Here is a 56,213-nt window from a genome sequence, read left to right on the forward strand (position 1 = left end):
GCCAGAGGCCTGAAATCAAGCAGTGGGCAGGGCCATGCTCCCCACCAAACCTCCCGGGGGAGGATTTTTCTTTGTCTCTTCCAGCTTCTGGTGGTGGCTGGTCTCCTTGGCCTTTCTTGGCTTGTAGACACAGCCCTCCAGTCTCAGTGTCCATCTTTATGTGTCCTTCTCCCTGTGTTTGTCTCCTGTTTCCTCTTTTTATAAGGACGCCAGTCACACTGGATTAGGGGCCACCCTACTCCAGCAGGACCTCATCTTAACCCCCCTCGATTACCTCTGAAAATGCCCTGTTTCTGAATTAAGACCACATCCCGAGGTTCCCGGGCACACTCCCAGCAAAGGCTGCACCCCCAAGTGTCTGTCCAGCCCCCCCTCTCAGGCTCCACTCCTGACTGAGCACTGGAGAGACAGCAGCAACTGAACGTGTGGTCCCTGCACTCATGGCCTGGATTCTGGTAGACGCAGCTGACCGGGAGCAGAGTGAACGGACCACATGGTCTGGTGGTGGTACATTTTCTGGAGGGGACAATCCAGCAGCCTGGCACGTGACCAGGGAAGGATGGCTCAGTGTCCCAGATGAAGGTGGGTGGCAATGGGGCCAGGCCCTCAAGCTGTTAGCGAGAGCTGGCCCACTGTGGGTCCTCCCTCCAGCTTGGTCTGCGGCCCTCTGTCCCCACCCATCCCTCTGAAGGCAGCTTCCCAAGGCTTTTAGCTCCAACCCTCGAGGCCTCTCCTCAGCCCGCCACTGACAGCCAGCTGTCTGGAAGCCCTGCGCAGTGCCCTGGGCTGGGGTGCCAGCAGGTGGGGGCTGGGGCTGAGCCGTGAGCTGAGGCTACCCCTCAGGACTCTAGGGGAGCAGTACGTAGACGGAGAAGAAACCCGAATGGTAGGCTGGCCTGTTCTATCCCATGAGCTGGGATGGTGAGTCATGGCCCCAAGTTCACCTGGGCCTAGATTAGAACGGGAGGAAGGAGCTTGCTGGTACAGGGACAGGTCAGAGACCCTTACGGGTTAACTCTTCCACTGGAATCTGGATGTCGCAGTCCCTCCAAGCCCAGATCTGCACAGAGCAGCTGAGAATGCTCCACTGCACAGGATTAGAGGCCAGGCTTCCGCTTGGAGGCGGTGGGAGGGCAATGGTCTTGGTCCTCCCTCCTGGTGCCTGTGGCCTCCTGGAGAAGGGGCGGTAGCAAAACTTCGTCGAGAGCTGACGGGGTTGGCCTAGGGATTCACAGTGTGGCTACAAGCTCTTGCCCTTGACTCTTTGTGGTGCAGCCATGTGCCTGTGAGGGGCAGATGAGGCTTTGCAAAAGGCCCAGGATGACACAAGAGCCGTGGGCCCCAAGATGGTGGCCGGAAATGGGTAGAGCCCATCTTTGGAGTTGCGGCCATGCCTTCTCCCTGATTACCACCGGGGAGCATCTGCTACCTGCCCTGGGGAAGAGACATCCAAGACCCCCGGCCTTGGAACTTCAAATGAATCCTCAAAATTTGGCCATCAAGCCCTCAGGAGAAAAATCACATGAAGGTGTAGGGACCCTCCGTGACCCCACTGGGGTTTTTGTGCTTAGAGCCCCCTTACAGAGCCTCAAGGATGTCTGCAGACTTTGGGGGACCTAGCAGAGCTGTGTGCCGGGGACAGTCCTTCCCGGTACTCAGGTCCCTTGGGGAGCCCACTGGCATGGCATCACTGAGGGGGCCACTCAGAAGCATGGAGCCCGAAGCGGAGAAGGGACCTGGCTCCTCCTGGGCCCCTAACACTTGATAATGGTGTGTGAGCGAGGGGGGGAAACATGGGGACCTCCCAATCTGACCCTGCTCGGCATGTCCCCGCTGTGACAGACGCATGAGCCCAGGCCAGGGCAGTCAACCAACGACTCCAATCTGGGTGCTACACTGTGGCGAGATGTGAGGGCCCTGGTGAGGACGCATGGCTGTCACCCGACCTCTGGGTGCCTGTGGTAACAGAGATCAGGGTCCTGACAAGGAGCTATGACCTCAGCTCTAGGAACCTGAAATGAGGGAGAAGCATGAGGGGCCGGGTGAAAGCAGTCACGGGCCACCTCACCCTGGGGAATACATCCTGACACAGTCCTTAGGGCCTCACTGAATTGAAAGAAAGTTCACCTCAGCACTGGGGCCCTCCGGTGGGGCACAGGGATGACGGGCTGCTGAGGAGAGAGACCTGTCACCTCACATCAGTGTGCCTACTACCCTGGGGCAGATGTAACCCATCCCAGGCGAGCACAGACACCTGTCACCTAAGCTCTGGGCGACGACGGTGGCGCTGAGGTATAAGGCCTTTCACCTGGCACTGAATCTCGACCCAGGAGATTGGGCCCAGCAGGAAGGCCCAGGCGACAACACCCCACAGCCCCCTCAGCTCCAGGCGCCTGCACTGCAGCCAAGGGGCCCAGATCTCGAAGAGCAACTAACGGCTCGCTCTTGGCGGCCTAGAGCAGGGTGACGCTTCAGCGCCCCGGTGTGGAGAGACACCTGTCACTTCAGCTCTAAGCGCCTGACCTTGGGTAACGGCATGACCACCAGGCCAGGCGAGGGGTTTCAGCTGTCACCCCAGATCTGGGTCCCTACTCTGAGACAGGACCTGCCGCCCCAAGACGCTGCACACAAGTCTGTGACGGGAGCCACGTGGGGCAGAGAGCACTCCAGTGCCGCTGCGCCTCTGTGTGGCCCCGCGACTGGGAGAGCCGAGGGCCCAGGCGAGCAAGTCAACTGAACACACAAACTTCAGTACCTACGTTGAAATGGAAAATGAAGGACCCCTGAGGCCATTAAACTGTCACCTCAGCTCCAGGTGCAGAGGCAGGGTGCCTACACAGGGGCATGAGCCCGCGGTGTACACCCCACGGTGTCTACACTGTGAAAAGGGAGTGAGAATCAGTTTAGGGCACCAGCTCTGGGGTGCCTCCACTGGGGCAGGCCCATGAGGACCCGAGGAAACACAGTGACCTGGCAGCTCAGCTACAGGAGCTACCCTGGGGCACAGGTGCGACGGCCCAGAGGAGACATCATCAGCCACCATCCACTGGGTGCCAGCACCGGGGCATGGACATGAGGGTCTCATCCTCTCTTTGTCCCCATCGCAAAACAGTCCCAGAGGAACAAGGATGCCCCACAAGGCACAGAAGACCAGGAACTGAATCCCAGGCCTCCGGCCCATCACTGCTATGGTGTCCCTTGGGTTGGTGGAGGTGCCTCTGTCCCCTCGGGGGACTCATTAAAACAACCTTTCCAAAATGCCTGCTCTGAGCGAGATGTAAGCACTGCCCTCTAAGAACAGCCAGGCTGGCGGACGCCCTGCGCCTGGCTGGCAGCCCAAGAGCATGAGTAGTCAGGAGCTTCCTCCACTGGGCCCACAACTACAAGCATTGCTGGGAGGACCACAGAGGAGGACATGGTGCCCAGAGTTTGCTGCCCACAAATACCTGAGAGTTTGGCAAATGGTCAGCATCACCCCTGATCCTCCACTCCATGACAGATTCCAAACACTAACCCCAGGCCGGGGTCCTGAAACTTAGTGCCTTGATCTTGGTGGGGAAAATGAGGGAGCGCTCTGTCTGCCAGTGTAGAAACTACTACTGAATGCTGACCAGAGCGCTGTCACTGCCTGGCCCTGTCAGCCTTGTCTGTATTTGGGGCTCTTTCCTCAGGAAGGCTCCCCCTAAGCGGGGTCTTTGGGTCAGAGGGCGTGGCTGTTTGTGTGATCGTCAGGGCGCCCAGCTGCTGCCCTCCAGAAGGCTGGGTGCAGCTGACAGGGGTGGCCCCAGCTCTCCCAGGGCTGTGGGGGATCAGGGCGCATTGGGCAGGGTCGGGGACACCTTCCTGAGGGAGGCTAGAGGAGCCGGCAGGAACTTCCCGTAAGTGGGTGTTGAACTTTATCCAAAGCTTTTTCTGCATCTATTGAGATGCTCATATGGTTTTATTCTTTCCACGGGGCGGGGGGGGGGGGTGTAGACGCCCCTCCCATCACCAGAGGCGGGAGCCCGCTTCCCCCTGGGAAACGCCGCACCGGAGGAGCGCACGGAAGGCTGGCCGGCCACATTCTGTTGTCTTCCCCCGTACACTCTTCAGTACCTCCAGCTTTCTGAAAGGCACATGTGTTAACTTTGAAACAATTTCTAGTTACGCCCCCAGATCCATCCGCCCGTTCCTAGGCTTCAGAAACCCGACAGCAGGGAGCGAGCATGGCCCGAGCCCTCAGCGCCTGGGAAGGCGGGGATCTCCCACCGCAAAGGGGAGGCCTCTGGGGCGGGGCCGAGTGGGGCTCCGCCCACCCCGCCGCCAGGCAGCTCAGCCTCAGCGGGCGCACGTCAGAGCGGGGCCGGGGGCGGGGCCGACTCGGCCGCTCCCACTCGGTGGCCGGGCCGCTGTGCCCCAGCCGACGGATGGCGGGGGTGGCGCCTGCGGGCTGTGCTCCCGCCCCGGGCCGCCATTGCCGGGCCTCTCGGGCCGCGCTGCGCAGCTCCCTCGCTCCACCACGCCGAGCAAAGCGGGGCGGCAGGTTTGACAGGACGGCCCCCGAAGGAGCTCGCGTCTCCCCACGGTCAGGCAAGTCTCCGGCCGGCCCAGCCCTCGTCGCCGGTCCCCAGGCCGGAAGGGGCGACCTGGGCGCTGGGCCTCCCACCAGAGGGGCCCGCCTCCGGCAGAACCACTTCCACTTCCCAGCCCCAAAGGCTCCGGTGGGCACGATCCTGAGCCGACAGGTTCCCGAGGCCCCTCCTGTACCGGCAAAGCTTCTCTCCGCGTTCCCGAGGAGCCTGGCCAGGTAGTTGGACGAACAAGTCGGTGCACCAATCACGCCCGGCCGGCAGCGGGGGCCCAGCACAGGCTCATCACCCAAACCTGCTCTTCTGCTTTGTTACCCCAGAGTGCACGGTCCCCACACAGTGCACCTGCCGGCGGCCCCAATCCAGCAGAAGTGGACATGAGGTTGGCAGGTGGGTGGCTTCCACAGTGAACGGGAGGGAGTTGGAAAGGAGACCCGGCCGGACGTCCAGGTGTCCGGAACTCTGTCTGGAAGGGCAGGGGTGGACCACTGGGTTTGGTTTTAGAAATGGAGGACTCCGCAGAAAGACTCATTCTGTGACCTTGAGCAGATCCTTTCACCTCTGAGGACTTAAGCTTCCCAAGGTGTGAGATGAGGATTACAATAGTCGATTTCTCCCAACTGGGATTACTGGCTGCCGTTTCCAAAATGAGTTGTGGTGGAGAGACTCCAGGGAGCATGGCAGCAGTGGTCTTGGAGACGGAGCTGACTAAAGTGGCCCTGGGGTTGGATATGAACCCAGTGCCAGCCATGCTGTCACCTGGACAACTAAGAGCTCAGGGCTGGGGCAGGCAAATAGAGTCACTGGTCTGTGGAGGTTAATTCAAGCCAGGCAACAGAGAAGCAAAGGTGTAAAGACAGTGAAAGGAGGAGAGTGGAGACAGAGAGAACAGCCTGGGACAGAAGCCTGGGAAAGTCCAGCTTTCCAGGGGAGCGTGGAGGAGGGGCATCTAAGCAAGAAGCATCGAGGAGTGTCCAGATGGGGTTTGCGTGTGCCGTCCTGAACGCTAACAGGACACTGGAGAAGGGTTTCAGCAAGAGGGCCCACGCAGCCGACCAAGAGGACAAGGAAGATGAGGGCCAACAGGGAACCCAGGACACTGACAGCAAGAAGGTCACAGGCGGTCTTGGCCACAAGCTGTCCTGGGGGGTGTGACGGAGGCAAGGCCAGACTGGAGTAAGTTGGGGGAAGGTGGGTAAGTCTACTGCAAGAGGCAGCGTTGATGACTTGGGAGGGGCCGCCATGGAAGAGAAAGGGAGGAGAGACAGGTCAGTGGCTGGCTAGGTATGCGATTCAGAAGGAGGCCTTCCTTCTGCATTTTCACGGGACAGAAGATGCTGAAAACGGGAAAGAGTAGACAAGATGATCGCTATTATAAGAAACCTGCGCAGGGGGATGGGGGGAGGGCTCAGAGTTCCAGCTCACAGCAGGTGAAGGGAGGACTGACTGATCTTCAAAAGGAGTAGGAACCTCCTTCTCCATCATAACGGGAGGAAAAGAGGACAAGATGGGGGGGGGGACCCAAAATCCTGGCAGCCTCAGAGTCAGGAAGTTAGGAGGCTTCTTGAGCCCTCTTGAACAGTGACTGCTGGAAGGCCCCTCCACACCGGCCTTCACACCTGCCGTGGAGACCCAAGCTGAGAGCCTTGCAGGTGGAACGCAGTTTCCTCCTTCCACCTGCCAGGAGCTCCAGGCCCCCTCTCACACCTGGAAATGGCTACAGGTCCCCACCCTTGTGGTCTCCAGTCACTCCATCCCAAGGGGACGGGTTGAGCCATCAGGAGAGGCTGTAGGGTCATTTGGGAGCTCCCTGGCATCTGAGGCGGTCTGGCCCGTGTCTGTCTTGCCCTGCCTCCAGGCCCGCTCCGCATCGTGGCCCTGGTCATCGCTGTGGGCCTCACCTGGATCGTCGTCAGCATCCTCCTGGGTGGGCCTGGCAGTGGCTTTCCTCGCATCCAGCAACTCTTCGCCAGTGAGTGTGGGCCCCCCCCCCCCCCGCCCCGCTACCAGGCCCGCCAGGGCGGCCACCTGGGCCTGCAGGCTGAGGCTCAGGGTGGGGGTTGGGGGGCCTGGGTTTTCCGCGCCATCCGGCAGGCCACCTCCAGCTGCCCTCAGCCTGTCTCCTGGCACCCAGCACAGCCTTCCCCCTGCCACCCAGTTGCTTTGACTCCAAACACCAATCCCTACTAATTAGAATCCTTTGCTCAGGTGGAATCAGTGGGACCTGAGTGAGGCGCGGCGGGGCTTCTCCTGAACACTGGGCATGACACTCCCTGGTTGCCCCTGCGGGATTTGCACTGGGTTTTCAGACGGGGAGGGGACTCTACGCCTTGTTACTGGTGATGCGTCATCTAAGTACTTTCTACAATTCCAATTTACCCTTTTCCCGGAGCAGAGAGCTTTGCATCTGAACATCATTTAGACTTGAGCAGGAACGAACGTGCCAAGGTCAGCCTGGCTTAGACCCTGGCCCCTGAGCCTGACCCTCCACCTTGACTTCATGGCATAGGGCCAGGCTGCCCTGCTGCGGGCCCTGGGGAGCCTCCACGCTAACAGACACAACTCTCTGTCCCCACAGGCCCAGAGAACTCGGTGACTGCAGGTAAGGTTCCTGTCACCTCCCCACTCTTCCCCTGTACCTGCCCCTCTTACTACTTTTGTGACACCCCTGCCTGTCCCCAGTCCTCCAGGGCTTCTATTCTCCATTCATCCCTCCTCAAATGTGCCATCACAGCCCACTGGAGCTGCATGCATGCTGTGAACCTAGAAAACAAGTTACCTGCTTCCAGAATGCACTAGTGGGATAGGCACAGGACAGACATTCCCATCCCAAAAGGGAGGAGATGGAAGGAGTTACAGGGGTCATCAGTGCCGAGCAAGTCCAAAACCCAGCAGGGCAAATGTCATTAGGTTTCAAAGCATGAGAAGAATCCCTGGGCCTGCGGGGTGCAGGGGGAGGGGGCTCTGGAATGGAGGGGACGATCCTGCCCACCCCCCTGGGTCTGTGCCTACTCTGGCCTCTGTAGCCACTGATCTGCCTTTGGAATCATCCTTCCTCCTTCCATCCTTTCTCTGTCTCTTTCAGTCCAGGCTGGCAGTGTTTCTACTGGTATAAAATTCTCAAAAACCTTGTTGATCTCCTGTGCAGTTTATAAGGGTCTAAGCTGTAAGACACAAGGGTCCTCCAGATCTTTCCTAGATAACCTCATCTCTCTGCTCCCACTTCTGCTGACATGGCTGAGCGGATCCCCAGGTCACATGCCTCAGCCCTTTACAGACTGTCGTCCAACCTGGGTGTTCTCTCCAGAGCATGCTTTCTTGTTTCCTGAAATAAGAGAAGGCTGAGAATTTTCCAGATCTTCACGTTCTGGTTCCTTTATGCTTAACAATTCCTGTCTCAATTTCTCTCTCTTCCCTCACACGTCACTGTGAGCAGCAAGGAGAAACCAGACTATACCCTCAACATTTGGCTTGAAAATTTCCTCCAGTAAATATCCCAGTTCAGCATTTACAAGTCCCACCTTCACAAAACACAAGAACACAATTCGGCCAAGTTCTTTGCCACTTTATGACAAGGACTGCCTTTCCTCCAGTGTCAATAACATGGTCCTCATTTCTGTCTGAGAGCTCCCCAGAACTTCAGGATTCACATTTCTAGAGCCATTTCAGTCACGATGGTGTATGTGTTTTCCCAGATGATAGAAACTTTCTGTACTGCTCCTCTCTCTTCATAAGCCCTCACCAGAATCACCTCCGATGTCCATATTTCTACCGACAGTCTCTTCAGGGCCTTTTCTAATATGCACATGGAAATCTACAGCCCCTACCCATTACCCAGTTCCAAGGCCATGTCTACATTTTTAGGGATTTGTTACAGTAGCTCCCTGCTTCCCAATATCAAAATCTGTGTCAATGTCCTGGGGTGGCCATAACAAAATACCACAAACTGGGTGGCTTAAACAACAGAAATGTATTCTCTCACAGTTCCAGAAGCTCCAAGTCTGAAATCTAGGTATGGAAGGCCACACTCCCTCTGAAGTCTCCAGGGGAGGACCCTTCCTGCCTCTCCCAGCTTCTGGGAGGTGCTCCAGGCTGGTGGCCACATCTCTCCAGCCTCTGCCTCCATCTTCACATGGAGTTCTCCTCTGTGTCTGTCTCCTCCCCTATCTCTTTTGTGTGTGTGTCATTTAAAAAAATGTTGTATTTATTATTGTATTATTTAATTATTTTATTGGGGGGTGAGGTAATCAGGTTTACTTATTTTTAGAGGAGGTGCTGGGGATTGAACCCAGGACCTCATGCATGCTAAGCACGTGCTCTACCACTTGAGCTATAACCTCCCCCCTCCTTCTGTCTCTTATAAGGACACTGGCCATTAGATTTAGGGCCTACCCTATTCCAGGATGAGCTCATCTTAACAAATTATATCTTCAAGGACTCTTATTTCCAAATAGGGTCACTTTTGAGGTACTGGGAGTTAGGATTTCAGCACATTGTTTGTGGGGACACAATTCACCCCATCACAGAGACCATCCTCCCCGCCCTCCCACCTCTGCCTGAGGGGACCCCGTGCTCTCCAGGGCTCCTGCACTGCCCTCGCTGCCTGCGCTCTGCTTCTGGCAGGGCCATAGCCCTGGCCAGCCCTCCTGCCTCCTTACTCTTCTCCCACCAGTGGCAGCAAAGCCTCCCTGGGGTCCTTATCACCTTGCCCTTGGCCAGCCCCAGTGGGATGCAGCATGTCCATGGAAGTGTCCGGGCCTTGGCCTGAGCCACGTCCCTTCCACTGACCAGTGCCTGCCTGCTCTGTGCTCTCTCGTTCCTCCCTATGGGCTGGTCCTGACCTCCCCCTCTCAGATCTCGGGTTCCCCCAGGGCCAGACCCATGGGTCACCCCTGCTGTCCCCACCCAGAGCCGCGGGCCAGGAGGTACAAATGTGGCCTGCCTCAGCCGTGTCCCGAGGAGCACCTAGCCTTCCGCATGGTCAGCGGGGCTGCCAACGTCATTGGACCCAAGATCTGTCTGGAGGACAAGATGTGAGCTCCTTGGGGTAGATGGCAGGGCAGGGCGGGAGGGGAGCGGTTACCAGAAGCTGGGTCTGCAAGGCCCCAGGGCCGTTCCAGGGAAGGCAGAGCAGACATGCCACTTGAAGTTTCTGTCCCCCTACTAGGCTCATGAGCAGCGTCAAGGACAATGTGGGCCGTGGACTAAACATCGCCCTGGTGAACGGTGAGCTCCCCGTGATGTGAGGTCAGACTTTGGACAAGAAACCAAAGCCGGGCCGCGACCTGCCGCCCTCCTCCAGGGTTCCCAGGAGGCCTGGGAAGAGGTCTGTTCGAGTTGAAGGCTCCGCAGAAGTGACCCAGTGAACAAAAGCATGTGACCTGGAGGGTCACAGCTGTCTGAACAAGGGACATGGTGGACACGAATATGGGGGGGGGGGGGGCCTTTGAAAAGCTTCCAGATGGGCTGCACCCAGTGGCCCCTGCTGTGTCCTGAGCCTGGTCTGGGGGTGTCAGGGTGGTTGGGTGGAATCAGAGTCGCTCTGGCAGCTCACCCAGCTGCACCCCATCTCTCCATCTCAACCCAGGGGTGAGTGGAGAGCTCATCGAGGCCCGGGCCTTCGACATGTGGGCGGGAGGTGAGTCTCCAGCCTTCTTGGGTTCAGAAAAGGTGGGAGGAGGGACCCTGGCTTCTTATACCACTTTGTCCTATGCTCACCTGGAGACCCTTGCTGGGATGTGTCCCTGGCCCGATCCCTACTTTGGTGTCCTCATCTGGAGAGCAGGGGCTGGTGGGGGAGGGGTGCTCAGTGGTGCCTGATGCATCATGTCCCATGGTACCTGTGCCCCCAGATGTCAACGATCTGCTGAAGTTTATTCGGCCACTGCATGAAGGCACTCTGGTATTTGTGGCTTCCTACGATGACCCAGCCACCAAGTAAGTGATTGCCAAGGACGGCCTCAGCCTGGCCCTTCTTCGGCGATGGCTCACATCTCTTCCTTCTGTGTGGCAGGATGAATGAAGAGACCAGGAAGCTCTTCAGCGATCTGGGCAGCAAGAATGTCAAGGATCTGGCCTTCCGGGACAGCTGGGTGTTTGTAGGGGCCAAGGGTGTGCAGAACAAGAGCCCCTTTGAGCAGGTACCTGGGGAAAGCCTGGCCCCTCTGCTTCCCGGCCCAGGGTGGTCTGCCCGCCCCTTCTGCCTGCATTCTCTGAGCCCCCCTTCTGTTCCTGCCTCAGCCTTCCCTGAATTCCACCAGCACCCCCAGGGGCAGCCCTGGCCCCCTCGCTGTCTGTACAGGAAGGGCAGTAACTTTCATCTTCCCTGTTCTGTGTGGATTTCACCATAAAGAATCTTTGAATGGCAAAGCTTTTGCACTGGCAAGACTCACAGCTAAGGAACCCTCCTCCTGTACATCTTCAAGATGCTCAGGCCCATCCCATCTCCCGACACCCAGGACCCCAGTTCACACTGCACAGCCACCTCCCTGGCTGCCCTCTTGCCAGCTGTTCCCCATGCACCATCCTCACCTTTGGGAGGTTCCCAGCCCAGTGAAAGGCATGGTGCCTCCAAGCCCTGCTCCCCACAGCAGGCCAAGGCAAACAGGCCAATCCAGTGGTTTCTGGAAGGCTCTGGCTGCAAAAAGAGCAGCTCAGTCCCCAGAGAAGAGACACCCCTCTGGCCTTGCTCTCCCTGTGGGCCGGACGAGGGCAGGGACACACACGCTCCCTCCCTACCATCTCGGTGCGTGCCAGGCCCATAAGTTCAAAGAAGTTGACCCACCCACCCCCGCCGCCACTAGTGAAGCTATTGGCATTTTGAGATGAGAAAGTTGAGACACTGGGACAGACAGAGGGGGTCAACGCCCTGAGAGCGCTGATTGCCAGCAGCACAAGGGGACTGGAAGCTCTGTCTGTCTGCCGCGCCCAAGGGCTGAGACGGTGACTTCCTGCTCCCGCCAACCCACAGCACGTGAGGAACAGCAAGCACAACAATAAGTATGAAGGCTGGCCCGAGGCGCTGGAGATGGAGGGCTGCATCCCGAGGAGGACCACAGCCAGCTAGGCGGCCGAGCTCACAGACGGGACTAGGGAGGCTGCATGCTCCCAGCCTGGTCCCCGGGGCCAGCCAGGAACGTTCTCTTGCCCCAGCACATCGGGGCTCTGAGGCAGCGACCAGTGACCAGACCGTGAGCAGTGGTGTGGGCTGCACGGCCAGCCCTGTGGCAATTTGTCAGGAGACCCCAGGTACCTGTCTTCTTTTCCTGCAGTTGCTCCCCTGCTCATCCCCGACCCAGTTCCCAGGCACCTGCAGCCCCAAGTCTGGTGGCAGCTGCCCAGCCACTCGGGGCATCTTCCAGAACCTCTTCAGCCCAGAGTGGCTCACTGCTCTGTGACCTAAAGTGATTCGTTCTGGTGAGCCACACCTGGTGGCTGCTTGGGGAACCTGGCTGCCTCCAGCCTCACTCTCTGTGGGAAGGGGTGGCTGCCTTGGGGCCAGGCCAGCAGGGTGGTGAGTTGGCAAGCCTGATCACGGTCCCTGGCACAGCAGGTGGCAGCTCCTGTGGTTTGTCAGAGGGCCCACCTTCTAGATGACCTTTTAATAAATCAGTGGCCCCAACAGAATGAAGTGCATTCAGTGGGGAGTCAGGGGGGGTGTCCTTGGGGGAGGGAAACGTCCCAGAGGCTCAGCTGGCCTCCCCCCACCCCTATAGCAGGCAGCCTTTGTCTCCAGGGTTCCTGCTACTGACAGGCCCCACTGTGGCCGAGATGTGATTCAGGCGGTGAGTTGAGAGGCTCCCCAGCTGGTATCTGAGTCACCTTGCCCAGGGAAAGACGGTTCTGCCCTTTGCAGGAAAGTTGCTGACTCCCTCGGACACAGCACCGGCCTGCAGGGACAGGGATGGGGTTTAAAACCAATCCAGGTGCCTTCTGATTCCCAGCCTCCCTCCAGAGCTAGCGGATCTCCTCATAGCACTCCACTTCAGATGCCTTTGAAATCCGGTCTGCAAAAGGCCAAGTCACGTGGGCTCTTTCACATTTCTCGCATTTCCCCTCATTGGGTGTGAACCAGCAAGAAACTATATGGAGTTTTGCTGGAAAAGTACATGGGAGCACAGAAGTGGTCTGGGGTCAGAAACAGGAGTGAGAGGCCCAGGGATGCCCAGGAGGACAAGGGACAGGAAGGGGAGACGTGTGGAGGGCCTACATCACTCACCAGGGACTGGTGATCACAGCAGCTGAAACCCAGCCTGGCTCTGTGGCAGGAGCTTCATGTGTGTTCATTTTTTAATAATAAACTTACTTTTTTAGAGCAGTTTTAGGCTCACATCAAAGTTAAGCAGAGAGTACACAGCTCCCACAGACCCAACCCTCACTGACACATCCTCACCCAAAGCCCAGGGTAGATATTAGGGTTCTCGTTTGGTGTTGTACAGTCTGTGGGTCTGACAAAGCAATGATGAGTACATTATAATGTCATACGTGTATTCATTTTTTTCTACCTTTCATTATGGAAAATTTTCAATGTCCCCCAAAGTAGAGAGAATAGTCTAATGAATCTCATTGTACCCATCAGGGCTGCCATAGAGATGGACACGTGTTTCATCTGCACGTGTTACCTGCACAGTCCTCACAGCAACCCCAGCAAACTGCCATCACCCTCGTTTACAGAAGAGAAATGGCCCCTGGTGCGCAGAGGGAAGTTTCCCTGGAGCTGGGAGATTAGAAGCCAGATAAGTAAGGCCCCACATGGTTAGTAGCTTGCCCCAAATGAAACTGGCCTCAGCCCTTGGCTGCAGGCTGCAAGGTGCATGAGGTGCCTCTTTAAACAGCTGCTGTGACCACTGACCTGCCCCAGACATTCATCACCTGCGCCCTGGGCCTAGCAATACATCACATGCTGGCGGTTGTCAGAGCCACACAGATGGAAACAGCAGGCCAGCTGCGGCCCCCTCTTGGCCCAACACAGGCTAGGACTTGACACTGCTGTGCAGCACAGCCCGCCCAACCTTCCAAAGCAGAGGCACATCTTTCTGGGTCCTGCAGTCCTCCCCTGCCAGGGTTTCTCCATATTTCCTTCCTTTTCTTTCTTTTCTTCTTTTTTAAATTAATTTTTAAATTTATTTTTGCTTTTTTTAAAAATTAAGAAAAATTTTTGAATTTTCTATTTGCTTCCTTTTCAAGCACATCATTTTCCCCAGGTAGGGGAGCAATAGTAGACGTCCCAGTTCAGCAACTCCAGCAAAAAAGAGCCCCCAACTTCCCAGTAGTTCCAGCCCAAGTTCCAGGGACTAACTCACCTTGGTCCACATTGGATTATGCATTTATCCTTACCTCATTCTGTGTAGCTCTGATTGGCCACATCCAGGCCTGTGCCCGCCCCAGAGGCCAGCGTTGGGGTCATAAACATGCAAACCATGTGTCCCAAGAGTGGATGAGAGATGGTGGACAGTTCCTCCAAAGAAAACTAAGGTGCTGTGACCTGCTGCTGGGTATGAAAAAACACGTCATCGTGACATTTCCCGGTAAACACCAAAGGCATCCCATCCTTGTGCTCAGAGATGCCTTCCGTGCACGCTTATTTATCACAGAGTGTTCCTGGAGGCCCCTGCCTGGAGAGCAGGAGGTAGGCACACCTGTCAGCATCATCGCTGTGACCCTGTTAATAATATGGTGGCAGGTCTCCCATCTGAAGTGCATTTCTGTAGTTTGGGCTGTCACTATCATTTGTTTCGTCTGTTCTCTCAGTCCAGATGACATCTCTTTTGGAACTGGATATCCTTGACTGGTTCCTAGACAACCCTTCCGGCTTATGGGGGTAAATTATTAATCCCCTAAACTAACTACAAACATTCTCTTGCCTTTGTTTTAGCCATGCCTTTTCCCTGCAGAGGCCTCTAAATTCCCTCATGTCAGACACCCCACCAGCCCACTCAGGCTTCTCAGAGGGCTGAAGGGAATGAGATAATGGGGAGCAGTCTTCTAATTACATTTGCTCTCCTTGACCTCTCACACCAATTCCTGTTCAGCTGGAATATAAAAATGCAGGTTTCCTCAAGGGAGAAGACATCTTTTAGGTTTTCCATCCTCCGCTCTTGGGGCTGACCCATCTCCCTTCTCCCTCTGGCCAGTTTTACCCCGTCCTCGGACAGCACCACCCCCACTGCTCTTTTCCAATCTTCCGTCTTCAACGCAGCAGGTGCTAAGCTCCAACCTCATACCTGTGCCAGCCTGCTTCCATCAGGACCCCTCAACCCCATTAGAGAGGCACAGTATAAACTTTCCAGGACATCAAGTCCACACACACAAATGGCTTACACCTCACTGAGGATCAAGAACAGCCTACAGCTATGGCCTCTGAATGTTTTTGATAACTGACATAAACCCTCCTGAATGTGCACCCCCACCATATATGGCTGCTTACATACCATATGTGCCTAATAATATAAACTTTATAACACAAATACAATATTGCAATAAGTAAAATGTATTTAAATAAGTTTAAATTAATTACAATTTTTATTTGAATAATTAAATAAAACTAAAGATGCTATGGGTCTTTTGGAACATTCTCAATGATGTCTTGTGCCCCTCCTGGGGACAAGTACCTGTAACTTTGGGCACCACTGGCCTCCATCACAGCCCTTGACAAGAGGCTCTTCCAGAGCAGTGAGGAGCGACTGACCCGCTGCCTGACCAACTGCAGTTGCCCAGCAGCCTTTGGGAACATGCAAATGCCCCTCAATTCTACACTTGCTTACTGACTTCCCATGTCCATGTTCTACACCCTCACCACCTTTTCGCCCTTCCTTACGCCATCTGTTTGCATTCCTTTTTCGTGAAGCCTCCGGACCTTGCTAGTGGCCCCAAACAGTTTTGAAAGGTGGATAAGTCCACTAATATTACAGTGTGCAAATAGGCGCTCGGTCAATGCTTGAACGAAGTAAGCTGGAACCAGGCCAAGCACGGGCTCTGGAGTCCGACTCGGTCGGGCTCGGCCCTCGGGCCACAAGGCTGGGCGCTCTGAGCAGGAACGAGGCCGAAACACTGACCCTGGACTCCCACCACTAGCAGCAGTCCCCTGGCGTCCTAGCTCGGCTAACGGCTAAGCCTGTGTCCCGCTGCCCCCAGAGGTCGCAACGTGTCTGGGAATGACTGAGGTCCCTACCCGGAGCGGGCCCCCCTGGCGGAGACCACAGAAGACTCGAACCGGCGGCTCAGCAGCCACACGAGAACCTGCCAGATGCAAACCAACCCGAACCCGGAAAGCTTCCTGGCCCGCACGCGCACGCGCACAAGCTCGTCGCTCCCATCTACGTCACATCCGGTTGGGACCGGCCCAAGCCGCAGGAGGTGAGCCAGCCGACGCTGGTGGGCGGAGCAGGTGCGAGGGGCGGGGCCTCGCCGGGTTGGGGCGGGGCCCTGGCGGGCCTTGCTTACAGGCGTCCGCCGGCCCGCCAGGCGCTGGCTGCAGCCCCGAGCTTCTGGGCCGCGGAGGCAGGTGAGGGCCTCGGGCCGGGAAAGGCAGCCGGAAGGAGGCTTCTAGCCCCGGCTGGGCTCGGCGCTGGCCTGCTCGGGCGGCCGGGACCCTGGGGAAGGGCCGCCGCCGCGCGTTCGTGAGGCCTGGCGTAGCCGCCAGGCTTAGGAGTAGCCTGAGGGACCCTGGGACCCCGCGACCCCGGGACCGTCGTGGCCGGTCGCCGACCTGCGGGTTTTGGGGCGGCAGCGCAAACCTGGCGGCGGCGCGCTCCTCGTTCTCCCTTCCCGATTCACGCCCGAGCTCTGATCGTGCCTGATCCGACAACTTCCGGACTCCCAGGTAAGGGAGGAGCCCCGGGTCAGCACTGCCAACTGACCTGACACCGCACACTCGGCCAGTGCGCAAAAAGAGGCCGGCCCGGTGTTCCCTCCCCTGCCTTGGGGTGCATCTGCTCAAACTTCCGGCACCTCAGGCAGAAATGGTGAGCATCTGGGCCAGACCCCTCACGCAGTGACTCAGTGACTCAAAGCCACCAGCAGTACTAGAAGGACAGGGTGGATGGCCCTTAGCCCCCTCTCCCTTCTGAACGGGTTCGCACCACCGCGGTGGTTTCAGTTCCGGGTGCCTTCGTCTTTTCCATGCGACTCCCCTCCACTTTAGTTATCTTACTCCCTCTGGTTTTCCTGCCTCCCTCTTCAGCGGTGGGACACAAGGCTGGATCATGGCATCCAGGATAAGTGACCCGAACTCCAAACCAGGAGAGGCCATGGCATCCCAAGGGGGTGGAAGGGGACTGTCCCAGGATGAGCCTTTTGCTTACCGGGCCCTCCACCACCTCCTTGCCTCTGCTTCCCAGTCTCAGATGAGGGGTGGGGTCAGGGCCAAACACTGATAGGATCTAGAGAAGCAGGAGCCTCTTCCAGGACTGGGACAATGCAAGGCATGAGTCAATCAGTAGTGACGAAAACCCACTGTGTCCCCACCCTGGCTGCCCCAGTTCCTGCAGGTGATGTGACAATAGGGTGCTGGCTGCCCGCATTGAGAAGTGGAAGGAGACAAACCTCCTCCTTTCCCCCTGAGGCACCCTGCCTCCCTAGAAACACTCATAGTCTCACTGGTAGTTCTAGGCTCTGGTAGGGGTGCATATGGGCATTGGGAAGGAGACCCTGGACTCTGAGCAGAGCCTCTCAGATGTGGCACAGCAGCTCTAGGAGCTCAAGTTCTGGGACTCCTCCTTCTGCCAGAGGGGTGGGAGCTCTGACAGAAGGGGGAGAGTCCCCCCAGGGAACATGTGGCCATACCTGATCCCTTCTTGCTGCCCCTTCTGACAACTTCCCAGGGGAGAGGGGATCTGGTCCCTCCCAGAACCCCCATCTCACCACTATCAGCAGGTAGGTTGAGCCAGATAGCCACGAACGACATTACCATTCACAACTCCATGTTAGTGGTGGACATCAACCCCTGGGGCCTGGCCACCCACTGCCCACACCACTTTACCAGCTGCTCTCTGCCTGGCAGATGACACTCAAATGCCCCAGCCTGCTCTCTGATGGCCTCTCAGACTTGACCCAAGCCAGTGTTTCCCATCAGCACGCTTTGCTCTCATCAGGCTTGTTTCCTTGTTATCCTGGGTCACCAAGGATTTCTTCCCGGTTGTGGTATTGCTGCAGCCCTGGGGTAGCTGCATCTCAGAGCTGGTGGGGAACAGGCTCGTGGTAACAGGATTGGGGGTGGCACTCCCAAATCCCTTGGTATCAGGACATCTCTGAATGGTCACCATGCTGGGCAACCCCAGGGAAACCAGCAGGTATCTATCCGCAGGCTGAACAAGAACTCCTATCTGTAGGTGGCCCCTCTGGGTGAGGGATGGTAAGCTAAGGCTGTGGTGATTGGGGAGGGGACAGCCAAATGGCACTCAAGAGCTAGCACTAGGCATTCCCTTTCCTTCCCCAGGCTGAGTCTCCTAGCACTGGGCTTCCAGATCCCCATGCTCCTGGGCTCACAGCTGCAGGCCCTCACCAGCCACCTCTCTGTGTCCCTTCTCCTCAGGAAGAGCTCTGCCATCAAGAGAGGCAGCACAGAGCCAGGCCCCACCCATGGACCCTCCTCAGGACCACTCAACAGCACCAGCAGGGCTGCTCTCCTAAGCCGCAGGGGGCCTGGGCTCACCGTCCTGGAGGAGCCATGGTATTTAGGAGGAGCAGGGCCAACTACCCATGGTGGCCTGGCCGGGGAAGGGGTGGTGGTTGCACAGGCCCCTTAGGTGTGCTCAGGGCCACCCTGCTGCTTGTCAGCTTGCTGTGGGAAGCCCGGGGAACAGCCAGTGCCAACCTCAGCACCGCTCTGGGCCACACTGTGCCCCTGCCCAGGGGCCACTACTTGAGCATTGGGGATGGCTCTGTGATGGAGTTTGAGTTCCCGGAGGAGAGTGAGGGCATCATCGTAATTTCAAGCAAGTACCCAGGCCAGGGCCACGGGACCGGGCCTGGCCCCATGCTGAGGGTCACCTCCCTGGACACAGAGGTGCTGATCATCAAGAATGTGAGTGCCATAACCTGGGGCAGTGGGGGCAGCTTCGTGGTGAGCATCCACTCAGGGCTGCCCGGGCTAGCCCCACTCCACATCCAGCTTGTGGACCCCCGGGAGGCCCCGCCCACCCTGATTGAGGAGCGGAGAGAGTTCTGCATCAAGGTCTCACCTGCGGAAGACACCCCCGCCACCCTGGGCACTGACCTGGTCCACTTCTCAGAGAACCCGATACTCTACTTGCTCCTGCCTCTTATCTTTGTCAATAAGTGTTCATTTGGGTGTAAAGTGGAGCTGGAGGTTCTGAAGGGGCTCCTGCAGAGCCCACAGCCCATGCTGCTAGGCCTCCTGGGCCAGTTTCTGGTCATGCCCTTCTATGCTTTTCTGATGGCCAAGGTCTTCATGCTGCCCAAGGCCCTGGCTCTGGGCCTCATCATCACTTGCTCGTCGCCTGGCGGCGGGGGGAGCTACCTCTTCAGCCTCCTCCTCGGAGGGGATGTCACCCTGGCCATTTCCATGACTTTCATCTCAACGGTGGCCGCCACTGGTTTCCTGCCACTGTCTTCAGCCATCTACAGTCACCTGCTCAGCATCCACGAAACACTCCACGTGCCCATTTCCAAGATCCTGGGGACCCTGCTGTTCATCGCCATCCCCATAGCAGCAGGCGTGGTGATCAAGTCCAAGCTCCCCAAATTCTCCCAGCTGCTGCTACAGGTCATCAAGCCCTTCAGCTTCGTGCTGCTCCTGGGCGGCCTCTTCCTGGCCTACCGCATGGGGGTCTTCATCCTGGCGGGCATCAGGCTGCCCATTGTGCTGGTGGGCCTCACGGTGCCCCTGGTTGGCCTCCTGGTGGGCTACTGCCTAGCCACATGCCTGAAGCTGCCAGTGGCCCAGCGGCGGACAGTCAGCATTGAGGTAGGGGTGCAGAACAGCCTGCTGGCCTTGGCCATGCTGCAGCTATCCCTCCGCCGCCTTCAAGCCGACTACGCCTCCCAGGCCCCCTTCATTGTGGCACTGAGTGGCACCTCGGAGATGCTGGCCTTAGTTATTGGCCACTTCATCTACAGCAGTGTCTGCCCACTCCCCTGAGGCCCCCGGGTCAAGCTTTCGCCAGCCCCAGCCCCCAGCCTCTGCTCAGTCCCCACAGTTCTTGTGTACCAAAGGCCTTTAGTTCTCATGCACTATGCACTCAGAAAAATCCAGGCTTATTTTTTTTACCGGTTTTTTATTCTCCAGCTTTCAGTGCCAAAGAGGCCATGCTGAGTTAGGTAGGTGGGCACTGCCCAGAAAATATATTTCAATAAAAGAGAGAAGCAAGCTTGAGTCCCTTCCAGTCTTTGCCCTTTGAGGCAGGCGGGTGGGGAAGGAAGGGTGTGGCTGGGCAAGGGTGGGCCAGGGTGGAGGACTTGCTTGGGTGACACGGTGACCCCTGCACAGACTTCCTCTCGCAGCCCTCCTTTCCCCTCTCTAAGAGGTGGGCCTCTGCTCTAGAATGAGCGGTGTGCTGATAAGAGCAGAGGCCTGGCTCCCCTGCCCGCTCCCAAGCTGAGCTGCTTTTCTGCAGGTCGACCAGAAAGGAGGCGGTAGGAGGCCCGCGGGCAGTGGGACAAGCTTCGCAGGGCTGGGCCCTCTGTGGACTCCCTGGAGTCACAGAATCAGACAGGGAATCGGCGTCGGCGCTGACCTGCTCCGCCAGCACCCAGGCCCGCCCTCTTCGCGAGTCTCAGCTCCCAGCGTCTGGTTCCTCCGCCCCATCCGGGAGGGCTTCCCGGCACCGCCGCCGCGGGGAGCTGCAGCCGGGACGGACCCCTCGCGTCCGCGAGGCGCGCGGCGGAGGGCACTCCTCGGGGGCAGGGGGAAGGGGCGGGGCGGGGCGGTGGCGCCGGGCGCGCCCCTCTAGCGGCTTCCGGCGGCGGCGGGCGGTTCCGGCGCGCGCCCGGGGCGGCGGCGCGCGGCGGGGGGCGGTTAGGGTGCGCGCCGGCCGGAGTGGACGCCGCCGTGGCCGCCATGCAGCTGACGGTGAAGGCGCTCCAGGGCCGCGAGTGCAGCCTGCAGGTAGCGTCGCCGGGCCCCCGCCGCAGGGCCGGCTCGCGTAGTCGGGCCCCGGGCGCCCGGCCGGGCCAAGGGCGGGGACGGGGCGGGCCGCTCCAGGGAGGCCGGGAGAGCTGCCCCCTGCCGGCTCAACCTCTGCCTCTCCCTCCTCGGCCTGGCCAGGTGTCGGAGGACGAGCTGGTGTCCACGCTGAAACATCTAGTGTCCGAGAAGCTGAACGTCCCCGTGCGCCAGCAGCGGCTGCTGTTCAAGGGCAAGGCCCTGGCAGGTAACCGGGGAGAGGAGACGCCCGGGGAGCCACGTAGAAAGTCAGGGACGGGGCGTCCAGGCCGAGCCTGGGCAGCAGTGTAGTGGATGGGGCTCTGGCCACTTGACCCTCGGGGAGCCGGCATCCTCAGCCAGATGCTGCAGCGCTCGGCCTGGGCTCCTGGAGGTCATTCCCACCGCTGTGGGCCACAACGCCGTCAATCTCCCTTGGGCAGATGGGAAAAGACTCTCCGATTACAGCATTGGGCCCAATTCCAAGCTCAACCTAGTGGTCAAACCTCTGGAGAAGGTGTTACTGGAAGAAAGCACCGCCCGGAGACTTGCCGAGGCCCCGCCCCCAACCCCGGCCGCCTGGCAGCTCATCTCCAAAGTCTTGGCCCACCACTTCAGTGCTGCAGATGCCAGCAGAGTCCTGGACCAACTACAGAGGGTGAGAAGGGTGGCCCGGGACTAACACTTCCGGCCCAGCTGCTCTTGGCCCCTGCCTCTCACCGTGGACCCCCTGCTCGCACTCCTAAATCCTTCTGGCCTTCTCTCCTCAGGATTATGAGAGGTCCCTGAGCCGCCTGACGCTGGATGACATCGAACGCTTGGCTGGCCGCTTTCTACACCCCGAAGTGACAGCAGCTATGGAGAAGGGGTTCTCCAAGTAGGATTCTCAGAGTGTGGGGAGGAGCCTGGCCAGGCCACAAGCTGCATGTAGCATTAAATGTGTTCTCATGTTGCAATTTGGCTCATAATAATAATAGCTGGTGGGTACCCTGGTACCCGGCCCCAGCTCTTGTTAGGTGCCAGGCACCGCTCAAATCACTTGACCTGGGTTTGCGCCCACACTTTGCACAAAAGGTGAGACAGCCGAGGCCCCTAGCGGTGAAGTGGGGGAGCCAGAATCTAAGTGCAGCCAGCTTTTAGAAGTGCCTCAGGGGAAGCAGGAGTAAGGGGCTGTTTGGAAGGGTTCTGAGGAATGGGCATGGCATTTCCCATTTAGCCCACTGAGAAGAAACCCTCCCTTGAGCAATACTTTTCCAGGCCTGAAAGGGGAAGCAACTGGCCCCTGCTGCCCCTCCTGTCACCTGACCTCTGGCAGGTCCAGCATGGGCAGGAGGCCAAGTGACAGCCAGCCGCGGGGTCCCCTCAGCTACTGCAACCAGTGTGCACCCGACGAAGGAAAAGCAGGTGGGGGAGTCTGAGACGTCACCCAGCTCTGTGGTGTGGCCTTAGGCAAGTCCCTGTGCTGTGTTGGTCCCCAGCCGTTGACTCTGCACAGTGAGGGCCACTCCTTAAACCTCAGTCAGTTTCCTTTATCCCTCCCCCCGGGGAAGGAGTCTGCAGCGATCCTCCCCCTTGTGTCCTATAAACACGCTAAGGCCAGAAGCTGAGTGATGGCCAAGCGTGGCCCAGAATTGGGGTGTCCTGGCCCTTAATGTCACAGCTTTTCTCTGGCCACTCCTGCTTATCTTCTCCTGGACACAGGCAGGTCTCGACCCTTAGGGGTGACATGTGACTGGCTCCAGGTTATTTCAGCAAGGCAGTGCCAGAGCTAGGCCTCCGCCAGGCACCCACACCCTGTGCTCCCCTACAGCTCGGAGATGGCCCTGCCTCCACTCATGTGTACAGGAACTTTCCCTGGCACGCCAGTCGCTGCCTGAGAGGGGACCAGGGGACCTCAGGGTGCCAGGGAAGGGGCAGGAACACGGGCTGGTGCCACTGGTCCTCCCACCCTGCCTGGCAGGTGGGCACTAGAGACCATCTAAGCACCTACTCCTTGGAAGAGGGCACCCAGGGTCAGTTGAGGCTTGAAGGAAGCCGCGCTCCTGCCTGGGGCTCATGGGGTGAACGCTGGGTCCCTGGACTGGGAAGATGGACCGAAGCCTGATGGGCAAAGGCTTTGAAGGGCAGATGGAAGCCCCTGGCCCCACCCGAGAGCTGGGAATGTCCAACTGCAGGGCCCCTTAGGAGCCTTTGGGCTCTGGCACCTCACTCAGTAGACCTTCCTGCATGCACTCTCATTCATTTCCAGTCAGGAAACTTACATTGAAATTTTCAGTCACGCTAAAGGTGAATGTGAGGCTTTGACTTTGACCTGAAAGGAACTGTATTAGCTGGGCTGCTTTTGGTTTCCAATCCTTGATTTAACCATAATGGCAGTTGGTTTAAACAAGAAAGGAAACATGTCAGTTTACAAAACTGAGAAGTCCAGGGGTGTTGGCAGCAGATAAACAATTTCACCAAATACCCAGTTTCTTCCTACCTCCCTCTGCACTCTGCAGCGTCTGCTTCATCCCAGGCCTCCGCCTCAGGATCAGAAGATGGTTGCCTGCAGCCTCCACCAAATCCCTCGATCCCAGCCAGCAAGGAGCACCTTCACGCCCCATAGTGTAGCTTCTTTCTCAGATGCACCCAGCAAATAAACGCTGTCCTTTCACTGGTCAGAACCGGCAGTGCCTCCATCATTTGGCTGGGGCTGGGATGGGCTGTGGGAGGGAGAGGGAGATTCTCAACAAAAGCCGGGTCCTCAGGGAGGGCTGACTGGCCCAGTGCAGGGGAGTGACATGGACAGATATGCCTTTTGGACAGACCCTAGAGATAGATGGTTGAGTCCCTCGTGCTGGTGCCTCCTGGCTTGGGAGTGACAAAGCCATCTGATGGTGGGGAGCCATCTGCTGAGCAGCTGGACACGGGGGTCAGGGACTCTGGACATGGAGTGGGCTCTTCAGAGTGTGTGGTAGGAACCTCACCGGCCAAACTGACTATGAGCTAGGCCCACGCTGATTCAGCAGCCTTCTGTGAGGTTCAGGAGTTACCTGTGGACGCGACGTCCCAGGAGCTGTAAGGACAGATAAGATGGCTTCATGAAAAGAGGGGAGAGGGCTGGGCCTTAAGCAACTTCACCAGCTGCAGACACTGTAGAGGCCAAGGAGCATCCCTAGCACAAGGCGACAGGGAGAGCTTGTGTCAGAAGCCAAGAAGCCCCTCCAGGAGGGCAGGGATTGTCTAGTGCTGCCCAGAAGCAAAATGAGGGCAGGACAGAGCCTCCCCTGGTGCTGGTGACAAGAAGGTCATTGGTAATGTGGGGCAAGAAGCTGCTGTGAGGTGGGGAGGGGGAGAGGCCATGGCAGTGACTGGGGACCCCTCCTGCCAGAAGCTTGTCTGCTAAGGCAGGGCAGGGATGGGCAGGCCAGGCCAGGGGACAGAAGACAGGAGAGGGGGAAATGCTGCAGGGTGAGAGATGGGAGGGCGTAGGTAGGAAGGGGCCCGGGAGGAAAGGAAACTGGGCACTCCTGTGAAGATGGAATGGGCACGGGATGACCCTGCCTTTGCCCTTGGATGCTGGGGGTGGCCCAGAGGCACCTGCAGGCCCGAGGTGCTGAGACCTTTCAACGGTGGCTGGAATGGTTCCCTCAGGCACTCCGCTTCTTGAGCCCATTGTCTGCCTCGGGGGTGGATGCCGACCCACCCATTACCTCCTGGCCCCTGGCCCCTGTCTGCCCCTTGTGGAGGGGCCTCGAGACAGTTCCCCAGGGATATGGTGTGGCTTGCAGTGCCCACTGTAATCATAGTGCCACTGGGAGACAGCGAGATGAGTGAAGGGCCCAGCTCTCACAAACGGTCTGGCACCTGGAACTAAGATGCTTCTGCTGTCACTTCCCAGGGGCAGAGGGGAAGGGGTGGACTCCACCGAGAGCAGGGTTTCCTTTGGGGTGGGGATCGTTGAGTTGGAATTGCCTAGGTGACAGATGAGCTGTGCCCACAATTTGCTGGCATCTTGCAGGTTTTGTATGCAGCCTGGGTGAAACTGGGCCATACCAACTCCAGTAGGTCCCGCAGGACCGATGCTCAACCAGGCTGGGCCCCACCAGGAGCAGATGCGACAGCTGTGGCGAGCCTCAAGTATCTGGGCCTCGAAAAGCCTGCAGGAGAGGCAATAACCCCCAGCCCCCTCCAGGGTGCAGCCTGAGTGGCCTCCCCCATCCACACAGCCCTCTTGGGGTGACCAAGTGCCTCTGGAGTTCCTCATCTCTTGTCCTCTTCTGCCCTCACTTGCCTGCTTTTTCTCCCACTTCATTGCTCACGCCTTCTCTGGTTCCTTTGCTTGTTCTTCCCCACCATGCCCCACCTCTTAGAGTTAGGGGCTCCAAGGCTTCCCTCAGACCCTTTCTGGCTTGACATCACTCCGTAGGGCAGCTTGTCCCGCTTCATTTCACTTCTGGGCTTCACTCCTAGAAACTCTCTCAGGAGTCTCAGGGCACATCTTGGTGATGTGACTCTGAGATAGCTCCCGGCTGCCGTGCAGACACCTCATTTCCATCCTTTTATCACACATGCATTGAGCATCTGGAACAGATGCTGGCAGCAACGGGACTGGAAGATACACTGCCTTCCCTCTCAGCACTCACGTCCACACCAAGCAGCCCCTCAGCAACCACATTTCCCCTGGACAAATGGCAACAGCACGTGGCCAGGCTTTCAACGACAGGAAGTGGGAGGCCACCTTTGCCTTTCCCAACCTAGCATACTCCATTTCTCCAAGGAGCTGTGGTTCCTTTCAGTGGAGAACGGTGTTGAGAACCAAGGTCTGGTACGGGGTGCGTTCATTGCTACTGGGGTGTCGTTGTTTCTAGACTCTTGCACTGGACAAACTCGCAAACATTTTCTGAGTTCATACTGCAACCCCCAGTTCCAACCCAGCTTCACACTTCTTTGTCACCTCCCCTCATTCCACAGCCATGTTCCCCACAGCTCGATCTGTCGGTGTACTTGCTCCCTTCCTCTACCGGATAGAGTCGACCTTAAAGTGCACCCCGGACAGCTTCACAGTCATCTCAGCACTGTCACCGCCACCAACAGACACACTGAGAGTAAAGCCAATGCTGTCTGTCCCTGGAATATACCCCGTGAAGGGAGCACAGAGGGCTGAGTTTAAAAGGTACCAGACTTATTTTCTCTCTGTGGTTCTGTTATCGATTGGACATGCAGTTAGGCTCATTGGCTTTTGTTTTTATTCAGTGTAAGCACTTGATTTTTTTCACTCTTTCAAATATACTTTTGAACATATAAATCATTTACATGGTTCAAAGTCAAAACTGCACAAAAAGATGTATTACAGGAAGTCCCATACCCATGTCACTTTCATCAGTTTCCAGGTTCTCTGTCTGTCCTGTATCTTTTTCCCCCCCAATAAGTACGTGTGTCTGTGTGTGTCCTTTGCATTCTGATTTTTTTTTACACATAACAACATATCCTGGAAATCAGTTCATTTTTCACTAGAGATTTTCATGGTTTTCTACTGCTGCTTAGGACTACTGTACCATAATGAATTTCACCAGCTCCCTGCTGCTGTGGGGCATGTGCCCTGTACCCAACAGTTTTCTATTACGAATTATGTTATAGTGAGTAACTTTGCGCATAGGTTGTTCCATATGTGTGAAGGAACCGCCTACCTGTGGGAGTGCTAGGCCCAAGGCAGTGGTTGAGTCTTGTACTTAATACTGTTTCAGCTGGCAGGCAACACACCACCTATTGCATAAACTGCACTGAAAAGGTACCATCAACAACGTAGACGTGAACAAAACAAAGTTTTAATTTCAGATTATTAGAAATGCAGCAAACTGAAATGGGCAAATGTGATGAAGTGTGCCTGGGGATAGTGTGCTAGATTGGTGACCCCGAAGGCCTCTCAGAAGCGACACTGGAGCCAAGATCCTAATGACAAGAAGGAGCCAGCCGTGGGAAAGTCTGGGGACAGAGTCTTCCAAATAGAAGTAAGTGGAAAGGGCTGGGGGCGGGGCACCCTTGATCAGGAGCAGAGAGAAGGCCCCAGAGGCTGCACAGAATGAGGAAGCAGGCAGGTGGAGATAGAGGGTGGAGGAGCTGGGAGCCAGGTCACACCCGGCTTTTATAAGCCACAACAAGGAGTTTGGATCTGATTCCAAGGGCCAAGGGAAAGTGTCTTAGGATTTTAAGCAGGGACACGGTGTGACATGACTTATGCTAGACATTCAGAACGGATTCTGCTGTGTGGAGGACAGGCTGCAGAGGAGCAGGCATAGAGGAAAACTAGTCAGAACGCTGTCAAAGGGCTCGGGGAGGTACGGGGGCTGCCCCTGGGAACTAGCAATGGAGAGGGAGGGACGTGGGCTGATTGAGGGCCTACTTTGAGGGGAGATCCAACAGGATTTGATGATCCAGTTCAGCTTCGAGTCCTTCCTTGTGATTACAAAGGAGGACAATAGAAAAGTAACAGGCCTATCAGCATCGGAAATTTCACGTCACTTTAAAACCTTATTTTGGATGAAAAATGCCACGTAAGGTCGCTCTCAAAACCTTGCCGGGGAGACAGAAGAAAGAAGTTAAAATCACCCACGATGGCGTCACACAGAGAGAACGAGTAATTTTACACCCTGGCATGTTGTCCTGGGATTCCTATACGCATCCACAGTCACTCACTGAATTGGGATCCCAGCGATTTTCGTTTTGCACTCTGACGTTCCACACAGGACATTAGCCCTGTTCCCCTGCCACTACTTTAGTTCAGGCCCTGTCATTTCTCTCCTTGCCTCTGTGCGGGGGTCCCCGCAGGCGGGCTCGACGTCCACGCAAGCCACTCAGTGTTCTTCCTAAAAAGCAAACCGGTCGGCCCGGCCGGTCGGCTCCTTTACCGCCTGCTTTGGTTTTTCCGCTCACACCTGCGACGGAGGCCGGGTGCAGAGCGGTAGCCCTCCGGGGCTATCCGACCCCACCCCCCTCCACAAGTCACTTCCACGTCCATGTGGAGTCACATGTCTCGGGGACGTTGGGAACGGACAGGGCGTGAACCGGGCCAGGCACCCGGTGGCCTCACACGTGGTCTGGCGGGGAAGGGGGTGGGGTCGGCAAGGATGGAGGGGGCTGCGGAGGGACCGCTTGCGCAGGCGGGCGGGGCGGAGTCAGCGCGGGGGCGGGGCTTCACGGGGGAGCCGGGGTTTCTCGGCCGCGGGCGGGGCGGGGTCAGCGCTGGGGGCGGGGCTTCGGGAGGGAGCCCGGGGTTCTCGGCCGCTGGTGGGCGCGGCGAGCCGACCGGCGTCCGGAGGGCGGAGTCGGAGGCGGAGCGCGGCAGCCATGCAGGCGGCGGGCGCGGAGGCGAGCGCAGGCGGCGCGGCGGGCGGCGCTGGAGCCCGGGACCGTCAGGATGGCCTGGGCAGCCCCGGAGGCGCAGGGGTAGCAGCCGCTGCAGCCGGCGGAGCTCCGCGTGTAGCGCCAGCACAGCCCACTTCGGGGCCGGGCGGAAACCCCATGTCCACGGCCGGAAGGCCGAGAAGCCGACTGCACGAATTGCATCCTGCCCGAGGGGGCAGCGGAGAATGGGCTGGGGGCTGCCTGCTGTGGGAGGTGGGACAGAGGACCAGATGAGTCAGGGGCAGCCAGGGAGCGAAGGGGAGAAGGGGGACTCGGGCTGCGGGGTACGGGCCAGGCACGGCGGGGGGAGAAAAAATGAGAGCAGGGGGCACCGGGGTGGCTGGGGTGCATTAGAATGGGCCAGGAGTGGGATGGAAGCGGCCCCGAAGGGGCTGGGGCTAGTCAGGGGGGGCCGGAGACAGGGCCCAGCGCACAGAAGCTACGTGGATGGTGCCTTAACCGAATCTCGCCAGCGCCCTAGACGTGCCTTTCCCGTCCACCTTGGAGGCGGAGATCGCCCGTGGGTCCCTGGCCCCAGATGCCGAACCCCACCGAGGGGCGGTTCGGAAGGAGCTCACAGTCAGCGGCAGCCTCCTGGCGGTGTAAGTTCTAGAAGGGGCTGATGGGGAGGGGCGGCAGGTGGCCGGGTCTGCCCGGAGGGGCGCTCGATTGGCAACGTGGGGCCACTCAAGGGTTGGGCCTAGGGAGGTGACCCGGTGCGCTGCACCCAGCTCCACCTGAGGGGCACTCTAAGGGAGATGGCAAAGGGCGCAGGGTCATAGACGAGCAGGGCGGGGACGGTGGGACTTAGCACCTCCCTCCAACTGGGTTTTCTTTTTCCCTCCCTTTCAGCCGCTGGAGAGCTGAAGATTCCCGCCTCCTGCGAATTTCCATCGTCAACTTTCTGGACCAGCTAGCTCTGGTGATGCGGACCCTGCAGCGCTTTGGGCCCCCTGTTTCCCGCTAAGCCAGGGAGGGGGAAGGAGGTTAAGGTCAAACCTTGTGTCCCTTCCTAGACAGCGCATCCTTCCTAGGGGGGTGACCCCCACAGTAGTAGCCGCTTCACTGTGGGGCCTCCTCTTTTGCCTGTACTGGCGCTTGGGCGCTCAGGGTCCCCTTGGTTTGTTTGGTGCTTAAATGCTTATTAACTACAGAAAATAACACTGAGCTATGATGCTGTGTCTGAATTCGTTTTCAACTGTGGCACCTCCAAATGTTCCTGCCTTTGTCCTCTGGTTGGAGGGGAGGTTCTGGGATCCAGATTTTCAAATAGCACAACATAATTGAAGACAGTTTAAGATGTGGAAGAAGAGAGGTCCTGTCACTCAGTATTAACTACTGTCACCATTCTGGAACATTTCCTTAGTTTTATAGTTGTATTTATGTACCAAATGTATAACAATAATATATATTTTGCAAGCTTAGCATTTTTCCTGATATTTTTCATCTAACTAACGTGAACTTTTTTTCCTAACAATTCTTCGAAAGCATTATTGAAGGGATACGTAAAAGATAACATTATTGAGCATTTAAATCACTGTCAATTTTTGACATATTATAAGTAAAGATTCAGTGGAATTCTTGTGTATAAATCTTTGCATGAATGATTCTTAAGATAGGTTAAAAGAGGTAGAATTGGTTAAATGTTTACAGTTCTCAATCTGAAGTGTGGAATTGCTCTCCAGAAAATGTACTGTCCCACCAGAATGCTGGTTGCCCACATCCTTGTCACCACTGCGTCTCCTCGGCAAAATTAAAAAAAAAAAATTGGGGGGTGGGGGGTGGGTAACTAGGTTTGTTTGTTTGCTTGTTTGTTTGTTTCTTAATGGAGGTACTGGGGATTGAACCCAGTACCTCGAGTATGCTAAGCAGGCAGTCTACCACTGAGCAAAACCCTCCCAACCTCGGCAAAATTTTTTAAAAACTTGGTTTGCTTGAGAAGAGGAAACAACCCGGAAACACCACAGTAGGAGCTTTGTGGCTCACTGGCCTGCTCTCAGGCCAGTGAAGAAAAAGTGCTGGGACCGTGGTTTAAGCCTTTAGTTAGAAGGAGGTGGCTCCTGGGAAAAGATGTCATATCCTGCAGCCTTGCTAAACTCACTTATTCTAGTAGCTCTTTTGTAGCTGCCGTTGGGTGTTCCCCGTAGGTGATCATGTCTTCTCGGAATGAAGGCAGTGTTACCTCTTCCTTTCCAATCTGGAGGCCGTTCAGCGATGAATTTCTCTCCTAGTTAAGGGTTGGATTCTCCTGCTCTGTATCCCCTGGTAGTTTTTGATTCAGTGTCAGACACTGAGCCTTTGCCCTTGGAGTCTTTCAAGGTCTGCTGCCTGGGACCAGAGCGGCTTTCAGTGGAGGAGCCATCTTTTGTCCACCCTTCTGAGCCCTGGCCCGATGCCTGTTGAATGGCGAGGTTTGCCCTTCTGGCCGGTGGGGACAGCTGCAAGTCCCTGTCTTGCTTGAGCGCTGGGCAGTTACCTTTCATCCACTGGGGTGGCCCAGTCCCCGGCCTCAGTTTCCTCAGGAGCCTGTGCTGCTCGGTGGTCTGTGTGTCCTCCCGTGGGACCCTCTGCCCGGGTGCAGGGCTCCCTCCTCTCCGGTCCTCCGCCCACCAGGCTGGCCCCAGACCCAGGGAGCCGGCTGGACTCCGTCTGGAAGGTCTCTGGGACAGTGAGCTGGGGCCAGTGCACGGCTTCCCTCTTCCTTTCTCGTCTCCCAGAGAGCCCTGACTGTCCTTCCCCGCCCGACAGCCACCCTCTTCACAGCCTGTGTTTCATGTATTTTGCCTGGTTCTAGGGAGTTCTTTCAGGTTAAGTGGCAGGGCAGATCCGGTCCCTGTCACTCCACACAGGTGAACAGCCTGCCTTACAGAACCTGGAGCACCCTGACGTGGGCTGGAGGGAGGGAGGTGCTGTTGGTGGGGATGGTGGCGGTGGTCGTGATGTGACGACGGTGATGGAGAGTCTCACCTGACCGCGTGCAGCAGCTGTGGTGGCTTCAGTGAGGTTCTTTTTCTTTCTCCCTTTTTAAAAAATCATTTTTTAAGACCTCGCTTCTTGATGGGGAGGTGAGAATTTAGCTCTTTCATGCCACTGCCCCGTTTCCCCTCCCCCTCCTCCCCAAATGGTTTTGTTCTCTTCATTTACTGGGGTTTCTTTTTCCCCTGAGGTTAAAAATGACCTTGTTTTCTTCATTGGCTTAGTTTCCGTAACCACATAGTGGTTGTTTTAAGGCCATCTTCCTCGGCGAGTTCTCTCCCCTTCCTGTCTGGTTCTCTGTGGGCCGCCTGCCTGCACAGCTTTGTCCTGGGACGTCCCTTGGTCAGGGCTTGACTCCTGATCCTGAACCACACCGCTTTCGCTGTATTCTTTTACCTCTTTGTGTTTACTTGTTTGTGTTTGAAGTCAGGTTGAGCCGGGTCTGACTTCCATACTGTAAATTAGGAGTTTCAGCAAACACAGAGTTGTGTATCCACCACCATGGTCTGCTGCCGTGACTCCACCCACGGGTGGACCTCACAAGCTGCTGGAGGCTTTAACACCTAAGTCAGGTCACAAAGCTCCTCTGTTCCAAACCCCTCAGGCTCCCCTCTTACTCAGAGACAAAGACAAAGCCGGGGCAGAAACGGGGACACTGGCTTCCAGGTAAGAGACAAGGGCGGCCTGGACCCGTCTGGGGGCCGTGGAGGTGGGGAGAAAGAAACAGACTGAATGGACCTGGAAGATGGAGCCACCAGGACTTGCTGATGGAGTGGCAGGGCCCTGGACCTCCTCAAATCCTCAGAAACCCTGCAGTGAGTCACCCTTCCTCCCGCACAGCGGGTCCAGCTGAGCCAGAGTCCAACCGTCTCCCCACCTGCTTCCACGTGCCTGGAACAGCCACCTCCCCCCACCCCCCGACAAAGGCGCACACCGGCTGCATTCTCGCAACTTTAATTGGAGGGGAAAAAAAATTACATGGACAAAGAAATCCTCATGCAAGAAGGAAAAAAGGAGCAAATTGGGTGTCCAGGCCCGCGGGACGGGGTCCGCTTCCTCAGAGGAGGCAGAAGAGCAAAGGAGTAAGGCACTGCTGCCTCGGCCCCGGCCCCTCGGGCAGGCCCAGGACCAGGACCAGGACGAGACAGGGCAGCGGAGGGGGAGGGTCTGGGCGCGCGCAGACCACACGGCGGGATGTGGAGGTAGGGCCCGGAGAAGGAGGGGCAGGCCCCGGACGGACGAGCCTGGTTACAGCTCCCGAGGCGCTCAGGGAGAACAGGGCCCTGGGAGGAGTTTCCAGTCCCATCCCCGAGAGGCTCGGAGGGGCTTCCTCGGCCCCCTCCCCTTGGCACAGCCACCGTCGGAGGGCAGCTTCGGGGTCATCACCCACCCGGAGTGCTGCTGGTGCCCAGGCCCCCTCTCGGAGTGGGTGGGGGCAGCCTCGGCCAGGGTGAGGGGCCAGAGGCCAGGCCAAGGCTGACTGTCACAGGGGAGCCAGGGGGCGCACGGAGAGGAGGTGCGTGTATCTTGGAGCATCCCCGGGGAGGGCGTTGGGGGCGGGGATTCACAGATGGAGATGGTGAGGAGAGATAAATTAAATAAATAGGTGGTCGGGGTATAAATAGTAAAGGGGTCAGGGGCCGTCACGACGCCTGCGCACGAGGGCGGGGGGTATTGCTGCTGCCGGGGTGGGGGGCTTAGTCCTGTCACCCCTCCCCACACAGGGCCCAAGGCAAGGCACTAATGAAGGGGACCCGGGGCGCCGGGGGCATCTTGGCCCGATGTCCTTTCCTGCGCCCCGGGCCCAGGGCTCAGCCCGAGACCCAGGCGTGGGACGCCCCCTTCCCGGGAGGGACGCGAAGACGGCTCAGGACTGAGAAGCCCCCTCCTCACCGGTTCCGCCACCCTTAGCTGTTGCCGGACACGAGGCTGATGATCTGTTCCAGCTTCTGGCGCAACTTATGCTTCCGACAAGAGGCATCTCGGTCCAGAGCGGTGAGCACCTGGGGGAGGAGGGCCCGAGCTGGGCTCTCGAGGAGGGGTTGCCCCTCTCGGCCCAGCCCCCCCACTCCCCAGCAGGAGTGCTGTCCCCCTCTGCCTCCCTCTCCCCACCGGGGCCCTGGGCACGTGGGCGGGGCTGCAACCTCTCTGAAGCCTCAGCAGACATCCTCCCGCTGCTCCTCAACCCCAAATCCTCCCCCAGTGCAGAACTTTCTCCTCCTGGCCACAGCCCGAGCGCAGCCCTGGGGGCCCTCCCAACCCCCTCGGACTCCGCTCCGCTGCCGGCTGCCCCTCTTCTCTGCCCGCTCTGAGTGTCCCAGGGCTCTCAGTGCTGGCGCCGCTTCTCCCTCTACAGTGGCCCATGGCCCCCACCCCTAGCCTGGTTCGCTCATCTGGGCTCAGTGTTTTCAGGGCCCTGTCCTGACTCACACGTTCTCTCCAGCCAAGAATACAATCCTGAAGCCCACACCTGCCTTCCCTGCTTACTGACATCAGCCACAAACCGGGCAATGGGCTGACCCACCCTCCTTCTGGCCCCACCCCATCCCCGTCAGCCCACCCCTCCCCATGCTCCTGGCCCTCAACTTTTGCCCAGCCAGAACTTTGTGCTCCAGCCCGTGGCTTCTCTCCTGGGTTCATCAAATCCCAGCATCTACAGATGGGCTAGCTTAAGGGCCTGTTCTGGGGAGGAATTGTGAGTCATCTGAGAGGTGGGTCCCTGAGGCCCACCAAACACCTGCCATTGCCACTGGCTGCACCCTCAGAGCCAGATCCTGGGGTCCCATGGGGGTGGCACGCACCTCCTGGCGGTACTTGGTGACATAGAAGTAGAGCTCGCTGAGTGCACTTAGGACATTGAAGTCACTGGCATGGAGACGAGACTGTTCCACCAGATAGGCGTCCATGTCCTGGTCACTGATGGATGCCATCTTTGCTATGTCCCGGTAGTACCTGTTGGGACCCTATGTAGGTCACACCTGCAGGTGCCACAGAAGCCAAAGCCCCGGCCCTGGTGGCCAGGCCAGCCTCTGGGCCTTTCTCCTGAAGCCAGCCCACCTCACACAAGCCTGCCCAGGGAAGGCAGCTCCTGCCCCCTCACTTAGCAGCAGTGTCCCCGGGGCTTCCTGGCCCCACCTCCCGCCCCACCACAGGGTAGGGCCCACCTCTCCACCCAGCTCTTGTAGTTGGGGATGTCCTTGGCATAGAGCAGCTTGTTGGAGGGCGAGTCCTTGCCCAAGCGGTGCTCAGACGTGGAGCAGGAGTCCATGAAGGTCTGGGCCACCACCGACAGGCAGGCGTCCGTGATGCTGCTCTTGTGGATGTCGAACACGAACTGCGGGTTCTTGATCACGTTCACCCAGAAGCGCAGGGGCAGGCTGGACAGAGGGACAGATACCCGCAGCTCCCCAGTCTCACCAGGAGCACCCTCCTGTCAGCGCTCACCTCCACAGCCACTGTCTGGCCACGTCTGGCCCACAGGCAGCAGGAGCGACTGGGGCCACTGAGAGCAGCCTTTTCTTTTAATTTTCTGCCAGACTTTAAGCAGTGAGAAGTAAGAGTAAATGGCCTTCTGTCCTCAGTGAGTCTCAATGCCTCCTACCCCAACCCTCCACACAGCGACCACCTGGACTTGCTTCCAGCATCTCTGCTCTGTGTCACCAGTATCACAAGCTCAAAGCCCTGGAGGGCTAGGGGCCACCTCTGGGTGCTGGCCCCACTACTGACACCACACCTGCCCAGTTGCCCCACAGAGCCCCCACCTCCGGAATCATGCCCATGTGCTCTACCTGCTTGCTGGCCCCACTGATGCCAGGCCTCTGTCCTCTCCTGCCAGGATGACTGCTCCAGCCCCCATCAGTCACCCTGACTGTAGTCCCTGAGTCTTGGCAAAGCCCTCAACCTCTTCTGCCCACCCATCCCCAGAGGTCCTGCAGCGGCCTAGCACGGGCAGTACCAGTTGCTCTTCCAGGTGTGGCGCACATCAGGATCGCTGATCTGCCGCTGGTCGGCCTGCTCATCCAGGAAGTCAAACATGTACTTGATGGCCAAGGGCAGGGCCGAGCCCCGGTGCGCCGTGCTGAACACGGTCTCAAAGAGATCGTCCACGAACTTCTGTAGCGTGCCCTGCAGGGGTGCAGCGAAGGCACAGGCTGAGAGGGATCCAGGGTGGGATGTCCCCACAGCAAGACAGATGGGAACAGAGAGATTCTGCAATGAGCAGGGCTTCCCTGGCTGGCCAACAGCTCAGGGAGAGGCTCGGCCTCCAGCCTGGGGTGGGTGGGAGTTCCCGTAGCAAAGGCCTTGAAAAGTCCATTGTGATTTGAACACTCTCACGGTCCTTTCCCCAGGCAGCCCGGCCAACCCCAGGGCCCAGGCCCAGCTAGGAAGTATCTGTGCTAAGCCACAGTGGTGCAGGGCCAGCCCGCACCTTGGTGGCCAGGAGCCGCGTCAGGTAGATCTCCGAGACCATCTTGCTGCCACGGTCTCCCTCTCGGTGATCGACATGGTCGTGGTTCTTCACCAGATGCCACAGCTTGGTGCCTGTCTCCTGGTCAGGAGTGATCATGGGCGCCCGAGAGCGGAGGCTGTCGGGGCTGCTGGCCGTGCGGAGCAAGCTCTCTGGGGCAGAGATGGGTGCCCCTTAGGGCTCTTGCCCTACTCTGGCCAGGGGTCCCTGCAGGCCGAAGGGGCCCATCGGCTCTCACTGGCCCACTGCCCTTCAAGGCTCTCAGGAACTGGAGACCTTCCGAGAGCAGGGTCCAGGAAGGCTGCCAGAGCCCAGCTGACCATTCGGCCAGGGCACTCCCAGTGACAGCTGACACAGCCTTGAAGGGCACAGGGCCAGCAGAGATCACCCCACGGAGGACACCTACCATAGCGGCTGAGGGAGCGGGTGAAGGTGAAGGAGTTGGCCATGTTATAGGCTGACACTTGTTTGGGCACCAGGGCCACCAAGGAACCATCTGTCACCTGGAGACCCCGGAGATAGAGAGGGGGCAATGTGGGAGGCTGGGACGCCAAGGGGCCTGAGCCACCATCTATCCAGACCCGGCAGGGCCCATGCAGGGCAGCTCCCAATGCTCCCCGAGGAAGGCCTGGGTGCGGGGGTGAGAGGGGGAGCAGCAGGGCCGGGCCATGGCTCCCGGGGGCCCTGGCAGTGAGGGCACCTCCAGCTCCTCACCTGGTAGTGTGCCAGCGAGTTGACCCTCTTCCAGTCATACTCGATCTTGGTGGTGACATCCTCATCCTGGAGAATGATGCGGGCCATGCGGCCCTGACGCCACTCTGTAGGCCACAGACAGCTCTGGGGTCCTGCTTAGGATCACCTGAGACCCCAGGCCACTCCCCTCAGGGTACAGAGCTCAGCTGGGGAGCGCAAATGCCAGCCAAGGTAACACGGCCACAGGAGGCGGGCAGAGGCCTCACCTAGGTCCATGTCCTCGGCTTTAGGGCGCTGGGAGTATGGGATGCCCTTGTACACAGCATCCAGCAGCTTGTCTTTGGCCTGGGTGATACTGTCACAGTTGAGAACCTTCACCGGGACCTGAGTGCTGCCCTCACTCTCCGGGCACACACAGTGCAGGGTCTGTGGGCCAGGGAGACCACAGGGAGGGTTCTGGGTGATGTCCCCTTGGGCCCGGAGCCCTGCCCACTTAGCCCCCCACTCACCAGTGTCTTGTAGTCGATCTGCTGCCGGATGAGCTTGTCCTCGCTCAGGGAGTAGCGCGCCTCGCCTGTGATGGCATCGATGGGGCCCTTCTCCATCTGCTGCTTGATGGCACAGTACAGCAGGAAGAGCGGCTCCCCGGCACACTCCTGTGGGCGGGCAGGCAGGCACACAGCTTGCTGCCTGCCTGACAGCCGGCAGCTTCCCCACTCACCTCCCAGCGGCCTGCCCTCTCCACCTACCTTCAGGAATTTATGCAGCAGGAAGGTGAACCAGTTGGTAAGCATCTTCTCAGCCACCGACTCGGTCCTAGGTCGAGAGAGGTGCTAGGGCCCCAGCCAGGCAGGGCCAGGCTATGAGGGTGGGGCCTACCCAGGGCAGGGCTGGCAGGGGTGGGGCGGCCAAGTACCTGCGCAGCAGCAGCTTAGGGTGGTTCTTGCTCTCAAGGTTTTTCTCTATGAGGTCCGCCAGCAGTTGCTTGAGCAGCCCTGTGGCGTAATCGAGGCGGCTCTGCAGGGCCACCATGGTGAGGGAGGCCACCGTGCCACGGTCGCGCATGGAGAAGCTGCGCTGGGCCTCCAGCGTGTGGATGAAGGTGAGCACGAAGGCGCGGCTGTGCAGCAGCTGCCCAAAGAGACGCAGCGCCTTCTCGACGTTGGGGGGGGTCTGCGGGGGACAGGCTGTCTCAGAGGGGCGGGGGTGGCCCTGGGGGGCATGGGCAGGTCGTGGTGGGGACTCACGTCCAGCTCCTTGAGCACCGGGTGGGCCTCAATGCCCGGGAAGAGCACACGCACAGCGTAGGTCCGGTAATCCAGGAATGGGATCTGCACCCCATCCATGTGGTTTGTCAGCTCGTTGATGTCCGTCTGCAGCTCAGCAAAGGCTGGGGAGGGGAGGGCCGAGGGTGGTGAGAATGAGCAGAGCAGGAGGAGGGAGGAGGGAGGCCCCCCACCCCCCACCCTGCACCCCCACCCCCACCCAGGCACCTTCCTTGCATTCCAGGGCCACCCGGGACTCCAAGTTGTCCATCTGTAGCTGCAGCCGCTTCAGTGTGCGGTCTGCATCCTGAGTCTTGCGTTTGTAGGCGACCAGCACCGCGGTGATGGCCAGCAGCAAGAGCCCACCCCCCGCTGCCAGCCCCACCATGGCTGGCAGGGTCAGCGCCCGCTCGGCCGTGATGTGCAGGGTGCCCAGCCAGAACTCCAAGCCGCCCACCAGCACCTGCGGGGACAGGCTCGCCGTGAGCTGACCCTCACAGTACTCCCAAGCTCCCCTGGTGGCCTCCCTCCCCGCTACCCACCATGACAGGCTGCCGGCCTGTCTGGCGCGGGGAGTCACACAGGAGTTGCGTGTCTGAGACAGTGAGCGCACATGGCTGGCCCCCAATCAGCACCGTGTAGTTGAGGCGGGAGCTGCCAGCTGCTGCAGGGATCAGATTCTTGCCCTGCGGGTAGAGGGCCGGGTCAGCCAGGGCTCCCTGCCTCCCTACACTCCTGTCCCTGTGCCCCACCTCGCAGGCACCTTCAGCACGACGTGGGAGCCCGGTTTGACATCCAGGACACCAGAGGGCCCCAGCGGCTCGAAGCTGGGGTCGGGGTAGTAGGTGAAAGAGGACCGGTTGAGGGAGCGGGCGGTCTGCACGTGGTCCAGCAGGAAGCCAAACTCATCTGGGTGCTCGCCCTGGGCCTGCAGCTGGGGCCGCCCCAGGAAGATGCCAGGGGCCTTGCACAGCATGGCAGTGTCGTTGATCACGTGGCACGTCTGCAGGGATGAAAAGGGGCAGCCTGGCACATGGGGCCACAGGCGGCAGGGCGTCAGGGGCAGGAGGAAGGCAGCTGGCACTCACATTGGTGGTCTCGATGCCCCGGTACTTGGCCCGGACCCGGGGCTCCTGAACCGTCAGCAGGTGGGTCCCACTCACAGTGATGGCTGTGCTTCCACTAGGGACAGGGGTGAGGGGCCTCAGCCTTCCTCCCCACTGCCCTCACCCTGCCCTGGAAGGGTATTTAGGCTGCCATGGGGGCCCAGGACCTCCCCATTTGGGTCCACCGGTGGGTGCCCAATGCCGTGTGCTCGGGAGGAGCTTGCCCTCTCTGCCGGTGAGGGCTCAGGCTCAGAGGAGGTGTATCTTGATGCCTGAGGCCTCAGTCACGGGGCAAGGCCCCAGGACAGGAGCTCGCGGGCCCCAGCCCCAGCCCTCTCTATGCTAGGTGGGCCCTGCTCCCCTGCGGTCTTACTTGATGATGCTCCAGGTGGGTTCAAGGCGAGTGACGGTGGGGTCCTGGGTGTAGGTGTAGAGGACTCCAGGACTGGAGATGTTGGCGCGGTCAATGGCCAGGGTGATGGGAGCCTGGCTTGGGCCCAGGGTGGAGATGGGCGAGATGCACACAATCGCCTCAGCATCTCTCCTACATCAGTGAGTGGGGCACTTGGAGGCGGTGGCCCAGGGCTGCCACCCACTGGCCCTGCCGGTCCCCTATCCAATACTCAGCCCCAGGCTGGGATGGCCTTGGCCCACCTCACGAACTGGCACTCGCCATCTCTCACAGTCACTGTGACCCTGCTGCCGGCGTCCAGAGAACTCCCGGAGATGGTGAGTCGCGTGCCCCCTGAGGCTGGGCCCCGACTGGGAGTCACGCGGTTGAACATTGGTGTCTGTGGGAGAAGCAGCCCTGAGGCGGGGGGAGGCAGCTGGGGCTGGGGCTGGGCCGCACCCCCCTCAGAAGGGGCTGGAGAGGGAAAGGGGTGGGCTGGCTACGCACCACGAAGCTGTAGAGCTGCTCAGACTGTGTGCGGAAGTCAGCCGAGCAGTCACCCACGCAGAGCTCTGCAGGCCCGGGTGGCGGGTTGGGCACCAGCGACTCCTCCATCTCACACACGATCCTAGGGGACAGAGGAGGTCAGGTCTGGCGCGGCGGGCGGGGCCCCAGGGCCACGGGGCTACACTCACCTCTCGGCACTGATATACTCAGCAGGGATGGAGTTGCAGCGCACACCGGCCACCCGCAGGCCCACCTCTCGGGAGGTGAGACCCAGGTTCTCGCCCACAATGGTGATCCGGGTGCCTCCCTCCTTGGGTCCCATAAGCGGGTGGATCTGCAGAACAGGACAGGAGGTGAGAGGGTGAGCCGAGACTCATGGGTACCCAGAGGGTGGCGGGTAGCGGGAGACTGACCTGGGCGATGCGGGGGTGGCTGCAGCGTGTGCCCTTCTGGTTTGGGTGCATCCAGTTGGTCTTAGGGGACGGGCAGTGGGCCCGCAGCTGGCACCTGTGTTCCGAGACGCACCAGCCGCAGTTGAAGCGGGGGTCAGCCTTGAGGCAGAGGCCACAGCTGGGCCGCTGTGCCCAGCACTTGTACAGGAGGGCTGTGGGCACAGAGGGCACTGCTGGCAAGCAGTTACAGGGAGCCAGGGGCACCAAGGGCCTGGACCAAGGGTCCCCCTGCCAGCCCGGGCCCCAGCTTCTGCCTAGTCTGCCCCAGGAGGCAAGCTCCTCAGCCCCAGCTCACTCCTCACCTCGGAAGGTAGCAGGCTTGTCGATGGGGAAATCTCCATCCCAGACCACGGAGAAGTCCAGCTCAGTATCACCATACTCGTCACCTTCATAGGAGTACTGGGGGGAGGGACCCGTGTGACCCCAGTGAAGGTGCACAGACCCCTCAGCTCAGGAGTCCCAAGCAGGAGACTCAGGAAGTCTCCTGCCGCAGTCACCTGAGGCTTCTAGACCAAGTTGCTGGGCACAGATCTGCACCATGCCTGGACCTGCACCACCCAGACCCCCGAGGGCGGCGGGGGCCTCACCGAGGCATTCTGGCACTGCACGCTGCTGCTGTTGAAGCGGATGGCGGGCACCCGCTGCTGCCGCCCCTGCACCCGCACCACACACTCATAGCTCTTCTGGCCTGACTGCGGCTGTGGCAGGTTCTTGGCCCGTAGCGTGAGAGGCTGCATGACGCCCACGGGGATCAAGAGGTCCCCACTGGGCAGGATCTCCGGGCAGCCCTGAGGGGAGAACGCCTGTCAGCCGCACACAGATTGCTGCCGTCCGGGCCCAGCCAGGCCAGCCCCACATCGAGGAGGCTCCTAGACAATGATCAAAGGCAGAAAAGGCAAAAAAGCCAGGGGCCCGCACGCGCGGAGCCCAGTCCCCTCACACACGCGTGTGGCGCCCGCCTCACCTCAGGGCTGTGGACCCTGCCCTCCTGGAAGGAGCACTCGTTGGGGTGGCTGGTACACACGTGGCGGTACTTACACCAGTGGCAGGGGTAAGGGCTGCCAACGCAGGACATGCACCTGGAGGGGAGAGGCTTCAGAAAGACCAAGAAGACTGGCCTGGCCCCCGACCGTCCCCCCTGTGGGACACACAGGGGACCCAAGGCACAAGCAGCACATGGGTACATAGAGACGTGAGGCCACGAAGGCCAGCACTCACGACTGGAGGACGCTGCAGTTGTAGAAGACAAAGTCGGCCCCCGCAAACCTCACACCGGTCTCCTTGGAGAGCAGCTGCAGCCGCACAGTGCGCGTGGCCCCTGCAGCGAGCCCAGGGGTGGCCCTGAGTGAGCCTAAGACAGAGGATGCCCCCGACCCAGGCAGCCCCAACCCACTGACCGTGCCCCCGGGTGAGAGCCCGGAGCTCCTGGAAGGAAGGTGAGGGGCAGCGTAGCTCCCCGGAGGGCAGCAGGATGGCCTCGCTCTCGGTCACCTCCTCAAAGGCACAGCTCACGCCGGCGCTGAGGTCTGGCACATTGTGCACAGCCACGGTCAGCTGGGGGAAGCGGAGGACTCAGGGCAGGGGGTGCCCCGACTCATGCACACACAGGCCGCACACCCCAACCCCGCTCACCTGCACCCCAGGCGATGTCACTGACACGTTGTTGGGCCGGACACGCACCTGCACGCACTGGCTCAGCTCCTCAGCAAAGCCACGCGGGGCTGAGGTGCCTGGGCAGGCTCCCTTGCGGCAGCATCTGCATGGGGTCAGGCCAGAACCAATCCCACAGCTGCCCCAGAAGGACACAGAACAGGGGTACAGTGGGGGCCTTGGGGAGACAAGGGGGACAGCCAGCACCACCCACAGTGCCAGGCAACCACGTTCCTCAGCGTCATCTTCTGGGGCCCCAGGGACATTACTCAGGGCAGCAGTTCCATTCATTAGCTAGAGAAAGTAGACGGGGAGGAAGGGGGAGACCACAGGGGCCAGCAAGCCCGTTGTCACCACCCGCCGGCCCGCCCTGCACGGCTGCCCTCACCTGTGCTGCAGCACACACCAGCCGCAGTGCGGGTCTCCAGAGCCCAGGCAGGCTGGGCAGCTTGGGTACTGCTGGCAAGTCTCCACTGGGAGCCGGCTCACCTGGGGACAGACACATCAGCGCCTGCCCCACCCCCCAAGCCCGCCGCCCGCCGCCGCCCGCCGTGGGCCCACCTGCTTCTCACTCAGGAGGTAGATGTGCCGGTGGTCAGGGCTGAAAAGCAGGTCTCGGAGTATGGGGCTGCCGTCCACCACGGGCACCGTCTCGTACAGGTGTGCCTCCTGAGAGCCATCGACCCGCACCTGGGCCGCAAGACCAGCATGGAGGAACAAAGCAGCCTGAGGCCACAGCCGCACCCCAAATACCCAGGCGTCCTCTTCCTGAGCCAGGGAACTTTCCAGGTTGTAGTCAAGCTGAAGCTGGGGCCTGGCGGGGTTCAGCACTCAACCTGCCCCCCAACATCCCACACCCCACAGACAGGGAAGGAGGGCTCAAAGACTGCCCCCTGGAGGCCCTTGGTGGGGACAGCCAGCCAGAAAAGTCTCTCAGGAGACAGAGACAGAGCGGTGGGAGTGCTGCCTAGAGTGGGGTGACGGGCTACAGGGCTGACGGCTAAAAGGGGAGGGCCTTCAGGGCGATCACTCCCTCATAGAATGAGATAGTAACTGTGGTTGTGTAACTGCAAACAGTGAAATCACTAAAATGTGTGCTATAAATGGGAAATGTGTGACGTGGAAGTTACACCTCAATAAAACTGTGACAAATGGAAAAGAAGGACCAGGAGGGGAGCAGACCAGGCCCCAAGGACACAGTGGCTCCCTACACAAGCCTTCCCTGAGCCCCCCAGTCTCCCAGGGGCAGCTCCCATCTCCCGGGTGAGCAGGAGGAGAATTTGGTGCTTGTCCTGACTCCTGTCCCTTCAGAACACAGGGGAGCTCCCAGTCCTGGAAGGGAAGCAGCTGTGGCCCTGCCTGCACTGCCGCCCCAGTGCCAAGAGGAGACAAGAGGGCAAAGGAGGTTAGGTCCACATTTGTTCCCTCGCTTATTCAAGTGAGGACCCAGCAATGACAGCTCCTGCCCTCCTGGCAGAGAGACCCAGAGATAGTCTGGTCTGACCCCAGGGCCACAGGAAGCCAGCAATTCAGGCCACAGCGGGCAGTGGCGCTGGGGAGGGTGGGTGGCCCCTCATGGAGCACAGCTGGGCTCCTGGGGCTCCGCCTAGGAAGTGCCCCTCCCCAGGGCCGTGCCCTATTCAGGGGCGAGAGGGCTCACGTGTAGGCTCTTGACCTCAGCCCTGTCCCACATCTGCCTCAATCCCCACACGTCAAGCTCTCTGGGCCCACCTTCTTCAGACTGCCACTGCGAGTGCCAATGAAGACCACTGAGTGCTGGTGGTAGGTGTAGGCGGCCACACTAGCCATGCCGTCAGCACTGTCAGCCAGCAGGGGCAGCCCCTCAATCACGTGCAGGCCGCCCAGCGGCTGGTTCAGCACCAGTCCACAGAAGTTTCCATTTATCTGCATGGGCTGGTGAAACAAGAGGGGTACCCGTGAGTCAGAGCCCAGGGGCACCAGCGGGACAGAGGCCCTGAGACCCCATGTTCTGGAAGGGAGCAGATTCTGGAGCTCACACCTCACCAGCCAAGACCACCTGTTTGACCTGGGACCCCACAGGAAACTGGGGGCTGAGGAGGGAGAGCAGGCAGGAGCAGGGAGAAGAGAGACCGTGGGGGCACCCACCAGAGGGAGCAGGAGGAACAGGCTTGGGAGGGTGGAAGGGCAGGAAGAGGAAGGCGGTGGTCCACAAACAGATAGTGCCCCCCAAGAAAGATGGTGGGTGGGCAGGCTGGGGAAGAAAGAGAGGCAGCAGATGCAGGGGATGAGAGGGGGTGGGGGATCCCTGAGAGGGAAACATGGGTGTTCCAGGGTGAAGATGTCATTCCCAAGGGCATGCCAAGCCTGGGACAGGCTGGTGAGCCGCCGGCTGCCAGCTGCCACACCACCGCCAGGGTCGGCCAGCCGACCTGGGGCCGGGGGTTGGGGTGGGTGAGGGCTCACGGTGTTGATGCAGGGCAGCTCCTTGTTCAGCAGCCAGGGCAGGGCCAGTGTGCCCTCCCCACGGTAGCAGGACTGGATGCGGCGCCGGATGTGGGCGTTGATGTCACTGAGGGTAAAGAGGCAGAGGATGGTCTGCCGCGGCGGGCTGGCCCGGTTCTTCTGGCCCTGGGAGAAGATGGTGAAGAGGACGTCTTCGTTGGCTGGCACGCCCAGGGCCTGGGCCAGCAGCAGGCCAGGCTTGGCTAGGTGGGCACTCTGCACCAGGCGGTACTCCACGCCGCGCCACGAGCAGCCGATGGGAAATTCCACATACGAGTAGAACTCCGAGTCCCCCGAGCACATGCGCACAATCTTGGATGTGAAGAATTTCTCGCCTGCCGTGTCGAGCAGCGTCTGCTGCGTGTCTAGCTGCAGCGTCAGGAAGTACACGAAAGAGGCGCTTACAAAGCCGTAGACGTAGTAGATGTCAAAGGCTGGGTACAAGGACAGCGTGTCTGAGGGGATCTTGATCTGAGAAGAGACAAACTCATCCTGGTACACCTAGGGAGCAGAATGGGGAGAGAGAATGGAACAAGGCCTGCGTCCATGGCCAACCTCCTGCTAGCCACACTGGGTGGTCCTCAGCATCTGTCCCCCACCCCTACCACCCCCACAATCACGGGATCCCAGGCCAGAAAGGCTCCAGAGGGCCTTCCCATGGCCCAGCCTGTCCTCCTGCCTTCAGCAGCTTGTCCCCTCTGGGAGCCAGCACAGGTGAAGTCAGGAGAGAACTCGTGCTCTTCAGGTAGGTGGGAAGAGAGGGGATGGGGGGAGGGCAGCCAGTCGCCAGAGAGGGTGCGCAGGTAGGCAGGCTCACCCACCAGACTGAACATGTCGGCGCCGTCCTCGTCACCAATGAGCTTTCGGGAGCTCAGGGTGGGGAAGTACTCAGACTTGCCGTCCACGGAGGTGCCCACGAACAGCTTGCTGGGCCCCTGGCCCTGCTCCACAATGACGCCGGCCATGGAATCAGGCTCCTGGGCCCCTGACAGGTAGTGCTCCTTGCGGTGGTGGGGCTCGCCCAGCTTGAAGAGGTCATCCAGGCGCAGAAACTGGCAGATGCCTTGCCAGATGCTGCCGCAGGCCACCAGGCGGCGGGCCGCATAGTCTATGAGCAACAGCTTGTTCACATTGTCCACAGGCGCCAGGCGGTGGGCGCACACACGCATGCTGGGAGGCGGGTAGCAGTGAGCATTGTCCTCGACAGGCCCCGTGACGTGGACCCGCAGCTCCGTCAGGTTGGGGGCCAGCTTGAAGATGCGGTTCACTGCGCCCACAAACACCTCCCCCGTCACCCGGTGCACAGCCAGGTGGGTGAGTGTGGTGTCTGTCACTGAGAAGGCAGGGAAGGGCCTGCTGCTGTCCAGGGCACCCCCCACAGCAAGGAGGAACAGCGGGAGGAGGCGGACAGCAGGCATGGCTGGTGGCTGCACCCAGGGACGGGCCTGAGGAGAGACAATGAGTGTGAGTCAGAAGCCCCCAACCCGGGATGCCCACCCTCTCCCGACCCTGCCTGGTCTAGGGCCCCCGGCAGGCTGAGAGCCATGCCACAGAGGGTAGAGGCCACTCACCCACCACCACACCAGAGCCCCAGACGGTGACCATGGCTGATGGAGAGGAGGGGCCTCCAGCAGGGCGCACGAGTGAGCAGCAAGCGCGGGCAGGCTTGGGGGCCATCAATCATCCCCCACCCACTGCTGGAAAGGAGCCAGGAGGCCTCGCCTCAGCTGGGCCACACCCAAGGGGGCAGCAGAGCCAGATGCCAGGAAAGGCAGGGTGGGAGACTCTCCTGGAAGGAGAACCTAAACACCAGATCACAGAGCTGAGGGTGGACGGCCGCACACAAGAGCAACTGCACACAAGAGCAAATGGCAGGCAAGCCAAGGCCAGGAACACGCCCCACACCCTAGTTGGGGGAAGGGGAAAAGGTAGGGAGAGAACAATCGCAAATGCGGGGGACTGTTAGGACACAACCCCGGGGCAGAGGGCAGAGGCATCAAAGCTTGAGACCAGAAGGGACCAAGGGACTCCACATCCACGTTCCTGGCCCCAGCTGCCTCCTCACCCCAAGGGCCTCCCTCTGCTGGCTGACCAGGAGCCTGCTATCTGGCCTCCTGGCTGCAACACAAAGCCAAGTCGAGCCTGCCCCCACAGCCAAGCACGGAGATGGACATATGTCAGGCTCTGCTTGGGCACAGCCAAATGCCCATGCAGCCCTACACAGCTCTCCCTCCAAATCCAGAGGTCAGCTGGAGAAGGGGGGATGCAAGGGGGCCCACGTTGCCCTATGGAAGGGGTGCAACATTCTCAAATACAGCCAAGACCTTGCGGAGATGGGGGCGGGTGGGCCACAGGAGCAGTACTGGGCTTGGCTGGGTCTTCACTCCTAGGCCACACCCAGGCCTCAGCCAGCTCCAGGCAGCAAAGACAGCAGAGCAGTGTCGTGACAGCCAACGGGGCAGGGCTCAGCAATACCCTTGCAGTGCCCAAGCCCCAAGGGACACACAAGGTACCCAGCTTGGTGGGGTGCAGGGAACCAAACCAAGGGGGCACAGAAAAAAGAAAATATGCATATACTAGAACAAGGCGCAGACCCAGCTTGAAACTGCAAAGTTTCAGCTCAGACTGATCATCTCTCCAGGGCTCTTTTGTCAGGTCCGCATCTTGGACCCCTGGATGCAACAGCCAGAGAAGAAAGGAAGACAGAGAAGGCAGGCCTCATGCCACCCTCACCTCCTCCACACCGCACACGAATAAAAGCCTAAGAATGGGGATAGGACAGGTCGGGAGGGAGACCTGGAGAGGCAGGATTTGCAGCCCAAGTGCCTATCCTAAACCTCAGCCTGTAAGTGGAAGTTTGGGGCATCAAAGGCACACCCAATCTCTCTGCTATAACCCTGCCAGCAGAGCCCAAGGATGGGAGCAGACTCTCGTAGAGACCAGGTTCTAGCGCCGGCTCCCCAATGCCTTGCTCGGTGCTGCTGGCCCAGCTCGCCCTGCCCCCACCAGGGGCACCCCCCTCGGCAGACCCACGGAAAGCCTACTGGATGGAGGCGCCACAGCAGCCCTTGCAGGAGCCGCTCCTCCGCCACAAAGGGTCCCCATTAGGCAGGGGGCTGGCCACGGACAGGCCGTCCCTACTGGCGCCGGGCACGAAGGACCAGTCGGGCCGGCGCCGGAGAGGCAGGGACAGAGCCCGACCCTTTCGAGGACGAGCTGACCCCCTCGGCTGCTGGAGCCCCCCAGCCGCCCAGCAGGCTGGCCCTGCACAGGCGGCGGGGGATGGTGGCCACCTACCTGTCCCTTCGCCGCCGCTGGCTCCCGGTGGCCGGCTGCGGGCCACGTGGACGCGCCTTCGAGCCCCACACCGGCCCCGCTCGCGCGCCCCCGCCGCCGCGCCCCACGGCCTACACCCCGCACGCCAGCGCCGCCGCCGCCCACACACTGGGCCGGCCCGCGGCCGCCGGGGCCTTTTAAATCCGGACCGTACCACCGCGTCGGGCAGGGGCGCCCAGGGAGGGCCCAGCAGGAGGGCTCGCGGGCTGGGGCCCCTTCTCCCCAGGGCCGGGGAGAGGCCCAGGGCGCCGCCCGTGCCTCTCTGAGCGGCCGAGGTCCCGGCCCAGCGAGCCGACTCCCCCGGCGCAATGGCCGCGTCCGCGGCGCGCGCCTTTCCCCCTCCCCCCGGCCCGCTGCCTCGGGCAACCCTGGGACCCGCGCGCCCTCACGCCACACCCCCTAGGGCCCCGGGTGCGCGCGGCAGCCTCGGGCACGCGCAGACCCCTTCCCGCCCCGCCCCGCCCGGCCCACGCGCTCCGAGGCGCGTCCCGGGCCACCTGCTGCGGGTGCGCGGCCTCGCATGTCCCGGCCCTACAGGCGCGCACCGGCCGAGGACCCGTGGATCCTTGTTCAGAACACTCTCCCTGTGAGGGTCCGTAATCCGGAGGGCCCGCGCCTAATAACCTGCAAATATCCAGCCATTTACCCCTGGCCCCTTCCCCAGCATCCGCCTTGGCCCTGAATCTGGGCTTTGCATTCCCTTGGTTTCTTTTTCCTTTTCTTTCTAAACAGCTTTATTGAGATGTGATTCATCTACCATATAAGTCACTCAATTAAAGGGTAACATTCAATGACTTTTAATATGATCACAAAGTTATGCAACCATCCCAACTATCAATTCCAAAAAGTGTTCAGTCGCCCGGAAAGCAAACCCCCATGTGCCCATTAGCAGTCACTACCCAGTCTGTCCCTCAACCACCCCCGTGCCCCTCCTCCTGCCCCAGCCCCTGGCACCCAGTAATCAACTTTCTGACTTCAGATTTCCCTGTTCTGAACTTCTCATGTAAATGAATGAACATCTTTTGTGTCTAGATTCTTTCATACTGAGCATACTGTTTTCAAGGTTCATCCATATTGTAGCAAGTTATCAGGACTCCATTTCTTTCTGGGGCCAAATAATACCCCATGACTTGGATATACCACAATTTATTTTTCCATTCATCAACTGGTGGACATTTGGGTTGTTTCCATCTTTAGGCTGTTGTGAATAATGCTGCTACAGCATTTGTCTTTAAGTTTTTGTGTGAATACCTCTTTATTCCCCTTCCACCTAGGAGTGGAACTGCTGGGACATGTGATAACTCCATTTTGAACATTTTAAGAAAAATGGCCAAACCGCTTTCCAAAGTAGCTGCACCATTTTACATTCCCATCAGCAGGTGTATGAGGGTTCCAATGTCTCCACATCCTCACCAACACTTGTTGTTACCTGACTTTTTGTTTCCAGCCATCCTAGTGGGTTTGAAATGGTATCTCGTTTTGTTTTGCATTTCCTTGGTGACCAATGAGGTTGAGCATCTTTTCATGAGCTTATTGGCCATTTGGATATCTTTTTTGATATACAAAGAAATCTGAAATGTCTATTCAAGTTCTTTGCCTATTTTTCTTTCTTTTTAAAAATTTTTATATGATTTTTAAAGGCTACACTTCATTTACAGTTATTACAAAATATTGGCTATATTCCCCTTGTTGAGTATTATCCATTCAATTGAAGACCTTAAAAGCAAAAATTGAGGTTTCCAGGAGAAGTAGATATTCTGCCTCAAGACTGTAACAGAGACATTGTGCCTGAGTCTCCCTCCAGCTTTGCTGCTACAATTGCGTGAGCTAATTCCTCAAAATAAATTGTGTGTGTGTGCGTGTATGTGTGTATCCTGTTCTGTTAATCTGGAAAGCCCTATCTAAACAGATGTCTTTCCACTTATTTAGGTTTTCTTTCATTTCTTTCAATGTTATTGTGTACTTTACAGTGTACAAGTTCTTGCATTTCTATTGTTAAATTTATTCCTAAATATTTTATTCTTTATGATGCTACTGTAAATGAAATTGTTTTCTTAATTTCATTTAGGATTGTTCATTGCTAGGGTATAAAAATACAATTAATTTTTCTGTCGTGATCTTTTATCCTGCAACTTTGCTGAATTGGTTTATTAGCTCTAATAGGTTTTTTTGGCAGATTTATTAGGATTTTGCACATACAAGATTATGTCATCTGAGAATAGAAATAGCTTTACTTTTTCTTTTTCAACCTGGATGCCTTTTATTTCATTTTGTTACCTAATTGCCCTGGCTATGCCCTCCAGCCAAATGTTGAATAGAAATGGTTGCTTTCTTTTTAATTTTTATGATTGGAAATTATTTCAGGCTTACAGAAAAGCTGTAAGAACAGTACAGAAAGCTCCCATGTACCCTTAACCCAGATTCATATTTTGTCCCATTTGCTTTCTCATTCTCTCTCTCTCACATGTGTGTGCATATATTATATGTTTATTATATATAAAAATATTTTTCTGAAGTATGTCTAAGTAAGTTGCATACACCTTGCCCCTTTACTACTAAATATGTCACTCTGTATTTCAAAACATAAGCATAATTACTGTAAAATTACTATAGGATCTTTTGGGGGGGATTTATCTATTCTGGATATTTCTTTTTTTCATTTATATATATGTACTGTTCAATGTTTCTAAGAACAGTTTAGAGCTTTAGCTTTTTTTTTTTTTTGTAGGGGAGAGCGTGAACGCAGTCCCCTACTACGACAAATAATGCAGTCGAGTTTCCCACATTTGGGGAAATCACAGGGGTCAGCACATCCGAACTGCAATGGATGAACCTTGCCCTGGGAAAACCACCTTCATGATCATGGTATCTCCCCAGCCAGGTAAGTATTAGCTTTTTAAACCTACATAGTTATCAAAGGAATAAAGCCAACCGCAAAATAAAAATCAACAGAATGCAGTAATCCAATCATAAAGGACAGTCAAATGGGCTTACACGTATTCAAGAAATTAATTATCTAAGTTATAAATAATAAGTAGTTCATTTCTGTCCTTATTTTTAGATTCCACATGTAAGCGATTATAATTACTATAGGCTCTTACATAATCACAGTGTGACTATCAATGTCTGAAATGTTGCTGTTGATACAATAACATTATTTAATCTATGCTCTTACTCAAATGTCATCAATTGTGCCCATAATGTCCTTCATAGCTTTGTTTTCCTGATCCAGGATCTAGTCTAGGATCCCACGTGGCATTTAGTTGTCACGTCTCTTTGGTCCCCTTTAATCTGAAACGTTCCTCTGCTTTTCTGGGCCTTGCATGACATGAGCCTTTCTGTAGAGTGCAAGCCAGGTCTGGTGGGATGTCCTCACTTTTGGGTTTGTCTGCTGTTTGCTCATGGTAGGACTCGGGCTGTATGGTATCGGAAGGCTGCCAGGCCATCTGGCCAGGAGGCTGGGCCCACTCAGTACTTCTCATCAGGAGGCAAGTGTTATCATTTTGTCCCTTCGTTGTGATGTCAACTTTGATCATTTGGTTAAGGTGGTGACTGCCAGGTTCTCAAGTGGACAGTTACTGTTTTTTCCCTTTGTAACTAAAAAGTGATTTGTAGGAAGATACTTTGAAACTAGGTAAATATTCTCTTCTTCATCAAAATGTCACTCAAACATTGATAGTTCTTGTCTGAATCAATGATTACTCTGATGGTTACAAAATAGTGATTATTCTCCCTCCACGATCGCTCCCGCATTCGTTCGTTGGCATTCTGCTGTCAGGGAGTGTGCCTCTGCTACCTATGTACTCCCTATCACTGTGCACTCATGGAACTTGATTTTAATCCATTATTGCTAACTGTTCATTTTGATGATCAAATTATCTTGTACTTTTCTTGCCCCAGCCCTGGACTCAGCAATTTTTCTAAGGAGCCCTAGTTCCCTGTTAGGGAGCATAATATTTAGAAACCAAGCCAGCGGTGCTCATTGCTACTGGAGAGTGTCATGCTCTTAGGCACTATCAGTGGACATAGCTAGGATGTGTATGTATGTCCGTGTGTGTATACACACAGGTTTTATACAGACACACACACACAGAGGTCACGTATATATACATATACATATACATTTACATATACATATACATATATATATACATACATACAATCCTGACTACATACTGATACCTCCCATCCCAATTCCACAGCAAAAGTTCCGAGCCCTTCCTTAATTCCCCAGTCTACATTTGTATCTCCCTTCAGCATTAGGAGACCTGGCTTGCAATATCATCAATATATTCACTCATTTGTTTAATCCTCCAATAATCCATAGAGAGCATTTTCAGGATAGCAAATCCCGAGGACAAACAAACTTACCAAGAGAGGTTTGTGATTTCTTTACAAGATTTTTGTTGTTTGGTTTCTTTTGTCTTAAAACTACAGGCATAAAGTAAAAAATGCTGTATTTAAACGTTGCTTGGGTAGCTTTTTTTTTTAATTGCCCTTTAATACAGTTATGTTATTCATTTGAAATACACTTGGGACTGCTGTTTGTAATAAATTTTAGCTTCCCCCCCATCCTTTTGATAATTTTTAGTATGTAAAATAGTAACATGTGTCCAGAAGTCAAAACTACATAAGAAGAGACACCCAGGTGAACATCACTCCTTCCTGTATCCCTACCACCCGGTTCCCTCCCACTCCTTAAGGTAACCAATTTCATTAATTACCTTCTTTTTCTTTTTTCCTTTTAAAATGAGCTTTATTGGGGTATAACTTGCAGATGGTAAAATGACCACACTTTAAATGTACAGTTCAACGAGTTTTGAAAAATTTGTACCTCTGTGTGAGATATAGACCTTTTCCATCAGCCCAAAAGCCCCTCTGAGTTCCCTCTGCAGCCCTGGCCCCTGCCCCTGGCCCCACATGGGTACCAATCTGCTTGCTGTCACCAGGAAGATGGTGAGCATCTTTTCTCTTGCTGTTGCCATTCCTGTATTGTCTTTTGTGACATTGTCTATTCAAATCGTTTGCCCTTTTTTAAAAATTAGGATGTGTGTCTCATTTTTATTGATCTGCAGGAGTTATATGTATGTGTGTGTGTGTATATATATATATATATATATATAAACATATTCTGGATACAAGACCTCTGTCATAAAAAGATTTCTTTCCTCCAAGCCAGTGGCTTGTCTTTTCATTTTTACAATAGTATCTTTTAAACAGCAAAAGTCTGGATTTTTGCTGAAGTCAAATTTGTCAACTTTTCCTTTTATGGTTATTTTTTGTATCCTGTCCAGGAAAACTTGGTCTAGGCCAAGGTCACAAAGATTTTTTTCCCATGTTATATTTAGATTTTTTTTTTGAGTTTTAGCTTTCACTTTTAGGTCTACAACCCATGTCAAGTTCATTTTTCTGTATGGTCTCAAGAAGGTGTGTAAGTTTCCTGTGGCTTCTGTAACAAAGTCCCATGCACTGAGTGTCTAAAACTTCTCTCTCAGTTCTGGAGGGCAGAAGTCAGAAATCAAGGGGTGGGCAGGGCCATGCTTCCCTCTGCAGGCTCTAGGGGAGTAACTTCCCTTGTCTCTTCCAGCTTCTGGTGTTGCTGGCACTCCTTGGTCTTCCTTGGCTTGTAGACACAGCCCTCCAGTCTCTGTTGTCACATGGCCTTGTCCCTGTGTCTGTCTCCCCTCTTCTTGTAAGGACACCAGTCATATTGGATCAGAGCCCAGGCTCCTCCAGTATGATCTCATCTTTTTTGTTTGTTTCTTTCTCTTTTTAAAAAAATTTGGGGGGGGGCAGGTAATTAGGTTTATTTATTTATTTTTAATGGAGGGACTGGGGATTGAACCCAGGACCTTGTACATGCTAAGCACATGCTCTGCCACTGGGATTTACCCTCCCCCTGATCTCATCTTGATTTGATTACATCTAAAAAGACACTGTCTCCAAATCAGGTCACTTTCACAGGTACTGGAGGACAGGACTCCAACATATCCTTCTAGGGGACACAATTCATCCCCTAACCTCAGGGTTAAAGTTGATCTTATCCATACAGACATCTGCCTGCTCCAAAACCATTTCTTAAACACCAAAAATGTAAAGACTTTTTTCTGGACTCCTAATTCTATACCTGTTCATGTGCATGCACCACGCTGCCCTGACTGCTGCACCTTCATAGTAAGTTTTGAAACCAGGTAATGTGAGCCCTCCAACTTTGTTGTTTTTTCACTTTTTTATTTTTTCAGAGGGAAGTAATTAGTTTTTTTTAATTATTTATTTTTAGAGGAGGGACTGGGGATTGAACTCAGAACCTCAAGCATGTTAGGCATGCGCTCTACCACCAATTTATACCCTCCCCCTCCAACTTTGTTCTTTTTCAAAATTGTTTTGGATATTCTAGGTCCTTTGGATGTCTATATATTTTGAGGATCTTCTTATCAATTTCTACAGAAAAGCATGCTGGGATTTGTGGTAGGGCTTGCATTGAATTCATAGATCACTTTGGGGCGTGTTACCATTTGGAGGCAGAATTCAAAGATGGCCCCAAGTGTCCTGCCTCCCAGCGTACAAACCTATATCATCCTCTCCCTTTGAGGCAGAGCAGAACCTCTGCACATGATGGGACCACACTCCCATAGTTAAGTTACTAATCAGCTGACTTTGAGTTCATCAGAAGGGAGAGCCTCTGGGTGAGACTGCCCTAATCAGGTGAGCTCTTAACTGAGACTAGACCCTTCCTAAAGAGGGAGATTTGAAGCATGAAAGGAGGTATGGTGGGCACCAGGTAGCAGGTGGCCTCTAGGAAGTGAGAGCATTCCCTGGCCAACAGCCAATGAGGAAACAGGGACCTCAGTCCTACAGTCACAAGGAACCTGAATTTTACCAAGAAGCTCATAAGCTTGGGAGAGGACCCTGAGCCTCAGATGAAAAGGCAGCCCAGCCGATCCTGATGGCAGCCTCATGAGATCCTGAGCAGAGGACCTAGTTACATCATGCCCAGACTTCTGAACTACAGAAACCATCAGATGATAAATGTTTTGTTTTATTTTCACATAGACGCTGTGTCTCTCATGTTTATTTCAATCTACTAGTTTTTGTTGCCATTGCAAATGAAATATTTATTCACATTCCATTTCTTGGTGCTTTTCACTAGAGCAGAAAAGGCTGGGTTTTTGTTTTTGTTTAACATGCATCATATTCAGTCACATCTAGCCACTTTACATTCCACCCGTGGCAGAATTCTAGAATTCTGGTGCCCCAATCTTGGCAGCATCCCTGCTGTCTGATATGACAGGGTGCTCCCAGCTCATCCTGTACACTTGCCGGCCTGGCCTGGGACCAGCCACATCTCCAAGAGGCACTGGGTCTTACTGGTAGGAAATGGTCTTTAGGGACCATAATCTGGGGTCTGCGGGTGGAAACGAGTGTTGCTTTAAACTGCTGAGTTTTTGTTAGTCAGATGGCAATAGAAACCTAATGCAGTCATCCTGACAGTATTGAGTCTTCCGATCCATGAACATGGAATGTCTTTCTGTCTGTGTAAGTATTCTTTAATTGTACAATACCACTTGTATGAAATTTTCAGAGGAGGTAAATCTACGCAGACAGAAAGTAGATTAGTGGTTGCCATGAGCTGGTGCGGGGTGGTAGGTGTCATAAGGAGAGACTAGTTAACGGGTACAGGATCTCCTTTTAAGGTGATAAAAATATTCTGGTAGTAGACACAGGTGCTGGTTGCACAATACTGTGAATGTACTAAATGCCACTGAAATGTGCATGTTTAAATGGTTAATGGTTATTTTTATGTTACGTCAATTTTTCCTCAGTTGAAAAAAAATTAAAAATAAAAAACAAAATCCCACACTGAGATACCACATGTCCCAGCTCAGGTTGCATATGTCCCCGCATGGTGAGTGGCGGTAGTACCTGTGGGCATAGCGCAGGGGAGCCAGGACTCTCTCACCTGGTGGTGGGGCTGCCAAATGGGGGAGAGCACTGGGGAGGGGAATTTGCCAATATCTGGAAAATTCTTTCTGTGGCTTAAAGAAAACGAGGGGGCTCTGCATGCACAGATATGGAGAGACACGTAGGAGATTTAGATGTATTGCTAAGTGACAAATGCAGTGACCCAGGCACTACCTCTGACCTTCCTCCTTTCCTCTCCTCCTTCCTCCTTCCCTCCGTTTCAGCCCTGTTCACCTCCAAGGAGTGCACCAGTGTCTTCACAGCTGCTATTCTCACTGCCTGGAACAACCCTCCCCCACTCTGGAAAGCCTGACTTCTTGTCACTCCTGTTGGCTTCAATGTCACCATGCAAAAAAGGCCTCTTCATCTTGCTTGTACATTTTTTGTTTCTCTATTTGTGATTTACATCCACACTCATGCACACCCACCCACCCAGATGGGAACACATGCATATAGACACACATGTGCACATCTCTGTACACTGGTCCCCAGAAACAGTGGCGACCACTGACTGACCTGATGACCTCCTGGAGTCCTAGAGCATCAGATAATACCCATCCCCACAGCTCCTTTTCTCTGCACCCACCCAACCTCTCCTCTAAACTCCACATTCATGTGGATTCAAGGTCCCAAGGAGAGGGTCCCCAGGGGGAGGTATAGCTCTGGTAGAGTGTGTGCTTAGCATGCACAAGGTCCTGGGTTCAATTCCCAGTACCTCCATTAAAAAATAATAAAATAAATAAACCTAATTACCTCCCCCTTCAAAATAAAGTAGCAAAACTAAACCAAGGAGAGGGCCCCTAGCGCTAGACAGTCCCTCCTGGCAGAAGCTCTGGCCTGTGCTGGCCTCTAGGCATGAGGCAGGATGCC

At 56.9% G+C, this 56,213-nt stretch overlaps 5 protein-coding genes, 2 long non-coding RNA genes and 1 other non-coding gene across 10 annotated transcripts; 5 read left to right on the plus strand and 3 right to left on the minus strand.

Annotated features, from left to right (window-relative positions):
* Window positions 1-4,395: 4,395 nt before the first annotated feature.
* On the plus strand, window positions 4,396-12,194 carry FAM3A (FAM3 metabolism regulating signaling molecule A). 2 transcript variants are annotated; one of them, XM_031446324.2, is made up of 10 exons: window positions 4,396-4,786; window positions 4,889-4,958; window positions 6,427-6,540; window positions 7,147-7,170; window positions 9,478-9,601; window positions 9,736-9,794; window positions 10,156-10,206; window positions 10,421-10,505; window positions 10,582-10,708; window positions 11,539-12,194. In XM_031446324.2, exons 2-10 carry the CDS (start codon window positions 4,946-4,948, stop codon window positions 11,632-11,634), a joined length of 693 nt encoding a protein of 230 aa, XP_031302184.1. In that variant the 5' UTR covers window positions 4,396-4,786; window positions 4,889-4,945; the 3' UTR covers window positions 11,635-12,194. The 2 variants fall into 2 exon arrangements, with proteins under 2 accessions (XP_031302184.1, XP_031302182.2); XM_031446322.2 differs by lacking the exons at window positions 4,396-4,786; window positions 4,889-4,958 and adding an exon at window positions 5,091-5,744 and having other exon boundaries at window positions 9,440-9,601.
* A 103-nt stretch (window positions 12,195-12,297) lies between these two features.
* LOC116150916 (uncharacterized) lies at window positions 12,298-15,917 on the minus strand. The gene is made up of 3 exons (XR_004134735.2): window positions 15,739-15,917; window positions 13,905-14,055; window positions 12,298-12,457 (listed from the first exon to the last, which is right to left on the minus strand). It is a non-coding gene; the product is annotated as an uncharacterized LOC116150916 (long non-coding RNA).
* A 502-nt stretch (window positions 15,918-16,419) lies between these two features.
* SLC10A3 (solute carrier family 10 member 3) lies at window positions 16,420-19,896 on the plus strand. Its single transcript, XM_064482682.1, has 2 exons — window positions 16,420-16,531; window positions 18,100-19,896. Exons 1-2 carry the CDS (start codon window positions 16,529-16,531, stop codon window positions 19,666-19,668), a joined length of 1,572 nt encoding a protein of 523 aa, XP_064338752.1. The 5' UTR covers window positions 16,420-16,528; the 3' UTR covers window positions 19,669-19,896.
* Window positions 19,897-20,501: 605 nt separating this feature from the next.
* On the plus strand, window positions 20,502-23,333 carry UBL4A (ubiquitin like 4A). 2 transcript variants are annotated; one of them, XR_010379321.1, is made up of 5 exons: window positions 20,502-20,634; window positions 20,794-20,899; window positions 21,114-21,328; window positions 21,441-21,744; window positions 23,169-23,333. XR_010379321.1 is itself a non-coding variant. In XM_031446195.2 (5 exons), the coding sequence occupies exons 1-5, from the start codon at window positions 20,587-20,589 to the stop codon at window positions 23,278-23,280; spliced, it is 588 nt and encodes a 195-aa protein (XP_031302055.2). In that variant the 5' UTR covers window positions 20,502-20,586; the 3' UTR covers window positions 23,281-23,333. The 2 variants fall into 2 exon arrangements, 1 of the variants encoding a protein (XP_031302055.2); XM_031446195.2 differs by having other exon boundaries at window positions 21,441-21,547.
* Window positions 23,334-27,976: 4,643 nt separating this feature from the next.
* On the plus strand, window positions 27,977-29,477 carry LOC105106589 (EKC/KEOPS complex subunit LAGE3). Its single transcript, XM_011000388.3, has 3 exons — window positions 27,977-28,211; window positions 28,527-28,655; window positions 28,906-29,477. The coding sequence occupies exons 1-3, from the start codon at window positions 27,997-27,999 to the stop codon at window positions 29,018-29,020; spliced, it is 459 nt and encodes a 152-aa protein (XP_010998690.3). The 5' UTR covers window positions 27,977-27,996; the 3' UTR covers window positions 29,021-29,477.
* Window positions 29,478-31,973: 2,496 nt separating this feature from the next.
* On the minus strand, window positions 31,974-47,474 carry PLXNA3 (plexin A3). Its single transcript, XM_064482741.1, has 33 exons — window positions 47,343-47,474; window positions 44,867-45,490; window positions 44,007-44,546; window positions 43,293-43,475; window positions 42,123-42,251; window positions 41,950-42,050; window positions 41,544-41,667; window positions 41,309-41,465; window positions 41,130-41,229; window positions 40,876-40,990; window positions 40,499-40,699; window positions 40,214-40,310; window positions 39,873-40,063; window positions 39,648-39,793; window positions 39,460-39,580; window positions 39,216-39,352; window positions 38,935-39,105; window positions 38,544-38,637; window positions 38,219-38,458; window positions 37,998-38,141; window positions 37,684-37,918; window positions 37,438-37,580; window positions 37,107-37,363; window positions 36,940-37,006; window positions 36,700-36,846; window positions 36,457-36,616; window positions 36,212-36,315; window positions 35,904-36,000; window positions 35,459-35,649; window positions 34,985-35,154; window positions 34,194-34,406; window positions 33,831-33,981; window positions 31,974-33,032 (listed from the first exon to the last, which is right to left on the minus strand). The coding sequence occupies exons 2-33, from the start codon at window positions 45,461-45,463 to the stop codon at window positions 32,937-32,939; spliced, it is 5,619 nt and encodes a 1,872-aa protein (XP_064338811.1). The 5' UTR covers window positions 45,464-45,490; window positions 47,343-47,474; the 3' UTR covers window positions 31,974-32,936.
* Window positions 36,842-40,528, plus strand: LOC135320121 (uncharacterized). The gene is made up of 4 exons (XR_010379338.1): window positions 36,842-36,976; window positions 37,145-37,292; window positions 37,700-39,812; window positions 40,405-40,528. It is a non-coding gene; the product is annotated as an uncharacterized LOC135320121 (long non-coding RNA).
* Window positions 47,475-50,106: 2,632 nt separating the features above from the next.
* Window positions 50,107-50,270, minus strand: LOC116151065 (U1 spliceosomal RNA). The gene has a single exon (XR_004134855.1). It is a non-coding gene; the product is annotated as a U1 spliceosomal RNA (small nuclear RNA).
* Window positions 50,271-56,213: the final 5,943 nt, after the last annotated feature.

This window comes from Camelus dromedarius, chromosome X (assembly GCF_036321535.1).
Source record: "Camelus dromedarius isolate mCamDro1 chromosome X, mCamDro1.pat, whole genome shotgun sequence".
Classification (NCBI taxonomy): Eukaryota; Metazoa; Chordata; class Mammalia; order Artiodactyla; family Camelidae; genus Camelus; species Camelus dromedarius.

Bases quoted from the DNA above. Each gene is read 5' to 3' on its own strand.
- LOC105106589 (XM_011000388.3), top strand. From the start codon at position 27,997: ATGCAGGCGGCGGGCGCGGAGGCGAGCGCAGGCGGCGCGGCGGGCGGC. The intron at 28,212-28,526 runs GCATCCTGCCCG...GAATCTCGCCAG, and splicing joins AGAAGCCGACTGCACGAATT to CGCCCTAGACGTGCCTTTCC. The intron at 28,656-28,905 runs GTAAGTTCTAGA...CCTCCCTTTCAG, and splicing joins AGCGGCAGCCTCCTGGCGGT to CCGCTGGAGAGCTGAAGATT.
- PLXNA3 (XM_064482741.1), bottom strand. From the start codon at position 45,463: ATGCCTGCTGTCCGCCTCCTCCCGCTGTTCCTCCTTGCTGTGGGGGGT. The intron at 36,316-36,456 runs GTGAGGCCTCTG...TGTGGCCTACAG, and splicing joins AGCCGAGGACATGGACCTAG to AGTGGCGTCAGGGCCGCATG. The intron at 36,001-36,211 runs GTGAGGAGCTGG...CGGGGTCTCCAG, and splicing joins ACTCGCTGGCACACTACCAG to GTGACAGATGGTTCCTTGGT.
- FAM3A (XM_031446322.2), top strand. From the start codon at position 5,641: ATGAGGGCCAACAGGGAACCCAGGACACTGACAGCAAGAAGGTCACAG. The intron at 7,171-9,439 runs GTAAGGTTCCTG...GGGTTCCCCCAG, and splicing joins AGAGAACTCGGTGACTGCAG to GGCCAGACCCATGGGTCACC. The intron at 10,506-10,581 runs GTAAGTGATTGC...TCTGTGTGGCAG, and splicing joins TACGATGACCCAGCCACCAA to GATGAATGAAGAGACCAGGA.
- UBL4A (XM_031446195.2), top strand. From the start codon at position 20,587: ATGCAGCTGACGGTGAAGGCGCTCCAGGGCCGCGAGTGCAGCCTGCAG. The intron at 20,900-21,113 runs GTAACCGGGGAG...TCCCTTGGGCAG, and splicing joins CAAGGGCAAGGCCCTGGCAG to ATGGGAAAAGACTCTCCGAT. The intron at 21,329-21,440 runs GTGAGAAGGGTG...TTCTCTCCTCAG, and splicing joins TCCTGGACCAACTACAGAGG to GATTATGAGAGGTCCCTGAG.